General features: G+C 38.4%; 1 protein-coding gene and 1 long non-coding RNA gene across 3 annotated transcripts; one reads left to right on the forward strand and one right to left on the reverse strand.

Moving 5' to 3' along the window:
- Positions 1 to 17,634: 17,634 nt before the first annotated feature.
- Positions 17,635 to 49,573, reverse strand: NUF2 (NUF2 component of NDC80 kinetochore complex). 2 transcript variants are annotated; one of them, XM_047784037.1, is made up of 14 exons: positions 49,454 to 49,573; positions 45,830 to 45,972; positions 44,572 to 44,646; positions 43,297 to 43,373; positions 42,729 to 42,790; positions 36,891 to 36,988; positions 35,645 to 35,718; positions 34,018 to 34,114; positions 33,079 to 33,141; positions 30,104 to 30,241; positions 28,079 to 28,219; positions 26,879 to 27,054; positions 25,820 to 25,955; positions 17,635 to 18,050 (listed from the first exon to the last, which is right to left on the reverse strand). In XM_047784037.1, exons 2-14 carry the CDS (start codon positions 45,950 to 45,952, stop codon positions 17,916 to 17,918), a joined length of 1,395 nt encoding a protein of 464 aa, XP_047639993.1. In that variant the 5' UTR covers positions 45,953 to 45,972; positions 49,454 to 49,573; the 3' UTR covers positions 17,635 to 17,915. The 2 variants fall into 2 exon arrangements, with proteins under 2 accessions (XP_047639993.1, XP_047639994.1); XM_047784038.1 differs by lacking the exon at positions 49,454 to 49,573 and having other exon boundaries at positions 45,830 to 45,974.
- Positions 49,574 to 49,660: 87 nt separating this feature from the next.
- Positions 49,661 to 54,972, forward strand: LOC125129393 (uncharacterized). The gene is made up of 3 exons (XR_007135470.1): positions 49,661 to 49,910; positions 52,501 to 53,164; positions 53,468 to 54,972. It is a non-coding gene; the product is annotated as an uncharacterized LOC125129393 (long non-coding RNA).
- Positions 54,973 to 72,089: the final 17,117 nt, after the last annotated feature.

A 72,089-nucleotide genomic window follows, 5' to 3' on the forward strand; every position in this document is an offset into this window, starting at 1 on the left:
AATAATCAGAGGCTTCAGTAGATCCACAAATATTTACAAAGTATCTACTACGTGTCTGGCACTGTCCTAGAACCTGGAAGTACTGCTCTGAGCATGACAGGCACTGGGGAGAAACAAATCCTGGTAGGAGACAGACAACAAAGAGGGAACATTAACTAAAGATAATATTATGTATTGATAAGTTCATTAAAGGTTAAAAAAACACAATAATGAGACAGATTTTGAGTGGGTCGGGGTAGGGTTGCCTTAGCCAGGATGGTCAAGGAAAAATTCTTTGAGGAGATGACATTTGCATTGAGGTCTGCATGTTGAGAAGAAGGCAAGAACATTATGAGGCAAAAAAAACCATCAAGGGCTCTGAAAGCCTAGTTTAGGAGTTGAGGCTTTATTGAAGCAGTGGGAAAATATCTGAAACTTTTGAGGAGATGAGCAATTTTTTTTTCCCCAATAATGATTATTTTGACTTTGCTATAGAATCCACAATAGAAAAGAGCAAGACAGCATGTGGCAGTTGGGTCCAAGAGATTGGGGGGAAAAGGGTCCAGAAATGTTTAGAAAAGAGATTTGGTTGGCTTGTTGATTGATTTGTGGGGCATGAGATGATGGAGAAAGGGGAATGAGGGAAGGCTTTTTCCTTCCTTTTTCTGTGCAACTGCCTGGCTGGTGGTACCACTTCCCAAGAATGGGAGTTGAAAATGATGAGTTTTGTATATATATGTATATATATATATATATATATATATATACACACATATATATTTGTCTTTTTGACTTTTCTAGGGCCGCTCCTGTGGCATATGGAAGTTCCAGGCTAGGGGTCTAATCGGAGCTGCTGCTGCTGGCCTACACCAGAGCCACAGCATCACGGGATCTGAGCTGCATCTGCGACCTACACCCCAGCTCACATCAGTGCTGAATCCTTAACCCACTGAGCAAGGCCAGGGATCAAACCCACAACCTCACGGTTCCTAGTTGGATTTGTTAACCACTGCACCACGACAGGAACTCCTGATGAGTTATATTTTAAGGGCTTTGGATTGAGGTCCCTAGGACACCCAAGTGGGGCACCCCAAAGGAAGTTGCATACATGGGCCTGGAACTTAGAAGAAAAGTCTGGGTTGGACACATGGAATTGGGAGTTGTCAGAAGAGCGAATAAAGCCTAGGGAAAATGAGGAACATGAAAAGAGGGCCTCAGACCCAGCTCTGAGCAGTGCCAGGCTACAGCCACTCAGGAGCATGATAGTTTCCCATGTCCAATGTTATGTACACTAGACATCCTCTAAACTTATCTCCTGGCGGTTGTTAAAATGCCTATCATGGTGCAGGATGACTTTCATTCTGCAAAACGTATTTTTTTTTTATTGTTATTTCCCCAATACAATTTTTTTCCAACTGTACAGCATGGTGACCCAGTATTAAATACCCAGCAAGAAAAATGTCCTGTGTTAGGCATGGTTTCATGCATTAAACATACCTCTTGAGAAGGACTGTGTATAGGGGACCAAGGATGGATGTAGGATGACACAGAGACCAAGGATGTGGAGCTCCCCAGCCTCCTTACTAGTTACTAAGGACAATAAATGATAATCAAGTGTCTCTATGCCAGGCACTGTGCTGGCTGTTGGAGACAAAGAGTGAAGAAGCCTAAGAGCTCAGAGAGGATGGTGCTGGAGTTACTCATTCAGGGAAATAATAATAAGCTGCCATGAGGGAGGAAGAGGCAGGTAAAGTCTATTGTGGGACATAAAAGAGAGAGGTGGAACACCATGGAGAGGAGAGGATGAGATTTGTCCAAGGTTGCAGGCCAAATGCTTAACCCTAGAATAGGTTATATCAAGTAATCTTCACTAACCCTTATCAGTACTTGCAAAGATAATGCCCTTAAAACTCCTTACAGTTCATAAGAATTTTGTAGCCTGGTGGGCATGTGAAAACAGATTCAAAATGCCCACCAAGCCCACAAGAATTTTATGGTACCAGTACTATATAAGTAATGAGATCCTTATATGTACTGATGCAAAATAATTTGGTTAAATATCAGCTCACTATTGCTTGATGCAGGTCAGGTGACTGAATGGGGTCTAAGATATAAGGTAGGAAAGCCAGAGACTACTAGGAACTGCTGATAATCTGCTCCTTGTATATGGAATAAACAGGTGATAGTAAGCTTCTCTGATCCTAAGGTCCCCATCAGTAGTCTAAGTTAAAGGCATATGACACTCTGAATGTTGTGAGGATGGATGTCATGATGTCCCCAGAAGCAGACCAAGCACTCAGGAGATGGCCTGGGATATCCTGAGTATTCTTGTTATACCTGGTGACACTAATGTGTACTTTTAGATGTATCTTCAGGACAGGCATTATGTTTGAAGTACATGAGACAAGGCTTTGCATCTTGGGATATGCCTTGACATACCCAATTAATTAGCAACATTATCTATACCACCCATGAATAAATTTACTAAATAGAAAGTATAACCAAAACCGCATTATTGGTGAAGCAAGTCAGAATTCCCACCTGATGGATGTGGATTAAGAAAGACAATATATAGAAGCAGGACTAAAGTTGAGATTAATTAACAGAGATTATCCAGAATCGTGATAAATTTTAAACTACTCGAGGGTAAAGAGCTGTTTCTAATCCTTACAATGTAATATTATTTAAATTCCATAACAAGTCTGGCTGACACTGTCATTTTTGACACTAACTATGCCCTCCACATTAATTTTTCAGCCCAGACTATTCACATAAATCAGGACATTTGTTGATTAATCTCAACACTAATATTTATTTTTGCTGCACTGATAGCCTCCTCAAGGCAATGGTCTTAGTCACAAAGGAAAGGAGATAACGCTGGCTTTGAGCTCATGGACGGAGTTGACAAGGAACCATCTGATCTTAATGGCATCACGCAGTGAGCCAAGAGAAACCATGTGAGACTGAAAGTTGTGGCACTAGGCAAAACTTTTGGGACCTAAGGTTTGGATCTGCACTAGCAGTACCTACCTAGAATATGTCCATAGCAGAAATCACCCTCAGAGACAGTATCTTCTGCATCTTTTTAAACAGAGGGAGCTCAGATCCATCTGTAGTGTCCTATGGAGTGAATGTGGAGGTGGAAAGAGTCAGAAAAGTCTTCCTCACTGTCCAACTCCTTTCACTGAGCAGTGGGAAGAGCTCATTTCTCCTGAATCCTGGTCTAATTTCCTTCTCTGTTTTCTCATTAGCCATTGTAACCCAGTTGAATGGTGCTATGTACTTTTTTTTTTCTGTCTTTTGTCCTTTTAGGGCTGCACCCGCGGCACAAGGAGGTTCCCAGGCTAGAGGTCTAATCGGAGCTATTGCTGCCAGCCTACACCACAGCCACAGCAAAGCCAGATCCGAGCCGCATCTGTGGCCTACACCACAGCTCACGGCAACGCCGGATCCTCAACCCACTGAGCGAGCCCAGGGATCGAACCCGAAACCTCATGGTTCCTAGTCGAATTTGTTTCTGCTGCGCCATGAGAGGAACTCCGCTATGTACTTCTAACAGGTTCAGTAATGTAACCCTCCAACAGCAAACATTTTATCTAGTATGAAAATTAAGACTTTTACATTTCTGATTTCCTTTAAGAAAGATTTATTTCAAAAATATGCAAGGCCACTTACGACACTGTGAATAATAATGAACATTCATGTTCCACCACCTAACTTAGAAAACATTAGCAGTACAATTGAAACTCTTTCCAGAGCCTTCCATTATGACAAGAGCCCTTACTGCTCTCAAGTGAACATTACTATGAAATTAAAGTTTAAAATGGAGAGTTCCCATTGTGGTGCAGTGGAAATGAATCCAGCTAGTATCCATGAGGATGCAGGTTTGATCCCTGGCCTGACTCATTGGGTCGGGGATTGGCATTGCCTTGAGCTGTGGTGTAGGGCTCAGACACGGCTTGGATCCCACATTGCTGTGGCTGGGATGTAGGCTGGTAGCTCTAGCTCCAACTCGACCCCTAGCCTGGGAACTTCCATATGCCATGGATGCAGCCCAAAACACAAACACACACACACACACTCACACACAAATCAAAGAGGGTCACTGGCCCCTGTGGGGTTGGGATGAGTTATGAGAATGTCTGTGGCAGCAGAGTGCAGGGGCACAGTTTTCCCTGAACCCAGGCCCTCTGAAGGCTGGTGGGATCCCCTCCCACTCCTGGGTAAATCCTTGTTGCCAAGTAATGCCAGTGAATTTCAAAAATCTGGAGCAAACAAGTGTAGTTTAGTACATTTTAAAAAATTCAAATTCATTACCATAAAAATGAGCCTCTTCTCTGTCACAGCTTGCAATTCTCTCTGACATTCAATTGACTGATCAGCAGACCTGAGCTTTATAGTAGGAGACTTTTTGCATTCCTCTTTGATCTGATTTCCCCCTGTTTAATAGACAATTATAGGCTCTTTAAATCCCAAAGGTTCAGAGACAGCAAATAATTACCAGTAGCAATTTTAGAATAAAGCCAATCTAAATGAGTTCAGTTAAATTATGCAATACTAAGCAGTGGCGTTTTTTATTTTAAACAAGGACAGCAAACCAAAACCCCAAACAATCGTTATACTGCCTCAAATTCCTCCTGACAGCTGCCTGTTAAACTTCTGACCTGTTTGTAAAAATCTGCACACCATCTACCAAAGGGGATACACATATGATTGCAAACTTCTGTTCTAAGGACATTAAATAAATTATTTCTTTAAGATCATATGGCAGATCTATAATTAATTAAACCCACCATGATATTACGGCAAAATAATTTAGCTTTTCTAAAAAGGTAAATGTAATTTGCCGATCTGGTATTTGGAAGAATGCTTTGCCCAAAATCAATTCCTTTAGTTTCTAGAGAATAGAAACTAGAGGCAATCTCATTTTAATTATATCTCTTTATTGCTAACAAAGGAATGATTTATGCAATTAAATTAACTGGCTAGAAAATTATTCTCAGCTGGGCTGTCCTAATTCTTTGCTTTCTGAATTGCAGGCTCTTACACTTTCCTATGTAGATTAATTTTTCTGATATGCAAACAATGCCTCTTGTGTTCCTCTTTTCTATTTTTTTTTATTCAGAAGTCCCCTTTTCTTCTTGCCGTGACATGAGTAATATTTGTTGAACTGCTTGGCTTTGACTAGATTTTTTTTTTTTTAATGTTAAAAAGATGAAAAAGATCTTTTCTTTCCAATCTCATTATTCCAGAACAGAGCAAGGTTGGAGGATTTCTTATCTATGGTACTAGAACAGCAGCAAAGACATGGAAAAATCACAAAAATGTCAAAGGCTGCACATTATGAAAGTGGTTTCAGCAGCCCCAGAGTTGTAAATTAGCAGATGCTTTTAGGACCATCTTTCTCCATTGCTTCCCTCTGTCCCTTCACCTTCCTTGCCCCCATCCTACACCTTGTCTGTCTGCCACAGTTATTTCTTACAAAGTACAATCAGGTAAACAACACACTGCATTATCACCAACCACAAGTCAACGCGTATGGAGTGACCTCAGTGGGCAGAGCACTGACTGAGGCGCCAGGGGAGGCGGGGGAGGTGGATTACAAAGTAATCCAAAGACATCCTCTCCATCCTTGAGTAGTCGATGTTCCACCAGGCAATTCTGGGTAGACATTCTTATGAAATGACATCCACTGCTGTATTGGCAGATTAAAGATTGAATGATGACATTATATTTGGGGAACGAGGGCATTATTTGGGACCTCCATTAATTCAGATTGTTTTAAAGTAGTCTGTATACTTTGTTATCCATTCCTCTAAGATAGGATGAGGTAAGGAGTTGTAAAATACAGAGTCTGGCAAAGTAAAGAAAGTGACAGAAAAGAGATTAGGTGCACTTTTCTTTTGAAGCCATAAATATGTGATGTAAGCATGCTTCCTAGTGCATCCACATTTATCCACTAAACTGGGATTTTAATCTTCCTCTGTGAAGAGCCAAATAGTGAATATTTTGGGAACCGTGTGTCATGATCTCTGTCACAACTATTAAATTCTGCCATCTTGGCATGAAAGCAGCCATAGATGACATGTAGGCAACCAGCCTGGCTGTGTTCTAATAAACCTTAATTTACGAGAGCAGGGAGCAGGCTACTTTGGTCCACGGGCTCTGGTTTACCAAACCCAGCCCTACCCCAGCCAGCTACTTCTCACCTTGTATGAAGGAAAAGAGACTTATCCATTTCAAAAATCAAAACTCAAAATCAAAGGGCCTTGAACAGGTCCCCATAAACACAAGACACAGTGCTAGGCCCTCAATCATAAATGATAAATAGCTTGCCTTCAAGGACTAGGGGAGTAATCTTTTTAATGGATTTAATGGAGGTAGTGGATTTTAAAAATCACAATTCGGTGAAACAAGTACTACAATGAAAATTTTTTAAAAGTGCTGTGGGGAGAAGAAAGAGAAAGAAAAACAATAAATGGAAGAAGATATTTGCAAAAGATGCAGCTGACAAAATGTAGTATCCAGAATGTAAGAACATGTATGTTTGAAAGCAATAGGAAAAAATAAGTAACCTAAAAGAAAAATGACCAAAACATATGAACAGGTAATTCACCAAAGAGGAAACACGAATGGTCATAAACCAATGAAAAGATGTTTATCTTCGCAAGTAAACAGGAAAATGAAAACTAAAGTGAAATGTCATTTCATATTTTTATCACATTTATCACACTGTGGAACATTAGGGTTTTTTTTTTTTGTCTTTTTAGGGCCACACCCATGGCACATGGAGGTTCCCAGGCTGGAGGTCAAATTGGAGCTGTAGCCGCAGGCCTATGCCACAGCCACAGCAACGCCAGATCCAAGCCATGTCTGCAAACTACACCACAGCTCACAGCAACACTGGATCCTTAACCCACTGAGCAAGGCCAGGGATTGAACCCGAGTCCTCATGGATACTACAGGTTGGGTCCATAACCCACTAAGCCACAATAGGAATTCCCAATCATTAAGAAATCTGATTATTATGTGCACACTGCAGTATATGGAATGATTGGCCAACAGGGACCTGCTATATAGCACAGGGAATTCTATCCCACAGTCTGTTATGGTCTATATGGGAAAAGAATCTGAAAAAGAATGGATGGGTGTATATGTGTACCTGAATCACTTTGTTGCACAGCAGAAATTATCACAACATTGTAAATAAACTACACTTTAATAAAACTTTTTTAAAAAAATAGAGAGATACCAAGGATCACAGGGCACATTCTCATTAAATTCTGAGTAGAATAAATATCAGTAATGAGGTAAAAAAAAAAAATCCGTTTACACTGGGTGGTGAAGAAGATGTGAAATGTGAAACACGCAAATATCACTGGTGCTAATATAAAATGGCACACAACTTTGGAAGCCCCCTAATTATACTCTTTGGTATTTATCCCAGAGATATTTCCCCATAAGTGCATAAAGAAATATGTAAACAAATTTTCTTAGTACATAGTACATTTACAGGAGTATGTGATATAGCCATACCTTGAAATATTATACAGAAGTGAAAAATGAAACAAAAAGGATCACACATACAAATATGAACATAGCTCAGAATGCTTATTCATTCAAAGAATATTTGAGCACTTTCTATGTGTCAGGCACTGTTCCAGGTACTGTGGATGTGGACAGCACTGAGCAAAACAAAGTCATCACTTTCAAGTTGTTTCCATTCAGTGAAAAGAGCAAGCTTCAGAAGAAAATACAGTGTGATATTTAACAACATGCCTATGTATGGTTAATGATGCTTCATCTAGGCAGTAGAAGTATAAAGAAATTCATGGAAATACTACATTTCAGTTTCAGTATAATAGTTACCTAGTGGCAGTGACAGGGCTTGTCACCATGGAGGGCTATGGAAAGGGCTTCGATTGTATTGCTAATGTCTTCTTTTGGGGGTTAGGTGGTGCATGTGGATGTTCATTATTATTTGCAATGTAGTAGCCCTGTAGATTTCTGAAATATAACACCTTTCAAATCAAAGATATCTTTACACTCAATTGTTATATAAAGATTTTGATTATTAAATGTTCTAATCAAATTAAAAAAAAAATTAAGGGGTCTCCCTGATAGCCTGAATATTAGAGATTTCATTACATTGTACATTGAAAATAGTGCTGGTGGAGTTCCTACAATGGTTCAGCAGTTTAAGAACCTGATGTAGTCTCCTTGAGGATGCAGGTTCGATTCCTGACCTCACTCAGTGTGTTAGGGTCCTGCGCTGCTGCACTGCAGCACAGCTCTCAGATGCAGCTCAGATTCTACATTGCTTTGGTTGTGGCATAGCCCTCAACTACATGTCTCTTTCAATCCCTAGCCTGGGAACATCCATATGCCACAGGCGTGGCCCTAAAAAGAAAAAAATAAAAGAGAAAATAATGCTGGTGGCTGTACTTTGGAGGAGCAGCAATTAAAATCTAGCCTTCATGTATGTTGTGTCAAGGTTTCTGGTTGGAGTCTCATGTTAGACATTCATAATTTCTTAGTAGAAATGCACTTTAAACAGAAAAAAAAAAGATGGTGACCTTAGGGAAAATAGAAAATGAAAAATAATTAATTTTATCTGGGAGAGTTATGGAAAACTTCTCAGTGGGGACTTATAAGTCTGACTATGATTCCTAGTCCTCTTTTTAGGGTTGCATTGTTTTGGTTCCTTGGTCCCAGCCTGCTGCAGCAAAGAATTGAAATGGCAGGTGCATTACAAAAAGTTTACTAAATCGAAAGCGCATTCTCAGAGAAGAGCAGGAGTAGGGACTGGCCCCTCCGTACAGCTGGGATTTCCTTATACCCCCATGCTGCAGAGTGAGTGGGGGCCTGATTTCTCCCGCCTCTGCCCACTGCGCATGTATAAGGGCTGAGTGTTGATTGTTCTCTGTCAGGATACCTTATTTGCATGTGGGACAGGTTTTATATATAGGGAATATCCTGGAGAGACCCTTGATGTTATGACTACTAGGGCCATTTGTTCAAGGTGGGGGAGGGACTTTCCAATGAGATAGGTAGGGTAATGGTAAGGGTCTGGTAATTCCTGTCTTGGCCAGAACCTTTGGGTTCAATCTCCTTAAAGGGGACTTGAAGCCTGGCACTTGTACTACACACCAGTGCCATTTAACCTCACATGACGATGGTCTACTTAAAAGACTTTGAGGGGACAGGTCTCCTGGGCTTAATGGCAGTAGAGCTGCATTGGAGGGTCTCATTTTCTCTGGGAGGAAATTCAGCTCTTTGGAGCATGCTATGTAAATGCTGTCAAATCACTGGGACTAGTGTAGGACTGGTTTTGATTCCTCAAGGAAAAATTGCAGAGAACCAAGACATATATGCATCAAGGTGTTGGTTGTAATCCCAAACTGCCACAATAAAAACAAGAATGGGAAAGGATAAATATTTGTATTTCTTATATAGGTGCCCTAGCTAAAAAGCCAAACTCGGCTTCCCAGTTTTCAGATCTGTATTTCTGGAATTTCACCTGGTTTGTAGAGTTCAGGCCATGGGTTCCTAAATTCTAGAAATATGGCTAATAAAATCTGACCGCTTTTATTAAAAGTTCAAAGAAGGTCATGTCCTCCTCCTCCTCCTCCAGTGGGAGGGGAGACAGAAGAGGAGGAAAAAGAGGGGGAGAGAGTGGGGGAGGAAGAAGAAAAAAAAGAGGGGGAAGGGAAAGGAGGAGGAGAACTGGGGGTTAACAGGCTGGAACTATGGGAGAAGGATTCAGAGACTCTCATAGTCTCTGGAAGCATTTTTTTTTTTTTTAATGGCAAATAAGTCTTTAATATTTCTAAAGTGCAAATACAGAAAAAGTACAGTCACACCCTCTTAAGACATCAACAGTTTTCTTGATTATTACACAGTTGAAAGTCACAGCTGGAGGAACTCCAGCCCAAACCCCAAGGTTAGCTTCTTTTTTCCTTTTCATGTACTTACAGAGGAGGAGAGCTAAGAGTGACGTGGTGGCTGAGTGTGTAGAAAGAAGAGGTTTTTCCCTGGAATGCCTGGCTTTCTGGGTAGATGCCCTGTAGGGTGGGTGGGACATGTGGAGCTCTGACTTTTGTTCCCCACCTGCCTTTCCAAGCAGTTGGAAAAATAATCTTCCTTATAGAAGGTTTGGCAGTTTCCTTCAGCTTGAACATGAAAGTTCAGGGGGAAAAAATGTCAGCTTTCTCTGAACTGGCAGAGGATGAGACAACTTTCTCCAAAAGAGTCTGGAGCCTGGTAATCTAATCTGTTACACAGTAGTGGATTTGGGCAAAAAAAGGAAGACTACTAACATTTGGATGGAAAGAAGTCTTTTTTTTTCTTTCTCTCTTTTTGTCTTTTTGTCTTTTGGGAGCCACACCCGTGGCATATGGATGTTCCTAGGCTAGGGGTCTCATCGGAGCTGTAGCCACCCCCGGCCTAAACCACAGCCACAGCAACGCGGGATCCAAGCTGCATCTGTGACCTACACCACAACTCATGGCACTACTAGATCCTTAACCCACTGAGGGAGCCCAGGGATAGAACCCGCAACTTCATGGTTCCTAGTTGGATTTGTTTCCACTGCGCCATAACGGGAACTCTGGAGAGAAGTCTTTAAGAGGTGACAAAGTCAATGGCTATTTCAAGACAGCAGGAATTGTCTTTTTAACTTGACTTTTTCCCATGTATGTATTCATATTGCAGTTGGTGTAAAGTGGACTCTTAGTAAATGACTGTTGAATTACTGATTGAAGAAGGGGAGAACTTTCCTTTCTTTGAAAGTAAAGGAAGCCCAACCATGTATGGGGGCAAATAGGGCTTCATGTAATATATACATCAAGGGAGGCCAATCATCCTGATTTGGTCCAAACTGAGGAGTTTCCTGGAATGGGAGACTTTCAGAGCTAAAATTGGGACAGTGAAAGAACTAAAGGAATTCTTCTAAGAAAAATGTGAAATTAATAGGAGAACCTAATGAAGAACAGCCTTTTGCACCTTTAAATACAGTGGAGTTTCTTCATTTGTTTATTCACCAAATGTTATTTCACTTCTCTTATATGCTAAATTCTGCAGATTAAAAAATAAATTATGGTCTCTGGCTTGAAAGAGCACTAATATAAAGTTGCTTCAATTGCATTAGGGTAACTTTGCCCTCCCAGATAGAATGCAATTGATTTCTGAGAACTTTTAAAATGATATTGTTTCTATAAACTTTTCCTTTCAAATCTAGTCTAAAAGATGGCTTTAGGCTTCTCAGTATTTTCTGAATCTTTTCACCTTTGCCTGGTGACATACCTGATAATAATAAGTAAATATTTGCAGTGGGTTAAGTCATCATCATGAGTAGAGTATGGTTGTTTTTTTTTTTTTTCCTAGTTAGATTCTGTTTATTTCAAATTGTAATAGTTTATCTACCACCTGCTGCAGCCATTTTCATCACATCTATTTCTTGGGTTTTACCAGTAGAAATAACCATTTACAAAGAGTGCTAAGTAACTCACATTTATTTTCTGGTTTAAATACTGCCATGAATCCCTAATTTACAAATGACAAACCCAATGCTCCCTGCCATTCTGTAACATGCCCCAGTTCACACAGCTGGTAAACTGCAAACGTGAAATTCAAGGTGTCTCCAAAACGCACATTCTTCACCACTGCATTAAATACCTCACTCTAATCATTGCTAGCACATGTAAAGTGCTTGACTGTGTGTTGGGTGCTGTGCCAAGTACTTTACATAAACCGCCTCTTCCCTGAAGGGCAAAGAACTTGGTAATATGAAGGTGGAATCAATGATGCAGGGGTGCCCCATAAACTTTGGTATTCAGAGCGTGGTCCAGCAGCATCAGTATCACCTAAGAGTTTTTAAAAATGCAGGATCTCGGACCAGCTGAATGAGAATCTATATGTGACTTGTAACCACATCAATGTATTTCTCCTGCTGTAGAAGACCTTTGAAAAAATACTAGCCCTAGCTGTAGGTGGATTTCTGTATTGCAGTGGTTCTCTAAGTGGGATCCCTGAACCAAGAATTTAATTGACATAAATTCTAGAACCTCACCCCAGACCTTTTGAATGAGAAACTCTGGGGCAGTCATCTGTCTTAGGCTTTTCTGTGATTCTAATGAACTCTCAGGTTTGAGAAGCCTCCTCTGAATGTCATACAATCTTTACACTTAAACTCAGTCTGGAAAGAGGAATCAGCAGTGACACCCTGTGGAGCCAAGGAAAGCTTGCACATTTGCTACCAGCGTACCTGCTTTTTTCCCTGGTAAGGTAAAACTGTCTTGATCTGTGTTCTCTGCACTAAAAATACAAGGTGATTTCTTTTTCTGTAAACTATTGGCTTTAGGATCCTGTGTTCATTTTGTTCAAGCAGACCAAATTCGTTAATTCAGCAAACACTGATTCATTCATCACCAAGTAGGTATAAAGAACTGCAAACAGAGGTGGTGTAGAAAACAGACATCGTATCAGATCGGTTCCTGGAGCAATCTACTACCAGTTATAAGAGCATTAGCTACCATGGAAGTAGCTCTGTAGCAGGCACTGTGTTGTTTTTCAAAATGCATTTAATCTTATGTGCTAAAGATGTATTTATTATTCCCATTTTATAAGTTATACATATTAACTCTAAAGTTTATACTTTTAATCACACAGTAGTGTTTCCTAAAGTGATCTCCAGAGATCATTGTTATTAGTGCCCTCGTTTCAAGTGCAGATTCCCGGAGACCCACTACATCAAGGCATGTTTAACAAGGACCCCAGGCAAATGTTACACACACATGACAGATTGAGAGCTACTGTACTGCATCACTCTGCCTCCATCAACATATTGTCCTTCAAAGTACTGTGGATCTTACCCTGAAATGGGTTGGCGTCCAAGATTGTAAAGCAGTTGCAAAGAGATGATTAAATGTGTATTTTAGAAAGATCTATGTAGTGGAAGTAAGAACAGATTAGAGGATAGTAGTGGTAGAGACTGACTTTATCACCTTATCGGAAAAAACCCAAAAACCATGTCACAAGGGAGACGTCTCTGCCAGGTGGTGATCTAGGTTCATCTCCTAAGTGACCTGCTCATTGCTGTGTGGGCATCTTAAATTCTTGTCTCGGGAAAATTGCTTTAAGAGTTATATGAAATCTGAGCTAGAAATCCTGAACCAAGTACTAGGAGGAAAACTGAGATAAAATAATCAAAAAAGATAATAAGGTCAGAATTGGAGCTTTGGTATCATCCTTTCAGCAAATTTTAAAGTAACTTTTGGGTTCTATTTAGAACTTATTTCGACTCTGAATTGATTGCCTTTAAGTTCTTTCTGACACTGTTTTTTGGAGTTGTTACTATCACTTTAAGATTTTTCATCTTTGATGCTTCAAATATTAAAATCAAGTTATTCTAGCATTGGTTATGCAAGTTGTATTATGCCCCCTGGTGGCAATATGGATAGGAAGATGAGAAACATATTTCAATCAAAAGAAGAGAGCCAACTTAATTGAAATAGGTGGCAGACCCTGAGTTTGAAATGGAATTTCATATAAAACTTTTCTGGTCTTACTAAAAATAGGAAACATCCTGTTAAGCTAAAATCAGATGCATTAACTTCAGCCTGCAAGGTGCATATTTCAATTTCCCTTGCTTTGTCATAAAATGGATTAGCTCCTTGAAATATGTCAGTTGAACCTGAAATTAAATATTTGCTCTACATATAGCTAATAAGTAGCTGGACTCACACAAGATAACTAAAGTCTATATAGACACAGAAGTTCCTTCAAGAGCAGGCTTTAGCATATGTCACATATACATGAGGCCATTGCCTTTTTCCAGAGTATTAATTTCCCTATGCTAATAAAATTTTAAAGGTTACATAGCCCAAATAGTCATTTTCAAGAAGGCACTAGAGAAAAATTCTAAGTGTTTAAATTTGTCCTCCAATCAAAACGGCCAAAGATAGGTTTTAATGCAGATTACACTGATGGCTCCGTGATTAAGGCTTTTTTCTGTTTAGGGGCAAAACAAGATGAAAGTGAAGATACTAAACCACTAGAACACGTGTTGATGTTTGGTGTGGAAAAAAAAAAACATGAAAAATAAGTGTTTCTTCCTAGGTTAAGATAACCCTGGCCTCAATGGCTATGTTATTCGGTCATAGGAGAGGAAAAAGGCTATGCCTTAAGTGGCTATAGACGGCTGGCACTATGCTGTATTATTGGTGCTAAAAAAGGAGGCATAGCCACCAGCCTCAAGAAACATAAACTCTGGAACAGTGGAGGATCTATTAAAAAATTACAATATAGGAGTTTGTCTTGTGGCTCAGTAGGTTAAAAATCTGACTAGTGTCCAAGAGGATGCAGGTTTGATCCCTGGCCTTGCTCAGTGGGTTAAAGGATCCAGGGTTGCTGCAAGCTGCAGCATAAGTTGCAGATGCAGCTCAGATTGGTGTTGGTGTGCCTGTGGCATAGGCCACAGCTGCAGCTCGGATTCCATCCCTACCCCAGGAACTTCCACCTGCTGGTGTGGCCCCTAAAAAGAAAAAAAATAGTAATATAATGATACAAATTATAGTGAAAGTAATAACAGAAAATGAGGGAAACCTGAGGTTTAAAAAGATATTACAGCTATAGTTTGGGTGACTTGAAAAACGAGTATTTTTCAGTTGGACAAAAGAGAAAGACAAACTACAGGAGGAAATGTGCCAAGACATGGAAGTGTGAGGTGCTAAGGAAACAAAGTTAGTTCAGTTTTGCTTGAGGATGGAGTTCGAATGAGAAACTAGCAAGAGAAAAGGTGTAAGAGTCCAGAGTATCAAGGGTCTGGAAACTCATGAAAAGTTATCCCCTAAGTGACAGATCACAAAACCCTGAGTTTATCAGAAATTCTTTACTATGCCCTTAGCCAAAACAACAGTTTCATTATCAAGTAGATAGGTTCAAGCAACTTAGGTATTTATGCCCTAGCAATATGTATTTAAGGAAAAAAAAAACTGAAAGAATATTTTTATTCTATTCTTAGGTAGCTAATGATTAATTGAATGTGCCTGCCTATTGGCGTGTACAAATTCTCAAAGCTTAAAATTAGATTGGATATTGATACTCTCATTTCTTATTCCATAATGATCTTCAAGCTTGCTTTGTATCACAGCAAACACTAAAAAAACCAGCTTTTATCACTGAAAGGAATATAAAATGATCTAACACTGAAGCTGTGAACTCTTTTGAGCTAGTAGTTTGCATTAGTGTCCAAGACAAAGGGCATCACTGTTTCCTTTACAAACTTAAAATACGCCATGGTTTCCCAGTGAGCTCACTATGGCACCAAGCAACACAATTTGAAAATCTAAGAGATTTTAAATTAATTACTGACATAATTTTCATGTTTTGAATACCCTAATACCTTTGTAGAGGCAGTTAAAGACTGGAAACCTGGGAGAAAAGATTATTGCAAGTACACCAGGTGAGAAATGATGACAATGTAAATTACAACGTGGGCGAAGATGGGCAAGAAGGGAGACTCAGGTACATCAATCCATAGTTCTTGCCAAATAAATGGATATAGGGGAGTGAGGTGTACTGACCTAAAAGGGAAATTTGGTAAGTTCTTTTTCCATAACACATTTTTAAAGTATTTTGATAACTTTATTTGCATCTGATCCTGTATTTTGCAATCCTCTATTATATTTCATGCACAAAAAACACTATTCTGAAAAGGTCTGTAGGCTTCACCAGAACGCAGAAAAAGGTCAAGAACACTTACAGTCATCCTTTGGTGTCTGCAGGGCATTTGTTCCTGGACCTGCTCTGGGTTTTTGAAGTGCCATAGTTGGAACTCTGTATCTGTGCCTTTGCATCCACAGATTAAACCAACTATGGATTGTGTAGTACTATTGAAACAAATCCATGTGTAAGTGGACCCTTGCAGTCCAAAGCAGTGTTATTCACAGGTTAACTCTACTGGCTATTGGATACTCAAGTCTGAAATAAAGGAAAAATAGGACAAATGTAACTAAATATATACAATGTAGTATAAGCTGCAGGGGTGTTTAACCTGTGACTGAAGTGACAGGTACAGATAAAAGTTTTCAAGGAGGGGTACAGAGGCTGAGAAGGGGAGGAGGGACAGGGCAGTAGCCTAGAGAACACAAATACTTCAGAGAAGAAGAGATAATAAGACCCTCATGGGAAGACATTTAAAAGGACCAAGCAGAGAATTAAGACAACCAAGAGAGGGGTGTTATGGAGACAAAGGGAAAAAATATTGAACAGGAGAATATAAGGAAGATAAAAATTAAAAGGAATCTAGAGAATTTTGATAACTAGTAATGGGATCTTAGTTTAGTGGAATACTACTCAGCCATAAAAAAGAATGACATAATGCCATTTGCAGCAACATGGATGGAACTAGAGAATCTCATACTGAGTGAAATGAGTCAAAAAGACAAAGACAAATACCATATGATATCACTTATAACTGGAATCTAATATCCAGCACAAATAAACATCTCAGAAAAGAAAATCATGGACTTGGAGAAGAGACTTGTGGCTGCCTGATGGGAGGGGGAGGGAGTGGGAGGGATCGGGAGCTTGGGCTTATCAGACACAACTTAGAATAGATTTACAAGGAGATCCTGCTGAATAGCATTGAGAACTTTGTCTAGATACTCATGTTGCAACAGAACAAAGGGTGGGGAAAAAAATGTAATTGTAATGTATACATGTAAGGATAACTTGATCCCCTTGCTGTACAGTGGGAAAATAAAAAAAATAAAATAAAATAAAATAAAATAAAGGTTAAAAAAAAAAGAAAAAAAGAAAGTTTAGTGAATTAGTATGGATAGAAGCAACAATGCCAAATGGGCAGAGGATGAAGTAGAGTCACGTATATAGATTAGGTTTTCTAGAAATTTGGTTGTGAAAAGAGCAGAAGCTAAAGGTGGAGAAAGGTCCAGGGAGTTAAAATTTTAAATATAAAATGAGAGAGACATGGTCATGTTTATATCTATTAGTTAAGTCTCATAAACAGACCTTTCTATGGATAAAAATTCTATTTTTTAAAATGCAAGGAAGCGACAGGGCAATAGCTCAATTTTGTGCTCCAACTATTCCTCCCTGGATACCTAGATCTTCCCACTCTTCACACTTCCGGACTTTTCCCCTCACTGAAAGCCTGGTCTCTACCTACAGTAGTAGTTAATATTTCTGACAAAAAGAAAAGTACCCGGAATGTTAAATGTCCATACTTAGTATGTATTGTCTATCATGCCATTGTTCTAAGTAGTTAGCACATTTTAACTTATTTTCCTTATAATAATGCCATGGTATCAATGAAGAATTAGATAACCACACTCACACTACACTCTCCATTTCAAATAATTACATTAGAAACCGTGGTATAGTAGAAACATTCCAGCTTCAGTATCGTACAGGGCACGATTCAAATTGTGGCTTACTTAGCTGTTTAAACTTTTAGGACCTTCTTAGTTACCTTGCCTATAAAGTAGCTATAAAAATGTCTACCTAGTGTTGCTTAAGTGAAGATCAAATGAGATTCCAACCACAGTGCTTAGTGCAAAGTGAGGGCTCAATAATACAGTTCCTCTGAATGTCAACAAAGCAACAACAGCCATGACAATAAAAAAAAATTACATATTTCAAATGTAATTATTTCTGACTTACGCCAACCACTACTTTCAACAAGAAGCAGAGACATGAGCACAAGTTGCTTTAATTTTAAGTTCGTAAAAGTCTACAATAAATGCATTATCTTCCAAAATAATAACCTATGAGAGTATATTAAAAAAAAAACTCACTGAACCAACATTATTTGGTACTTTTGATACTTCTATTAACTTCAACTTAACTATTCCCTTTCAAAATATAAAATTTAAAATTGGCAGGTTATTTACAAAAAGGTTTTGTAACTTTGCTAATCAGGTTGACATTTTGAACATCTTCCTCTTCAGTTCAGCTGTTTTCTCTTCTATGTTAGCATGACAGTCCTCTGTTGCCTTTTCAATGCCTTCGTGGTATTTCTCCAAAGCAGCTTTCAAGCTGAGAAATATTTCCTAAGTAGAAAATGAAATAGAATAAGAATTATTCCATGCAACAACCTAAACTAAAAATGAGTTACAAGAATTCATTCCAACAGTCCCATTCACATTTATTAACAACATTTTAAAGCCTAAACTGTCTTATGCATACACACATACACACATGCCTACTCTTATTAAGCTGTAAAGATGTATCAGAAGGTCAGCTATAAGAAAGAACAAAGCAAAAACATAAACAATGATTTGGAATCTAAGACATTAAGAACATGTTTTTACTTTGGGGATTTTCTTGTTTACTAGGCAAATACCTAGATTACTATAAACAGCTATAACCTCTACATTTGATCCTGATCATCATCTAAATGATAATGTAAACAGATTTAATAAGTAATCTATAGGACTAAAAAACATACTAATACCTTTTAGAGTTGTTTTAATAAACTACTCAGGCAGTTTTACTAAAAGCAATAATGAGACTTCATATAAACCTACATGGACATGTTATTAAGAATTAAGAAAAAAATTATAGAATAATTTTTATAGACTGAATAAAATAGTAAATAAACCAATTAGTTATGCATATATTTTCTCTATATCACTCTTATCAAATGCAATTTTGATCCACTTATTATTCATTTTTCTTAAAACAATTTTCAAACATTGATACAAAAAAAAGAAATATTTTAAGAGACTATAAGCAGCGTTTCATCACTGAAATAAAACAGCAGGCCTTTTCCAATGGAAGGAAAAAGCAATTTATTGGTATAATAGGTATAAATGCTCTCAATTTTGTGTTGCTCCCATTAAATTTTTCTTAAACCTATAGTTTGGCTACTACTTATCTTAGTTTAAATTCTAATATAGATACTATCTGATTTTGAAATAATTATATAGAATATAATTTAACATAGTATAAATTCAAAATGTTCCAAAACAGAACACTATTTCCAGAGACTGCCACCTAAGCAAGTTTGTGAACTATTGCTTTATATTAAATGAATACAAATAGATGCTTAAAGCTAAACACTTTCCCAAAATCTAAACATAGATCATTTTAAAATCCTAATATAAAAATAGAAGGGTGTATTTAGATTCCCAAAATCTAATCAGGCATCAAATTACTACAACTATGACAGAATATGAATCATTAGGAAAATAAATCAAAAGGTTTTGATACCTTTATTTCTTAAATCTTGTAGGAAAAATAAGGTGAATTAGTTGCTAACTTACATAAAATCCATTTAAAAAAAAAATCAGCACATTCAGCAGCTACAGATCAATTTAAATTCCTAGTTCTACAGAAGTAAGCATTCATACTAAAAAGAAAGCAGAATAAATTTGGTAGAGATTACTCATGAGAAACTCTTAAAACAAAGTGTGGCTAAATAAAGATATACAATCTGTAAATATCTGAACCAACTATATCGACACACTTGGAGGAACAATTTTCTCCTGAGAACAACTATATTCTCAAGGAGGAACCATATCCTGCGGGTAGAGCCACAATAAATGAATGAAACATGAAAGCCCAATTCCAATGGCATATTCACAGAAAGCAAACAAACATTTGAAGTTCTAAGCCAACTCTCACAGGATGTTAATAGCAATAGATCACAGCCCTCACAAAAGCTACATATTTAGTTTCCAATTAAATTCTGTATCCAAGTGTAACTTGATCATGTTAATTCACATGATAAGTAAGTCTTACTGTGATGGTTTCCACTGACATTAAATATTTTTAAACTCTAACTCTAGCTCTACGGTATCTAATATGACAACCACTAGGGACATGTGATTACTTAAATTTACATTTAAACAGCTCTTTGTCCCTCAGCTGTACTAGTCACACTTCAAGCTCTCAGCTACATGGACCTAACAACTACCATACTGAGCACTACAGAACATTCCCAGCAATAAGTTCTATTGGACAGCATTGGACTAGGTAATAATCTCACTCTTCAAATCAGAAAAATTTAGGATTACATGATATCCATGGAGTTTTATGGCCAGTGTAGCCATTTATCCACCAAGTATGTATTAATTCATCAACCATTATATTATTGAATCACTTCTACAAGTAGCACCAAAAACAGTTCAGTGTAACGGAACATGCAATTAAGCTTCCTACCGTAAAGAAACATACAATCTAGATCAGACTGGTTACTTGAAATATAACTAGTATAAACACAGAACTACATTTTAAATTTTATTTCATTTTCATTAATTTAAATATAAATGTAAATAGCCACATGCTGCTAGTAGCTACCCTCGTGGACAGCACAAATCAATAGATTACAAATGCCATATTATTTGAGATATCTGAAAAGGAGCTAAGGAAAGCTATATGAAGAATACATTTTCCATTAAATCTTAAACAATGAAAATGATTAACTTAGATATAAAACTTTAAAAATCCTAGAAGGCAGGGGTCATGCCTTCCTTGTTCACACTTATTCCCTGAGTCAAATATAAAGGCGGCATGTAGGAGTTCTCCTGTGGTGCAGCAGGTTAAGGATAGGTTGTCACTGTAGCGAATTTGGGTCACTGCTGTGGCGTGAGTTTGATCCCTGGCTGGGGAACTTCCACATGCCATAGGAGCACCAAAACATAAGCAAACAAACAAATGCTGGCTCCTAGTAGGTGCATAAACCATTTGTCGAATGACTATCTATATAATAATAATTGGGCAATGCTTGGTATTCAGGGCAGATTTGATGCAGGAGAATCTTATGGGAGAAATTTAAGCAAGTTTTTGTTGCAATCTATGATTACTACAAAATTATGTGATAGAAGTATGATTAGAAAGGGTTGTTATGGAGTTCCCTTTGTGGCGCAGTGGTTAACGAATCTGACTAGGAACCATGAAGTTGTGGGTTCGATCCCTGGCCTTGCTCAGTGGGTTAAGGACCCGGCGTTGCTGTGAACTGTGGTGAAGGTTGCAGACGTGGTTGGGATCCTGCATTGCTGTGGCCCTGGTGTAGGCCGGTGGCTACAGCTCCGATTAGACCCCTAGCCTGGGAACCTCCATATGCCGTGGGAGCGGCCCTAGAAAAGGCAAAAAGACAAAAAAAAGAGAAAGGGTTGTTATGAACATCACCAATGAGAATTTTTTAAAAATCTTATCATTGGGAGTTCTGTTGTGGCTCAGTGGGTTATGAATCTGATTAGTATCCATGAGGATGCAGGTTTGATCCCTGACCTCACTCAGTAGATTAAGGATCAGGTATTGCTGTGCCTGTGGTGTAGGCCAGTGGCTGCAGCTTCGATTCAACCCCCTTACCTGGGAACTTCCATATGCCACAGGTGCAGCCCCAAAAAGAAAAAAAAAAAATCATAACATTAACTTGGTGATTTCTGGATATTAGGACTATCTTAAAGAAAATCCAAAACTGCAATCCTTTGTGATATTTTGAAAATGTTTTTGCCATTAGAGAACATGAAGAAACTACGTGAAAGAGAGAGGGAAAGAGAAAGGGACAAAAGGGGAAGGTGAAAGGGAGGAAGAGGAAAGACAATGAGAGGAAAGACAATGAAAGATGCTGAATGCAATTTCATAAATGTTTCTTTTGTTGTGGTGATCTTATCCACTGAGAATACCCATCAGGCAGCTAAAGTAAGGAGTAGAGTTGAGGTAAGTGGGCAGAATAGGAAACATCAGTGTTTGAAAACTATCTAAATAAAGGTGTTAATTGGAACTAGGAGAGATGAAATATCTATAGAAAAGATTATTTAGGAGTTCCCGTCGTGGCGCAGTGGTTAACGAATCCGACTAGGAACCATGAGGTTGCGGGTTCGGTCCCTGCCCTTGCTCAGTGGGTTAACGATCCGGCGTTGCCGTGAGCTGTGGTGTAGGTTGCAGACGCGGCTCGGATCCCGCGTTGCTGTGGCTCTGGCGTAGGCCGGTGGCTACAGCTCCGATTGGACCCCTAGCCTGGGAACCTCCATATGCCACACAGGAGTGGCCCTAGAAATAGCAAAAAGACAAAAAAAAGAAAAAAGAAAAGAATATTTAATGAAAAAAGGGATATGATGATCACTAGTGTCCAACAGAAATACATAAAGAACAATTTGGCAATCTTAACATGTTCTCCTTTCCTTTTCATGAAAGATGATTATGATATAAGCTAAAGGGAGTTCTTTGACAAAATGTATCTTGATTTCACCATAAGACTTAGACTCTCCCAAACTGTTTTGGAACAAATGGCTATCACAATGTTGTCTGGATAAAGGTATGGTTAGAACAACGTAGTAAGTTGAACAACTCTATCCAAAGTCTTGATCAATAGTTTTATGCCATTCTGAAAAAAGAAATGCAATGCAGCAAAGGGATTAGTCCTATTCAACATTTAATTCTTAGAAAAAGGCAGGTGACACTAAGCCATGAGAAAGAGTTAATGTGAATGATACATGGATTTAAACTGACCTCAATATTTTGGAAATCTAGGGTAAAATAAATAAAATGACATCTAAAAGAAATAACAGTAAAATCCCAAAAGTTTAAAAAAATAGTTCAAAAAAATAGTTCTTTAAAGAATGGTGAAAAAATTTTAATTTGGCAGAACTTCATATAAAAAAGACAGAGGTCCTTTAATTTGCTCACAAGTGCAATACAAGCCAAGGGCAAGATGTTGCTAAAAAACCAACCCAATATTATGCTTCATTAATAAAAGCATTGTGCTCTGGGGCTGGTCACTCCATTATTTAGAAGATTATGTTTAGTACTGGGTTCTACATTTCAAACAATTAAAAAAGCAGGAAACAGAGTAGAGAGGACAGTAAACAGGACAATAATGAATTTGAAAATTAAGCTATATAAAGAATGGCTGGAAAACTAGGGCTGATTAACCTGGATGGGAAGGCTGAAAGAGCCCATGATCTTTATCCTCAAAGGTTTTAAGTACACGGGTAATTAAGTAGAAGAGGGTACCGATTTGTTCTAGAGAGACGGTTCTGGTTCACTAGAGTACAGAAATAAATATTTTTACACTCAAAATAAGAAGTAACATTTTAATAACTAAAGCTGTCCTAGTAGAACACCTCAAGTAGTGATGAGCTCTATACTATTGACAACAAGGAGGCAAAACACATCAATGGTTCTCAAGAACCATGTTAAAAAATTTAAGCTCATGGGCCCCATTGCTGGTGATTCCTTTTTTTTTTTTTCATTTTTCTTTTTAGACCTGCAACCATGGCATATGGAAGTTCCCAGGCTAGGAGTCAAATACGAGCTGCAGCTGCCAGCCTATACCACAGCCACAGCAATGCCAGTTCCCAACTGCATCTGTGACCTACACCATAGGGCATGGCAATGCTGGATCCTTAACCCACTGAGCAGGGCCAGAGATCAAACCCATGTCCTCATGGATACTAGTTGGGTTCATTACCGCTGAGCCACAAAAGGAACTCCATTGCTGGTGATTCTAATTCAATATATTTGGGAAGGAGTTTGCTCATTTTTAAGTTCCTCATTAAATTCTAATACACAGCTAGTTTTTAAGTAACACCATGATAGATGGCTTTCCAATTTCAGATATTTATGGAAAGCGTACTATGTATCATGCACCATTCTAGGCATAGTCTGACAAGATATAATACTAAGGTAAAAAATACATGACTGCTATGGTTGAGAAACTTAGTGGTGAGACATATGTGCACAAAACTAAAGGAACTTAAGGCAGGCATAGCCATCTTTTATGACTGATACCAAAAGATGTGTACCTACACTAGTAACTGTTTTATTAATTGTATCTGACCATGTGATAACAAATAAATATCTGCTTATTTGATTTGGTTAAGAAGTAGGATTAAGTATCTCCTAAGGTCTTTCTAAGCCCATTCTAGAGACAAAGAGGCCAAAGGCTGACTCTCAGTAGATATCCAGTGAAATGGCAGAAAAAAGAGAAGTAGTTTGAATGCAGAAAACAAACAAACAAACAGAAAAATTAGGACAGTGTACTGGGCAGACCACGGAAGAGAAAACCCAACCATTTCTTCTTTCTCCTTCTTACTTCCGTTCTTTCCTTCTTTCCTTCCTTTTTAATTTTAATTTTAATTTTTTATTTTTTGCTTTCTATGGTTGCACCCATGGCAAATGAAGTTCCCAGGCTAGGGGTCAAATCGGAGCTACGGCTGCTGGCTTACACCACAACCATAGCAATGCAGGATCCAAGCTACATCTGCAACCTACACCACAGCTCGCAACAACACCAGACCTTCAACCCCCTGAGTAAGGCCAGGAAACGAACCCACATCCTCATGGATACTAGTCGGATTTGTTTCTGCTGTGCCACAATAAGAACTCCCATTCCTTCCTTTTCAAGTAGATTGAGAAATTCTTCAGTATATATGTGCACATGCTAACAACCTAATATTTTAGGGGATAAAGGTTCCTGAGAACAGGATGAGAGGACTGTCTACTGTGATTCTTTTAGTATAAGGAATCCTTGCAAATTAAATGTGGATGGCAAAAGGTAGTGACATTATGTTTAAATATCTTTCAGGTATCAGAGGTTTAAGCTAAGATATCAAGGTAGGTAACGTGAAGAATGAGCAGGAAAAAAAAAAAGAGGCCAAGGGATTTTAACATGACAAAGGGTTATTTTTAGTGACTTCCGGGTGGAGCAGTTTGAGACATTCTTAAGGATACTGGACAAACTTCAAAAGTTTAGGAGAGAATGAGCTGTGATAAAGCTCATTCAAGAATATCACTACTTCTCTGGGTCTCCGACAGTTGAAAAAAAAAGATAGAAACAGGTAAACTTTTTATGTTTGGCACTATACTAATATTTGGAGGATAAAAATATCGAAGACAAGATGTCTGTCCCCATTAAACTTGAGACTGTGAAACAATAAATGAACTTAAAACAAGCAAAGTCATTTTAGGTAATTATGACAAAGTTATTACAAATCTCAAAACAGGGACAGATCTAAGCTATGTTGTCTCAGGTAGCAACTCAAATGCATTTAACTTTTATAGTAAGAAATATTATTGAGGAGTTCCCGTCGTGGTGCAGTGGTTAACGAATCCGACCAGGAACCATGAGGTTGCGGGTTCGGTCCCTGCCCTTGCTCAGTGGGTTAACGATCCGGTGTTGCCGTGAGCTGTGGTGTAGGTTGCAGATGCGGCTCGGATCCCGAGTTGCTGTGGCTCTGGTGTAGGCCGGTGGCTACAGCTCCGATTGGACCCCTAGCCTGGGAACCTCCATATGCCGCAGGAGCAGCCCAAGAAATAGCAAAAAGACAAAAAAAAAAAAAAAGAAAAAAAAAAGAAATATTATTGAGATCCTTTTATCAGCAAAAAAAATGCAGAAAATTTTTAGATGACATTATTATTTTTCTGGCCGTGCCCATGGGAAGTTCCCAGGCCAGGGGTCAAACTCGAGCCACAGCAGTAACCTAAGCCACAGCAGTGGCAATGCCAAGTCTTTAACCACTACGCCACCAGGGAACTCCAAGATGACATTACTCTAAATCACTATCCAAGTTCATTTATCAGAAAAATTCAGAATCTTTATGGAGCACCTATTCTTACTGCAAAGCACAATTCTAGATGCTGACAGGAAAAAAGGCCAGGTAGAAAAAGGGTATGAAGTAGATAGACATACATGCAAACTACCCCAGGGTAATGGAAAAGGTGCCATAAATGTCATAAAAGCAACAGACCTGCCTGAGGGGTCAATTTCTCCTCTGGAGAACTAACAAAATCTTCAAAACAAGAGTGACATAATTTATACTTTAAACTTGTGGCATTATCTGAAATTAATTTCTTATGAATGTACACACACCTGGGATTTCAGTTTCTCCCTTTCAGCAGCATCTTTTAGTTGTTGAATTCCAAATTTAATTTTCTGGATTTCTTGATTAATTGTGGTTACTTGCTCATAAACAGCACCTCTTTTTTCTTGAGCTTTATTGCAGTCTCTAAAGGAAAACAGAGATGGCTAAATTATAATTCCTCTTAAGAACCTTAAACTCTAATTTTGATTCCAAAGTAACTGTATTTGATTGACACACCTAAAACTCTTTTCAAGATATAAAAGCAGCCAGATGAGAACCCCAGGGTGGCGCTACACTCAGGTCATGGCATTGCGTGAGCTCTTTCACACAAAGCTATTATTTAAAATGGAGATTATAAGTCACATCTGCCCAGCTGTGCTCACTCCTGTACCATTGGTGGGAATGTGAATCAGCACTTTTGTGCAAGGCATGTGGCAACAAATTAAAACGCTCAGACTGTGCCCTTTTTCTTCATCTGCAAGAGGAGGAAGAAAGGAAATCTTCAGATGATCCAACACACCTTTTAGAGGCTAAAATGATGACACCCCATAGATTTATCTGGGGCATTTATTCTAAAAACACATTCTTAGAACTGATGGGAAGAAGACTATGCTGAAGAAACACCCAAACATACTGGCGGACAACAATGATGATGAGGACAGTGATGACAGAATGCTTAATAAGTATCACTTATTCGTACCTGAATTAAAAAATAAGACTTCTTTCAAAATATGCTATAATGCTACAGACCAGAAAGACAATAGGATGGACCAGTTGATTCATTCTAATACAACTCTAGACCACTGGCTCTAAAAGTGCACTGAGATAAGCAGTAGCACCAGAACCCTTTTGAAGAATTACACAAAGGAACTGGAATTATAATATTTGGAAAAGACAGAAAAAACAAAAACCAAAAAAACTAGTACCTAAAACATTTCTAAATCTAGACATAGCAGCAGAATTAACTCATCCAACTTTCTGAAATGACAGGAGATCTGGAATCTTAGGGGAAAAAATGCATTAGGTTTTTCTAACTACTTTCTAGCACATTAAAAATAAGGTCCTACTCAATCACTGTGCGTTTGTACTGCTTGACATCCTCATGCTTCTTATTTATCCGGAACTGTGCTGTGGCAAGTTTTTCCTTCTTCACGATCATCAGTCTTTTAAAGGAATTTTCTTCAGTCTTCAATTTCTTCAATTCCGACTCATCACTTTCAATTTGATCCTCCAAGTTCAGGCTCTGTATTTTAAGAGACATATTTAAAGTCAATACAACAAATTAGGATTTACAAACAAAATGAAGGACTATCTTCTAGGATGAGCTATAATAAAATACAATTTTAAAATGTGATAAAGCTGTTTAAAGCACTGACAGCCCAGCACAAGAATGCAGACTGAACAAGAGACAACAGAAAGGCACCAGGGATACTGAGAAAGTACCTGACACCTGGAGAGGTTGTTTTATCTCATATCATTTCATCAGCAAGGATTGGAATAGAAGAACAAATTAATAAGATCAGCCAACAGGCTAAACTGGGGGCCTAAGGGTCTGAACTAAAGTAGTGGGAATAAAGAGAAAAGGACAGACCCTGGGAACAATTAAAAAGCAGTGGCTCACAATCTTTTTTTTTTTTTTTTTGTGCTGACACTTGATGGAAGATAAGGGGAGTATGTAGTTGTGAAAGAATATATCTATCAGACCATCTTACCTTCTAACCCCTTCTTCCCTCAAAAAAGAAATCTTTAATCAAGTGCTATGTTAGTGATCCCAGGGACAGTCTGGACTAGGTAGATGAAGGAAGTGAAAAAGACTTTCAAGTCTCCAGCCTGAGAAACTTTAAAACTTTGGCATTTGCTCTCTATCTTCACTCAGGGCAGGGTCTGTGTCATAAAATTTAAATCTCTTCATAGATCCTACTAACTTCAGTGTTAGGCAGTAAATTGGGACCTTGTGCTTGCTGCTTAGATTATTTCCAACTTGTTAAAACAAGTTTAAAATTCCATGATTTTTTCCCCGAAATGTACATGGCAATATGCTATGTTAATTAATTTGTTATTCATTTCATCTGAAGGTTAAAATAGGTCTACTACTGCTATGTTTAAAAAGAATAGTGTTTTATTCATGAGCATATATTACCACATCTATTATACTGTAGAAATGACTGCTTTTCTGTAGGAAAATAGCAACAGAAAGTAAAAGCAAATCCAAGGAAATACAGTAAACTATTACTAATAAAGACATAAAAATTCCACACAATACAAACCTCCTTTAAGACAGTGGTTAATTTTTCTCTATTATCTGCAAGGTCTTGTATTTTCTTTTGATACAACTGCACCTCCAGCTGACATGAAGGCAGGCAGTCAACCGAGTCTCGATAGATTTCATATTTTTCCATCACTTCTTGCTTTGAAGGAAAAAACACAGAAACCAGTTTGACACTCTCCTTTAAGAAACTGCAGTAGCGTCAATTTGTTTGCTCTTAAATAATTTCTGTACTTAATACTGAAAGCTTAAGAGCAGAGAACAATTAAATTTCTAGGTCAGTAACAAAGCACTACTACTGACATGTGTCTAAGCACATATAATTATGCTTCCTAATTGCCAAATATCCTTGAACAAAGAAAAACTGCCATAATTTTGCTAAATCACTCACTGAAGTACCTTCCAAAGGTTATTCATGATGATTTTAAAAGAGTTCATTTCTGCTAATACTCAAACTACTCCTGATTACTCCTGGGCAATTATATTACCAATTATAATCTTCCTATTCATTTGTATAATAACTATTACTACAGCTAATTCTTTTAAAAAGATTAATTCTTCTTCTAAAATTAGTAAATGAGCATATGTTTACCACAAGTACTGCAATAATACAAAGGTTTTTTTTTTTTCCTTTCTCCACTAGCCTACCCCTCCTCCCTTATTAATCAGTTGGATTTTGTCTTCAGTGGAATACTTAATCATATTATTACTCATTTTTCTGTTGAGCTGCCTTTTTTCTTACTAATTTGTAAATACCCTTTTCTGTCTTTGCATATAATAGATATAATCCCTTTACCTGTCATTTGCAGAATAAAACTGTTCCACAGGTCTATTTTTCTCTATAGTTTTCTAGTTTCCAATTTTAATTTTAAAATTCTATCCCAGTCCAAGGTAATACAAATGTTCTAAAATTTCTAAAATTGTTAAATCTTTAATCAAATAATTTCTGTAAATAATGTAAGGTATAGACCTAACTTGCTTGTCTTCTAGATGAATAGCCAAGTGAATCTGAATTATTTATTAAATAAATAGATCTTATAAATACTCAGATCTACTTCTGAACTTTCATTTCTGTTCTAGTCTGTTTATTTCTGTGTGATAATTCTTAATTATCAAGAATAATTTTAATAACAAATTCCCATAGTAATCCATAATCTTCTAAAACATAAATCATATCATATTCCAGTATCCCCCTTTTAAACTACAGTGGCATGCACTTGTTTTTAAGGTAAAATCCAACACCCTGAATAATATGCCTGTTGTCGATTTTTTTCCATCATCAGTTCATGCTACTATCCTTCTTATATACAGCCTGCTTTCCTCCTTGAATATAACTTACTCCTTACTACTTCATAGACTTTGCATATGCTGTTCCCTCTGCCTTGAATGCTCTTCCAAATATAAATTTATTAAGATAACCTCTGTTCATCTTTCAGATTTCAGCATAAAGTTCCACTTTCTTCCCACCTCCACCTCTGATTTCCATAATACTAAATTAAGCTACTCACATGACGTTATTTCAAAGCACCCTACACTATTTTTTGTTTCTCTTTTTGGTACTTTTTAAAAATAGATTTTATTTTTTAGGGCAGTTTTAAGTACACACTGAAACTGAGCAGAAGGTACAGAGAGTTACCTATACACTTCCTGCTCCCGCACATGCATACCCTATACTTTTTCATAATATATACTATAATCTGTAATTATATAACTGATTATAAAATTGTTTAACATCTTTCTCCCTTAAAATAAAATAACCAAGTCTCATGAAGATGAGTAATTTCTGTTTTGACCATCCAGAGCAAAGCCTCAAAAATCTGTTGCATAATTAAACATATGTCTTGAAATTATACTTCTTTTCCCTACATCAACTTTAGAGAAGAGCTAAAAATTAACGACAAGGGCAAAAAGCTTAGGAGGAAGAGATGTATAGATAATCTGGAAATTAGAAAACTAGCACATGAATAAACAAGAGTTGCTAAAAAGAAAAAAGATAGAAAAGTATTAAAATAAAAAGAAAACTCACTCTGGAATTTTTAAGCTTCTGGACCGTATCTTTCATTTTTTCTTTATAATTCTTCAGCTTCTCTGGAGAATCCACAATTTTTGTTTTCAAACTCTCTTGTACTTCTTTCAAAGAAACCACTGACAATTTTAGTTCATTCTGTTGATAAAACATTTTTATATATTACATATAATAATAAAACTGGTGATTTGCCACTATAATAATGGAAAAGAACAAAGAAACTAAGTCCATGCTTGTTGTTGTAAGGGTAAAATTAAATTATGACCACATCACTCCTGGGCTTGATTGCTCAAATTTGTCTAAAGGTCAAAGATCAGGCTCCTTAGAATAACATTAAAGATATTTCATTACATGGCTCTTACTCTCCTTTCCAATGTCATTTTCCACCAGCTTCTGTCCATAACCTACAATCCAATAATACTAGTCAGTTGTAGGTCTGGACAATTACAGTGATCTCTCTGCAGTATGACTGCCACCACCCCACACCACTGCTGCAAGTGAGTTTCCATTATCCCATGAAAATCCTGCTCCTACTTCCTCTGTATTCCTTCTATAAACAGTATAGTTATTGCACATGCAATACTATAATTATATATTTAATCGGTTTCTGAATTAACTAAGCAACTTGAGGTTGTAAACAGTTATCTTTGTCTCCCAGAACCCAGAGAAATTTATAGCACTGAGAAGGTACTCAGTACATGGTTATTGAACTGAAACAAATTTCCTTCTCCTGAACTTCAAACTGCTTGGGGAAACTGAAGTGAAGGATATCTGAGAGTTCCCTTAAAATTTTTCTGCAAGTCTAAAATTATGTAAAAAGAAAAAATACTCTCATGAACTTCCTTTCTAAGTATTAGTGGATAAAATTATACTTACATTGTTTTGGGATACCCTATAATTCTATGTACTGACAAGGAAAGACTGCTAAGAAAAATTAAATATAAGAATAAATTTATTGATCACCATATAACAGAAATCCATTCCTATGAAAACAGAACAAAATAGCAACAAGTGACTATATGCACCTATATAATGCACATGTAATGGCATGGAAAAAGAACTGGAAAGGTGTAAACTTTAGGTAAGGTTGGCTGAGAGAAGAGGGACTTTCATGTTTCTCTCTATATAGATAGAAAGATAGATAAATAGAAAAATAGAAAGAATAGATACATGTATATGCATGTGTGTGTGTGTGATTTGAGTATCATATAACAGGAATGTATTACTGCATGGCTTGTGTCATTTGTCTACATTATTTTTAACTAAAAATAAAGATCTTAACTCTTGATCAACTAACTCAGAGGACAAAGCTAAATGTTTAAAACAATATATTTATTACTTTATTTAGCAAACCACATTATCTACTCTTTTAATGCCCTATGAAATTAGCGATCACTTTCCATACATTAGCATTGACTTTCATCACTTTTCTTCTTTTTACAAAAAGCCTAAATTTGATAAATTTACAAAGTGGTTGTTTTAATATAGATTTAAGTGGGACTGACAGAAATTTAATAATAATTGAACAAGCGTCGAATCTACTTAGATGAAAACATCTGCCAAAAAGAGTGCTAGAAAAATAAAGAATATATTAAACCAAAGTAAATTTCGATAGCTCTAAAGTATAAGTATTGAAATAATAGAAAAATTATAAAAGTACAATGAGAAAACATGGAATTAAAAAAATGAGGAATGAGATAAGCCTGTCTGTGTATAGAATTAAAGCCAAAGGTAGAAGACTACATCTATCAATTTTACTATATAAAAACATAAACCTTCTAATAGGAAAAAATTATGAATTTGAAAGACAGATAGAGTTAATAGTTCTAATTCATGGAGTTAAAAAATAAATGAAATAAATAAGGAATATAAACACGTAATTCACAAAGAAATAACAACCACTGAATAAGGTGGTCTATATCACTAAAAACAAAAAACAAAAAATCAAAATTAAAGTGGTTTTTTTTCTTACAAGAATAGCAAATATAGGGAGGGGAAAAAAGTAAAAATATCCAATTTTGACAACGACATAGAGAAAGGAATACTTTCATATTCTATCAGTAGAAATGCCAACTTTTTAGAAGTCAGTCTAGCAATGTGGGCTAAATTTAAGTGTGATTCTCTTTAACCCAGAAATCCTACATGTAGGAATCTACTGTAAGATAAAAAGCAGCCTGGTGCACAAATATATACATACAGCAGTTCCGGTTGTGGCTCAGCGGTAATGAACCCGAGCAATATCCATGAGGATGTGGGTTCGATCCCTGGTCCCACTCAGTGGGTTAAGGATTCAACCTTGCCATGAGCTACAGTATAGGTCACAGCTGCAGCTCAGATCTGGCATTGCTGTGGCTGTGGCACAGACTGCAGCTGCAGCTCTGATTGGACCCTCAGCCTGGAAACTTCTGTATGCCATGAGTGTGGCCCTAAAAAAGAAACAAACAAAATTATATATATACATGTATAGGTGTGTAGGACATATATGCTATTGTTCAGTAGCAAAAAAATGAGAAGCAATATGAATGTCTAACAACAGGACACTAAAAGGATCTACGTTAAGGTTCATACATAGAATGCACAACCATATGCGATATAAAAGTAATGAGGATCCATATTGATGTGATAAATTTATACTACATTGTATGGTAAAAAAGCAAGTTTGGGACATGTAGCATGTATCATTTATGTAAAATTACACATATATGTGTATATCTTCAAAGGGAAATGTAAACTATGACATATATCCGATTGTGTGATCAGAAATATATCTGATTGTGTGATTTTTACTTCCATCAGACATTTGTTTCCATATTTTTTAAAACAATAGTCACCTATGATGTTTAAATTGAAAAAAGTTAAATTATTTAATTTTAAGGGAAAAAAGGAGAAACATTTGACAATAATAACACAGATAAGATCCTCCTCCACATAAAAGATTCAAACTGTAAGTTCTAGTTAAATGAAAAGATACTTACCAAACGCTTGGTTTTCTCTGAAATATCTGACTTCTTTTGGGAATTTCCCTCTTGCAGCACTATCTAAGAAAAAAAAGCAAATGACTCCTTTATAATGATTCAGAACAAATTTAGATTTAGCCACTCAATACTTTTTCATAAAATAAAAGAGAAGAATTAAGTGGATTAGACCAGATATTCTCCAACTTTCTCTGTTCATGATGACCCTAAGGCCAAAAGAAACACCAACAGTTCCTTTATAAAGTAGTTAAATCCAAATAATTGAGTATTTATATCCTACAAACTTAACACCCCTTTGAAAACATAATACATACAAATGAAAAGAAAAATAATATTTTTATTTTATTCTCAAGACAACCATAACTACTTCTAAATTGGATATGTGTACTGCACAAATTGGTCACCACACAAATTCATACATCTTAAGAATCATTTCACAAAATTTTCACTTATTGTTGCATGATTTTCACATAGCATTTGCTTTTTATCAGAGTAAAAGTCAAAACCTCAGGTTCACAGGATTTGAAAGGAAGGTAATGTGAGTTAATACTGAAACTGTGAACTACTTTGAGCTACAAGTTCAAGTAGTGTATGAGAAACAGATGCTGAAAATTGTTTCCATTAAAAATTTAAAACATCCTGAAGCAACTTGAGGGTTTGCTGCACTATCCAGGGTGACTTATGCAGTTTGGAAACATCATGTTTAGAAAGAAAAATCTTAAAAAAAATTCTAGTCAATAGGATAGCAGGTAACTTTGACAACATCAATTAATAATCATCGTTTGATCTAGATAGAAGAATATATCCATTAAAAGGAGCACAAATGGTCACAGTGATATATCCTATTTCTTTAGTAACTGAAAGTAATGTGCTGTTAGCACCAGCACATCTATTAAAAAAACTTGAAAAAAAAAGTTTAAGGTGTCTAAAAAAAGATACCGTTTTTTGACGAAACTCTTGATTCAGTGATTGCTGCAGCTCCTGAATATCATCTGAAAGCTGCTTGAACTCAGCTTGCTCTTCAACTGGAACAGAACTAAACACCGCAAGATAGATTAAAATAACATATATCAGGTTCTTAACCTTGAAAGGCCAAAAAAAGTCTCTGCCCTTCAATAATTTAAATGAAAAAAAAAAAAAACCAACTCTCTGCTTTCATGTTCCTGAATGCTCATCCTTCCACATGACAGTGACTCAAAATTAATGACCTGGACTTTTCTACACAGAGAAAATAAAAATCCTTTCACTTTCTGCCACCAAATCTATGTGTGGACTCATCTGCATACATACCTACCCTTTCTAACTCCATTCGTAATGTTAGTGCTGACACCTCTCCTCTGGCTCTAATTTCCTCACACCTCTCTCCTGTATCATTCATTTCTTTTGCTCTACTAATCCTTCCTCGGAGCACTTACAATTCACATTCCAGTCTCTGCCATGTGAATGTTCTCAACTTTAGTTTTTTGGGTTTTTTCCCACACACTTTTAATTAGCTATTTACACTTTTTCCTCTTTAAATTCCTTGTTTACAGCCTTTGCTTATATTTTTTATTATCTTTTTTTCCTCCCAGTTTGTAGGATTTTTTTTTTTTCTTTTTAGGGCCATACTTGCAGTATATGGAGATTCCCAGGCTAGGGGTCTAATCAGAGCTACAGCTGCCAGCCTGCACCACAGCCACAGCAATGCCAAATCTGAGCCGCATCTGTGACCTACACCACAGCTCACGGCAACATTGGGTCCTTAACCCACTGAGCAAGGCCAGGGATCAAACCCGCAACCTCATGGTTCTTAGTTGGATTCATTTCTGCTGTGCCACAATTGGAACTCCAGTGTTTTTTTTTTGTTTTTTTAACATTAGGATTATTACAAGAGCTTTGTTATTGGAGATAGTAATGCTTTGCTTCATATGTTATAGTCATTCTCTTGTAGTTTGTCATTTCTCTTGGTTGAAAGTAGATTTACCATGTTAAAACTTAATATCTGCCTCCTACTCCCAGTCTTTTCAGCTTACTGCTGTCTCTAAAGGCAATTTATACTAGGGCTTAAAAAAAAACTTCTCACCTAAACCAGACAAACTTAAAGATTTCAATGTATTAAAAGGGTTAAGAAAAAAATCCCCTTTTGTCCAAAAGCAATATATGTAAGGCCAAGAAATCATAACCCTTGAATGATTCTTTTCCCTGTCTGATCTTTGAGTCAAAACTAAACAAAGAAAACCTTGTTGAAGGAATAAAAATTTTAGCAGAATTAACTGATATGAAAGAAAGAAAATCCAGTCAGTTACTACTCACTTACATAAGATAAATACCCCCGGATATACTTGAGGAGAGTATGTTAATGGCTTTAAACATGTCTGGCTAATGCACTAACAACAAACAAGTAATAGAATACATTATGAACTAAGAGAAAGAAGAAAAACTAGTTTTTCTTTGCCAGTAAAGGTAAACTTAAATACTCTGCTATTTAAATAGTAAAGAAGATAAAAGAGACAAAACTGTAGGTTGTAAAATACTACTTACATTCATTCTGCATTTTGAAATTGTATTTATTTATAAATGTACTTACTCAAGTCTCTCCAATTTCATTAATGCCTCCTGGTGTGCAGTATTTAACTGTTGCATTTTGTCCACAGAAGATTTCTGTTAAAGCAATTTTAATAATTTTATACTAATGTTTTTCAACATATCAGTGATATGTTTAAAAAAACATCTACCAGTACAGGCTGCAAAATGCTTGTTTACTCTGCAACTTTCACCATGAGAAATAAGACATTTAAGAAAGGATTAGGCATTTATGACAAGTGAGTTAGGAATTTCTTTACTTATTCAACACACAAATGTTGAGTTCTTCCTAGAGTTATGCATTGTGCTAGGTACCAAGAATAATTTCTAAGAAGACTAGTTTTTAATTCCTGGACTTAAGTAGTTAGGTCTCCTTGGCAAGTCAGAAAAACAAATATAAAACTACAAAACAACTTATTATAGGACCAAATATCATGCCATCCAACCCAACATGGGGAATGGCTAGAAAGACTGTCACAGAGGGTGCACAGAAATGATTGATGTCTGAGCCATGTTTTTTGAAATGAGGAGAAATTAGCCAAGCAAAATTGTGTGTTGTATGTGTTGGCACATACAAGCGTAAGCTTTGGAGAACATCTGACATTTAGGAGGTCCAAGTTTAACATTATTTGTACAAGAAAATATTTATTTATATAGCTCAGTTGCTTAAGACTGAATTCTTTGGTGTTAATGGGGTGCTTTTCTGAAAGTATGATATATCAAAATTGAGGACAAATCACATAGATAACCCATAATCTTTCCAAATTCTCTAAATTGTTGATGAAATGGGTTACTCTCTGTTAAAGTGATTTACTTGAACTGAATCCTATAAATAATACAACCGTTAGGCAAGCAGGATAGACATAACAAAATACCTAATTAGGCCATTATTTAGAAAGAAATATAAACTTCAAATATTTCAATTATAAAAAGAACACTACATTATCTATGAAACTTCAAAGAATATGGTTGTCACTATTTTCTTTTACATTTCCTAATAAAGGAAAAGGAGTCTCAGCCACAGGATTAAAACAAAAAAACTCAACCTCTCCCTAATAATACCAATTATAAAAGGAAATCTCATCCTGAGATAAGCTTATTAAAATCTATAATTTCACATAAATATATTAATTTGATTATAAAGGCCATAAAACAATTAGGTACCTATGACAACTATTTCAAAACTGATTAGTAGTTCATAAATGATCTACCAACCTGGTATGTTACCCAAAAATACACTTAAATCTTACATATTGCCAAAGAAACTCCATATATGTCTCGCGGCATGCTTCTCTGAAGTGAATAAAGTTGATAATGCCACTTAAAAACCGACTTGTCCGTTTTGCCTCTAAAATAGAAAGTAAGACTCTTTAAATAAAAACCTTTGAAACTATATAATACAAAAATGAAAATTCATCCTCTCCCATCATATATTCTGTCCATAGCATATAGAACAAAAATGTGCATATGCTAATTAACCAAAGGGCAGACCATCTGTTCTAACTTAATGAACAGAATTTTCTTAGCATTTAACCCCCCCCCCGAAAAAAGCACAGAAAATCAGATGAAATATATAAAACAACAAATTTTAGACACTGAACAACAGGCAATATAGGACAGCAATCCCCAAGAGAAGTAAACCTTATTCATGCACCAGCCCGCCACTTAAGAGAATTTTCAGGCTGCGTCCCAGAACTCATGGGTTTTTCTGGGTCATGAAGATAGAGTTTAAAGTTTCGAGACACCAAAGGAACAAGATTTTTGGAGTTTGAAGAGGACAAGGCAAGTAGAATTTATATAAACTCTATCTTCTTGATTCAGTCTTTATAAATATATTCCATTTGTTCAGGAAGGTAGAGAAAAGCATTAACATTACAAGGAGAGAAAAGGAAGACCTGGATGAAGCTTTTACAATTGAAAAATAAATTATCTGAAAAGAAAAATACACTAGATAGGAGTTCCTATTGGGGCTCAGTGGTAAAGAAGCTGACTAGGATCCATGAGGATGAGGGTTCAAAACCTGGCCAAGCTCAGTGAGTTAAGGATCCAGCATTGTTGTGAGCTGTGGTGTAGGTTGTAGATATGGCTTGGATCCTACATTGTTGTAGTTGTGGTTAGGCCAACGGCTGCAGCTCAGATTGGACCCCCTAGCCTGGGAACTTCCATATGCTACTGGTGTGGCCTGAAAAAAAAAAAAAAGAAAAACACACTAGATAGGATTAAGAAGAGGGAAAAAATGTAATTGTAATGTACACATGTAAGGATAACCTGATCCCCTTGCTGTACAGTGGGAAAATAAAAAAAATTATAAAAAAACAAACAAACAAAAACATAAAACTATTAAAAAAAAAAAGAGAGATGAAAGGATTAGTGAAATTGAAGACACAGCAATAAAAGCTATCTAAAATGAAGGCCAGAGAGAAAAAAATGAGTAGAATGCTTAAGATCTAAGGGACAATTATCAAGCAGCATAATAGATGTATAACTGGAGTCCTACAAAAAGAAGTGGCAGAAAAACTTTTCTAATATAGCTAAACATTTTCCAAATTTAATAGAAACTATAAACATATCCAAGGAAGTGATTAAATCTAAATGTGTGTGTGTGTGTGTGTGTGTGTGTGTGTGTGTTTGGCAGAGGTGAGTTGGGTAGAGGAGCCAAAGAGAAAAATCCCCAAAAGGCAAACTACAATCATACTGCTGAAAATTTTTGATAAAGCGAAAGTCTTAGGAAAAACAGCCAGACATGAGAAGAACCAAGAAAGAATAACTCCAGGCTGAGTAAGAAAGTGATCTGGATCATTAACTTACACGTAGAAACAGTTAACGATGCCTTGGACTCACATAACATAGAGGACTGGAGCTGAGATCCCTACAAGATGTGGGACTCCAGAAAGGCTACATCCTTAGTAAAAAGGTAGATTAAGGAAGGAAAAATTTCTCGTAACAGTGCAGAGAAATGACAAAGTTAAAGTGTCTTAGCCTTGTCTTCAGTGAGGAAATAATCTCCTCTGAGAATTCTAAACCTTGGGCCCACTGCCAAATGGATTTTTAGTTAAAATTATACTATATATGTGATCCAAGAACTATAAAAATTAGGAATTAATGTTACAAGTGGTCTTTAGCCAATGATAATCCTGGACTAAGTTCCAAAAGCAAAAGATACCTCAGCAGGGATGTGGTCTCAACCCCTAAAGCCAAAGAAGCAAAAGACTACCCTGCTGAAGATGAGCTTAAATTTACAATTCAAAATGCATGTTTGCACATGCACACACACACACACATACTAAATCATCTATAGCCAGTTTGCAGGATGGAGCTAAAGGGAAATTTATTGCACTAAACATCTAAGAAAGGTCTAAAATTGATTGTCTCAGCTTCTATCTTTAAAAAACTAGGAGAAAAAAAATAAAGAGCAAACTCAAAACAAGCAGGAAAAAAAGAATGACTAGCAATGAGTGCAAAAACTAATAAAATTGAAAACAAATAAAATACATAAAAATCAGTGAAACAAAAAGCTAGTTCTTTCAAAAGATAACAAAGTTGATAAACCTCTAGCAATACTGATGAGGGAAAAATCAAAATGTAAAGAAACAAATTACTAATGTCAAAATGAGAGAGGGGACATAACCACTAACCTCAAAAACTATTAACATGTTACAGGAAAATCATGAGCAACTTTATGCTAATACTTATGCCCATTTAAATGAAATGGATAAACTCACTGAGAAAGGTAACCTACAAAAGTTGACTTGGGAGCTCTGGCAATAAACAAACAGCATATCCCTTTATTTATCTAAAAAATTGAATTATTAATTAAAACCTTCTGACAGAGAAAAGTCCAGTCCCAGATGGAGTCACTGGTGAATTCTACCAAACATTTAAGGAAGAAATAATACAAATTTCACAAAACTATTACTGGAAATGAAAGAGAGAATCTTTCTAAACTTATCCTAAGAGTCTAGCAATATATGAATATTCAAATCTCTCACAGCAGTGACATTATAAAAAAAATACAGACTGTCATATAATTGGAATGATACTGCAAACAGCCTCTGCAGATCGACTTCTTACATTTAGCGATATGCATTTAAGATCCCTGCATGTTTTTTCATTGCTTGATAGGCTCATTTCTTTACAGCACTGAGTAATAGTCCCCTGGCTTGATGAACTAGTTTATTTATTCATTCACCTACTGAAGGGCATCTTGGTTGCTTCTAAATTTTGTCAATTATGAATAAAACTGCAACAAAGATCTGCGTGCAGGTTTTGTGTGGACATAAGCTTTCAACACATTTGGGTAAATACTAAGGAGCATGACTATTGAATCATAGAGTAAGAATACATTTAGTTTTGTATAAAACTGACAACTATCTTCCAAAGTCGCTGTACCATGTTGCATTCCCAACAGCAATGAATGAAAGTTCCTGTTGTTCCACATCCTCATCAGCAATTGGTATTGTCAGTGTTTCAGCAACATGGATGGACCTAGAAATTATCATACTAAATGAAGTAAGTCACACAAAGACAAATATCATAAGAGATCACTAATATGTGGAATATAATTCTTAAAATGATACAAAAGAATTTATTCACAAGACGGAAACACTCAAAAGATTTTGAATCCAAACCATGGTTACCAAAGGGGAAACACTTTGGAGGGATAACCATTTGGAGGGATAAATTGGGAGGTTTGGACTGACATGTACACACTACTATATATAAAGTGCATAAGAAAAATTTTGCCATTCTAACAAATGTGAAGTATTAGTTCAATCACTTTTGACAAAAAGTTCCATCAATGGAGAATGGATAATTTTTTCAGTGAGTGGTGCTAGAATAATTTGATAACCATATGCATAAAGGAAAAGAAATGAACTTTGACCTTTACCTCGCATGATAATCAAAAATCCAAAGACTGTTATATTGGGAATGGATGGGCAATGGGACCCTACTGTATAGCTCAAGGAAATGTGTGTGACTGGGTCACTTTGCTATACAATAGAACTCAATGAAGTATTGTAAATTAACTATACTTTTAAAAAAACAATAAAAGCTAAAAGCACAACATGCTTAGAGCAAAAGAGGAGTAAATCTTAGCATCCTTAAGGCCAAGATTTCTTGATAGAACAAAAAAAGTTTTATGAATAATAAAAGAAAAGTATCAATCCACTAGAATCTTCAAAACTGAAATATATTTTGTGCTTGAAGATATTATGAAATTGAAAAGGCAAGTAATAGACTAAGAAAACATTTGCACATGTTTCCAAAATATCTGAAGAAGCCTTCCCACTCAATAAGACAAACAATTCAATTTTTTTAAAGTAGACAAAAGATTCAAATAGCCACTTCACCGAAGATAAATGGTTAGCAAATATGCATATGAAAATATGCTTACTGTTATCTAATCACCAGGGAAATGTAAAATAAACCATGAGATACAATTAGCCTCTAGTATGTCAAATAAAAACTTACAATTTTGGGGTTCCCTTGTGGTATAGCAGGTTAAGAATCTGGCATTATTACTGCAGCCGCTGGGGTGGCTGCTGTGGCACAGGTTTGATCCCTGGCTAGGGAACTTCTACATGCCGTGGGCTTGGCCATTAAAAAACAAACAAAAAAACCTTACAATATCAAGTCTAGGGAGGATGTGGAACAAATGAAACCACCACACATTGCTAGTAGTACTGGAAACGCTTTATGATACAGCCACTTTGAAAAACTGTTTGGCTGTTTCTTAAAAAGTTAAGCATATACTTCCTGTAATATATGAACCAGCATTTCTACTTCTGACATTCATCCAGAGAAGTGAAAGCATGTGTGCATACAAAGAATTGTACACTAATGTTCACAGCAAATTTACTCATAATAGCCAAAAATGGAAACAATTCAAATGTCTGTCAACTGGACAATGAATAAACTTATTCTGTAAGTGTATATTGTGGTATACACTTACAGAATACTACTCCAATCTAAAAGAAACAAAGTCCTAGTAAATGCAGTAACATGGACAAATCTCAAAAGCATTATCCTAAGTTAAAGAAGCCAGATGCAAAAGACTATAGACTGCACAATTTCATTTACATGAAGTCCTGGAAAGTCAAAGAGTTATAGTGATAGAAGGCAAAGCAATGGTTGTAGGTAAAAGGAGGTGATCAAAGGAAACTGACTACAAAGGGATATGAGGAAACTTTGGGAATGTTATGATTATGACAGTGGTTATATAACTACATACATTTGTTCACACATTTAAAATTGTAAACTTCTAAAACTGGTGAACTTTTATTTTGTATAAATTATGTGTCAATAAACAAAAACCAAAGTAGGAAATACAAAAAAGGATAAAAAATAATTTTTTTTGTCTTTTTAGGGCTGCACCTGCAGCATATGGAGGTTCCCAGGCTAGGGGTCGAATCAGAGCTGTGGCTGCTGGCCTACACCAGGCCACAGCAACACCAGATCCAAGCTGCATCTGTGACCTACACCACAACCCACCGCAATGCTGATCCTTAACCCGCTGAGCAAGGCCAGGGATTGAACCTGCATCCTCATGGTTACTAGACACATTTGTTTCCACTAGCCATGATGGGAACTCCAAAAAATAAATTTTTAAATAGCACACCAAATATCTTGCAACATAAAATAAACATGTATAAATATCAAAGAGTCAAATGAATTAAGGGACACAAAGTTAGGAGAATTTTATATTTAAATCTAATATCATGATTATTATCAGTGATAAAAGATGTTTTCTTCATAGTAAAAAGTAATTATTACATTTGATATGATTGGTATAATGAACCCACTATGCAGCATCACAGGTTGCATATTATTTGTATTCGTATTCTCAAATTTACAGCATATTTTTCAAATATAAGGAATTAAAAAACTAATCAGAAAAAAGGCTTTCTTATGGTTTTACAAAGGAAAAATTTCCAATAATAGGATATTTAAAAAACTTGTCCTTGACAATCAAATACACTTTATGAATGTAATTTCCTTAAAGTCTTTTTTTTAAAAAATATATTGATAGGAAGGTAAAATGTTAGACTGATGCTAAATATCAAAAATTGTTTTAAATTCTCACTTACTTGGATAGAGAATATCAGCAATCTCAAAGTCATTCACCCGACAGATGGGCAGAAACGAGTCCCTTGAAGATAAAGTGAAGCAAGAAATATTGAAAAGTGTATTGTGAATTACACAGAAAGCCAGAGGGCATAAACATCTAATTTTCAAAAATATTTCAGGATATATTTCTCAGTGTCAAAGGAGTAAGTCAGAAGTCTACTACAATACATAATCCCATAGCACTGAGATCTACTTTTTCTGAATATTACGCAAGTATTCATGAATACCAAGGTATAGTTATAGATTCTAATAAGCAAACACTCTTGGGGATATGAGGACTCTTTAAGAATGCAAAACCCTCCACAATTTGAGACTCACAATATCTTAATACATCAATTGAAAGAACTGAAGATGCCACAGGTGGAAACAGTTATATTTGCTGAAAGTGTACAATATATTGAATATTTATGGGATGGAGTGAAGAGAAAAACTGTAGAAATTCCTCCCCAAAGAAAATTGTATCATTAAGAAAGCTTAATGCAATGTAAGTATGAATGTGTACTAAGAAAACAATGATTCTTTACTCACAGATGAATAAATAAATTGCTGACTGGTAAGAAGCCTTCCATTATATGTGGATATGTAACTTCAGAGTTCACTGGCATCTAAATGTAAATCACAAAACCTAAGTTACACATTGATTAGACAAAAAGAGAAAAATCTTAAATCTTAGGAAGTCTTAGCCACAGATTAAGATCAAAATATATTAACTTATTATCATTAATTAAAAACAAACAATACAGATCCTAGCACAAAACCAGAGTTGTTATTAATAATATAGGAGGCTCACAATGAGTGCTCAAAAAAACTTTTTTTTTTTTGTTTTGTCTTTTTGTCCTTTTAGGGCTGCACCCGAGGCATATGAAGATTCCCAGGGTAGGGGTCGAATCAGAGCTGTAGCTGCCAGCCTACATCAGAGCCACAGCAATGCCAGATCCGAGCCGCATCTGCAACCTACACCACAGCTCATAGCAACATCGGATCCTTAACCTATTGAGCGAGGCCAGGAATCGAACCTGCAACCTCATGGTTCCTAGTTGGATTCGTTTCCACTGTGCCATGACAGGAACTCCAAAAAAATTTTTTAAATGAATGAGAAAATAAAGGGGTAATGGTTAGTTAGCACTTACTAAATATCAAGTACTATGCTAAGCATTTGAAATATATATTCTCTTAATTTTTATAACAATAGGAAAGAGTACTACCCCTATTTCATAGACAAAGAAACTAAGCCCTAGCAAGGTTTCACAGTAAATAAGTAGCAAACTCTTTGATTTTTTTAAACAATATATAAAGCGAGGTTCTACGGATATAACATTTTTGTGCATCTCCAGATGATGCCCTGATGATTTAACAACAGCAAAAAAAGATGAAAGAAAATGATCTTCTTACAAAAAATACCTAATTTGCTGAAAGCTCAATTGCCCTATTTCAATTGTTTTCAATTTTAGCACATATCTCCAACTCTAATTTGGGAGTCCTTCCTGAGAAAAGAACAGTATCTGTGAAGCTTTTGCTGTTGCTTATTATAGTCTCTGAAGACAAACCTGCAAATCTGTGAATAACTGCAATAGTATCAATAATCTGTGTCATTTAGGTCCCTTACTATAGTTTTCATCTTACTAAAGCTATCAGCATAAACCATTATTACACCTAAGATTCTCTTTAAGTGACACTGATTTTATATAAGCCTTTTATTTTGTTGAAAATAAAGTCAAGAACTTCTTATCCTGAAAACCAATACTCAATATGAGCAGGAGAAATGCAACAAAAGAACATAATTTTGCCTCATCTTAAACCCACCATGTAAAAATGCTCCAGTCGAATTCCATATACGATTTGTAAAGCTCTCATGTAGATCATGTGCAAGACTTCAGGCTACAACAGAAAAATAGCTTTAAATACTTGCTGTATCACATCACCATTACTGTCCAATACTATAGTCAATGGATGCAAAGAAGAGTGACAAAATTACTCCATTTCTCTTGAAATATTTAATTTTTCCAAATTTCAAAAAACATGATTATTAGTTTGTTCATGTAATAAGTGGTCAACAAGATCAGTTATTTAAGCTTATATAAAGAATGATAATAAGTATATTCAATACTAATCCAGGCAATCTCTCCACATTAGGAAACAGAAGATGGATTAGTCTATCAGAACAAGTGTCAGGTACATGGCAAAAATAATGGCTCAACGAAGGTATTTTTTTTTTTTAAAGATCATTGGAAATCTTGTTTGGTGCCTCAGATGTTAAGGTTTAAGATGCTTTAGTTATTAAAGTTTAAGTGAATACTATGATCTAGGAAGTATAAATTTAATAGGATAGTATGGGTTTAACGTTTATCTTTTAAACCACTGGTTCCCAATTGCAGACTTATAGCACCTGTTCTGATTCATATACAAACAAGTTCATTTATTCTGAGATTATTCCTTCCACTTTAAAGAATTAAAGAGGCATCAAGATCAAAAAGTTTAAGTTCTACATCATTAAACCTGGGTTTATTATTTTATTGCTTCAAGATGAACATAGGAAATTGGACGGAGACTTTGAGGTTTTCTGTGACACATAAATAGTTCATTTTTGCATTTAATAACTAAAGATATAAAGAACAATGTCTGTCAAAACAAGTCAATTCCCCCTTGGGGCATAATGGAAGAAAATTAATCTGTAGGTGTCCAAAGAAGATTGTTTATAAGCACTTTTTTTGTGATTGGAAACCACCTGGAATAAGCTCCTGCAAGCTCTCCCAATAAATGATACTCTCAGACCACTGCTTCAATAATAAAAAGTTTAATATACTTTACCATGTCTAAGCTTTATTTTTTTTAAGAAAACGACCATATTAAAGATTTGAATTCCTAATGGGAATGCAGAAGTTGCCCCACATAGAAACAATGTTATTTTAAAATTACACTAGGTGAGAGGTCTTTCTCTGGATTAAAATGACTAGCTTGTATCAAACAGTAAGATACATGCCCTTCTCCACACACTACAGACCTAGCAATTTAATTTCCTTTCAAATAACATCAACCACATGCAAACATTACCACATTTTACCTTGGGATTTGGAGAAAGATCATTCTTGGAGAGGTTTTTACCATCAGCTCCTGTTAAGATTTTGTTTCGAATATGAACCACAATCTCAGCTACATTATATCTGGGAAAAGATAAAGTTTCCATCTTGGGAGTCTCCTGCTAGTCTAAAGAAATTAAAAAAACAAGATCAGAAACATGGCACAACCAGCAATTCTCATTATCTAGAAGCTGATAAATAGAAAATTAGCAAGCCAAGGTTGAACTATACTCATAGCAGTGCTAGCTATCATCAAATCATCAAACATCCTAGTAAATAACATTAAAAATATGTACAGACGTACACACACACACATATCCTAATATAACTTTTATTCTAAAGCAATATAATCATTTTCTAGTTTTCCTAATGTTGTTTTTCTTTCATATGGGAAAGAGGACTTAGGTCCAGACAGATGAGAAACTATGTTTTTCTTTTTTAAACTGGTAAGATAGTAAGATCTATCCTGAAAATTAATCCTTGAAACAAGATATACAGGCAACACTACCAAGATATACAGGCAACACTTTTTTTTTTTTTTTGGTCTTTTTGCCATTTCTTGGGCTGCTCCTGCAGCATATGGAGGTTCCCAGGCTAGGGGTTGAATCGGAGCTGTAGCCACCAGCCTACGCCAGAGCCACAGCAACACGGGATGCGAGCCACATCTGCAACCTACACCACAGCTCACGGCAACGGCCAGATCCTTAACCCACTGAGCAAGGCCAGGGATCGAACCCACAACCTCATGGTTCCTAGTCGGATTCGTTAATCACTGAGCCAAGATGGGAACTCCTAGGCAACACTATAGAACTATTATAGAAACAATAGGAAAATAGGGTAGATAAAAAAAACTATACTCTGATGTGATATTTTATTCAATGTACACACAGTGGCATGACTAATGAAGTTTAAGATGTAAATAGGAAGAGAGAGAGGAAAAAAAGAGTAAGAGTACAGTAGCTGTAATTGGTGGGACTTCCAATCACCAGAGTGACAATTTGGGGAAAAAAAAAGAAACAACAAAAGCCACCTCCCCTATGTCCTCAGATAGTGAGGTATTCCCAACTGGTCCCCCTGGAGCAGTAATTCTCACAATTTTGTAGACATTCTTGGTTGTCAGGAGTAAAGTGGGGATGCTACTGGAATCTAGTGGGTAGAAGGCCCAGCGTTCTGCTAAACATCCTGCAATGCATAGGCCAGCCACTCAAGAGCAAAGAACTATTCAGTTCAAAATGCCAATAATGCTGAGGTTAGGAAATCCTGCCATAGAGCCTAGCACTCAACTCTTGTTATATGACTTGCCACAGTGTACTGTGATGATGTTTCTGGCATTACATGGTGGGCTCTCAGTAAGCTAAGAAAACTTTCATTTTCTTCACATCTCTAGCTGTGCCTAACAGAATAGCAATCATCACAGTAGTAGTAGAAGCAGCAGCAATAGAAGCGCAACTGTCTCTTAGCTAACAATACTTGGTTAATTACCTATGAATCCCCTATTCTCTAGAGAATCAGCTGTTCCCAGAGATCCAATGTGAATATATTCAATTTTGCAAACAAACTGAAATGACCCACAATTCTGGAAATCTATTTCTTTAGGCTCCGAGTGTTTCTTAGAATGTCAGGGTTAGAAAGCAGCTTTGGCACCCTGCTTAACCTCTGACAAATATAGGATACCATTCTAAAATATGATTAACAAACAGCTTCCCAGTTCTGCTTGAACACTTGAAAACAGCATTTGCTGTCTCAAGGCAAAAGTTTTTTCCACCTTAGTATAGCTCTAATAATCAGATAACTCTTTCTCATACTAGATAGAATTTTCTTTCTGTTTATTGTAAGTGTTACCTACTGGTCTTATTTCTAGTCACAGCAAATATGTAAAATATACTAATCTGTTTACATGATTCCACTTTCAAAAATGTGAAGGAAGCTATCATCTCTGCTTAGCCTTCTCTTGTCTAAGGTAAGCATAATTTAAGAATAACCACTCCTTTTATGACTTTGTTTCAGAAATTTTACCATTCTACTCATTTTCCTCCAGAACTAGTCTGTTAATGTCTTCTTAAAATGTAATGCTCAGATTGAACACAATACTCTGAATATAGTCTGTTCAGGGAAGAATATCAGTACAGCTGGCAACAGTCACTGTTGATCAAGTGCTATTGACAAACATATATGATGGAGTGAAAACTCCCAGAACTTCTTCAGCATAGCTCACTGATGTCAAGCCAAGACTTCTTCATATTCTTCTTACATAACTGATTACTTGAATCCTAAGCAAAGACTTGCATTTCCTATTATTGAATTCATAATTCCAAGTTTTCCTTCTATAGCCACAATCTTTTTGAACCCAGATTCTGACACCTCATATATGTCCTTTTCAGCATAAATATGCGTATCTACATTTTCATCTAGGTGAGAGATTTAAAAATCAATGATAAAAAGCCTTGCCCAAAGAAAGGCGGCAGAAAGTTAATTTTCCAAAACATACTATATCTGGATCAGAGATGATCACATTAAAGAGGTGTAAAATATCTTCAAAATTATTATTGCACATCCCTCTCTTCTAAAATCTTCACACTCTATCAGATTAATCCATATAGAATACCACTGCATCATGTAACATCTTTACAAAAATAATTACTCGCCCTATTCGCCACATCAAATTCACATGTTTCTGCTTGGTTTCTAAAACCTTCCACAATTTAATAACCTAATGAATTTTCTGTTCCAAGTTAGTCTCCTCCAGGACGTTTCCTAAACTTCCAATGTTTCCTCTTGGAACCACCTTTCATATCCAATTTCTAGCTTCTTTTAACAGGTTGAATCAAGGGAAGTTCCAATCCATTCTTGGGGGAGGGAGAAAAAAAAAAAAACAACAACACAGGAGAAGAGAGGGGGAAAATGGAGGAGAGAGGCACTTTGGTTAGATAAAGATATATAAATGACCTAATAAATGTAAAGTGATCCTCAGGCCGCCTGCCAAGTAACAGGCATTTTACATTCGTTACCCCTCAGTTTCTCATTTATTTGCAACACCGAAGTCCTGTGCATAGTAGGTTTTGAATGAATACCAGTTAAATTTCAAACACATTGTTTTGCTAAAATAAATTAGATCGTGGAAATCAAAATCCCAGGAAACAGAGAATAAACAAAAACAATGACTCCCAACCTCAATAAGGTAAAGTTTCCTGAACTCATTCAGGAAGAATAATCATGCTATACATGCATGGCATATGTAGACTGCTCTCTTCCTCTGACTTTCGGATGAAGTATATTTTTGCCTTTTGATTCCTGATTTTGACTTTGGTTAAGCGACGTTTGAGCAACGGAGGTTTGCAGAAAGTTGACCAACATCTGCAACCCCATCACCTTCTAAAAAAATGGGTTTAAAACATATAAATGCAAGCTTCAACTGACCAGCTTCAAACTGACTAGTTTGGGGGACTAAAATCCAAAAAAATGACCTGTCTTCTCTAGTCTCCCCCGCCCGCGCCGCGCCCAACGAAAACACTGCCAGGCCCCGCGTTCTGACTCCGGCCGGTGGCTCCAGAGCGAGAGGGCGCACTTAGTCTCCCTTTCTCCTCCCGCGCGTGTCTGTTAGCGCTCACCTGCCGCACCAGCCGCCCACAGGAAGACGGCGAGTCCGTGGAGCAGTTACAAGCGAAGCCAAAAATCTGCAAACAACAACCGTTGTTACTTTTCAAACATGCCGCCTCTTCCTGTAAGTCCCTCCCCGTTCCGCCCCGCCCACTTCCTGCTCTCTAGCCGCGCCGGGTGCCGGTTGGGCTCAATAGACTCAAGGCGGCTGGGGCTGGAACTGCGAGAGGACGCCGGGTTCCACGCGGAACTATTTTTCGCGGAGTTGGTGCCTAGTCGGACCTCGAGTTCGTAAGCAGTGAGAGCGCAGTGGTTTGGAGGAGTCCGAGGTTGCTATGGAGTCCCCGAAACTTTTGAAAACTGTCGGGGTTCCAGGCGAAGAGCAAGAGCGAATGGAGGATTTCTGGAGACATGTGCTAAGCTTAAGGTGACAAGGGAAAGAGGACGTGGGGCTTTCAATGGAGCAGGGTAAGTCATAGAGTCTCAGAGTAATAATGATATCGATATTTTTTGGTCATTAATTATGAGGCGCCAGGTTTTGTGTTGGATGCTTATAGGTATTATCTAATTTAGGCTTCATTAGAAAGGGAAAAGGAGGAGTTCCCGTTGCGGCTCAGCTGCTTAAAAACCCGCTAGGATGAGGATGCGGGTCCGAGCCCTGGCCTCACGCAGTGGGTTAAAGTATCTGGCATTTACTCGCGCTGTAGTGTGTAGGTCGCAGATGCGGCTAGGATCTGGCGGATCTGGCGTTGCTGTGGTTGGCCTGCAGCAGTTCCGATTAGACCCCTGAGAATTTACATATGCCGCAGGTGCGGCCCTAAAAAAAATGAGAGGGGAAAAAAAAAGGGAAAAGGGAAAGGGGTGCTCCCTGGTGGTTCAGCTGGTTAAGGATCTGGCGTTGTCACTGTTGCGGCACAGGTTTGATCCCTGGCCGGGGATCTTACGCATGTGCGGGTGAGGAAAAAAAAAAAATTAATAAGGAAAAGTGGTTAGTAGATACTGTCATCAAATGAGTGATTAAATCAAGGAGATTATGCACTTGGCCCAAAGCTGTACGCAGTAGTTCATAAGTAGCATAATCAGGATTTGAACACAGATCATTTGATTCTGTGTTTGTAAGTACAACTTCAAGAGATGAGAGCAACCTAACAGTGCACCTGGTTAGGTCAGTTCACTTTCACAGGCTTAGAAGTGATTCGTTTCCACTTGTACAGTAAGTGACACTGTCTAGGGTAGAACCCAAATCTCCTGGTGCTTCTCCCTCCCTTCATTCATCCCTCCACAGGAGCCAGGGACTCCTGGTGTTTCCCAACACTGAACTATTAGCCAAACTTGGATGTCTCTGAGTTGGATTCTTCAGATAATAATGCTCGAATGAGAGGGAGTTCATACATGATCACAAATAAGGGTCTTGCAGCAGAAGGTACTACTGGCCTAGTTGTCAGAGGGAAAAGCCATTTGGTTTTCTTATGGCTTGGGACACTAGAGGCCATAATAAGACTTGTGTCTGACCACAGGCTATGGTAATATCTAGAGACAATGATGTATTGGATGGGAAGTCTGAATTGCCTCAAGTGAAAAATAATGCTGGAAAGATGTATTGGAAGTAGATGCAAATTCTGGTACTTTGATTTGGAGGGTGAAGGCTATACCTGTTAATATGGAAATGCATACCAATTTGAAAAAAAATACATTGCATATTCAGTAGTTTAGGGGTTTTTCCTTTCTATAAAAGTGAGTTAGGAAATAGATTTTTTTTAAATAGTGAGAGTCAGTGAAGAAAGGAGAGAAAAAAGCCTTTTCTCATTGGCACTTACCAAATCAAACTGATTATTTGTGCATGCACATACTCCACAGGCCACATCTTTTCAGAGGCAGGGAAAAGGGCTATAGATAGCATAGTGGCTGAGAGCTCAGCTCTTAAGTCAGAAAGAACTAGGTTTAAATATCTCATCACACTGCTTACTATCTGTATGGACTCAGGTAAGTTGTTTAACCTAACTAAAATGGTTTCTGCATCCTTAAAATAGTGATAATATCTGGCTTATAGAGTGTCATGAAGATTAAATGGATTCATTCATGTAAAATGTCCAGCAGAATTGTAAACACTTGATAAATATTCCCTGTTGTTTTGACTATTATGATTTATACATTGTCCTAGTAATATATCTTTCAAATGATAATTACCCAACAAATGTCTGAACCATTGTTAGGAGTCCAGACAAGAAAAGAGGGACCTGTATATAAACCAAGAATGGAATAGACCATGTGGAGAGAGAAAAGTGAGGTAAAAGAAGAGCAGGATGATGGTATCTACAATAAAATAATTGCTTATTTGGGGGATAATTTTACTATGGATATGGCAAGTTGATAGTTATATTAGAATTAAAATTAGGAAAAAAAACTAATGGTATTTACACAGACTGTCTCAATTACAAGAGTAGATCTGATTTTTCAAAATTCAGTTGTCTGTTACTGGTCATTGTGAAGTGGAGGGCAGAACATCAAAAATCCAGAAATCTCAACCTAGACTTTCTAGAGTTTTGTCATCATCCATAAAGACATTAACTACAGCAGAAAATTAGATTCCACTGTTTATGGCTGTAGCATCTTTTCCCGTTTGTATCTGTATGCCCTTATATGCTCTATATCTGTGCTTATATTTCATTTTCTCTGTCAACCCTCCTTCCATCCTTTCCCAGCCTAACCTGCATGGTTTATCAACATCCAAACTCCCTATGTCCGTTGCCTCTGACCCAGATGCCTGTCAAAACTTTAACCCTCAATCTGTCCCATAAATCCCCAGCTGGATGCCCCAGAGAAAACAACACAAATTGACATTGTATTATTACTCTTGCTCAACAGCTTCAGCTCACCGCAGTTCTTGACAGTCCTTTATCATTTGTCAGTTCCCTGTCTTAAAACCTTCAGTGATTTCCCATAACTACCTCCTTCCTCAGCTTCAGCTTCTCTTTTTAAGCACTTGATACACATTCACATGGGTCTGCATGTTTATGCTAATTCCTTTTCTAATTTTTATTCCATGTTCCTTTTCTAGATTGCACTTTAGATCCTGGATGACAGACCTGTAAGGACTGAGCAGACCTTTCACTGACAAGATGGGATTCTCAGTGAGAGCATGGCATCCTGAAACCAGGATTTTGTCTTTAATTCAGGTGGTGTTCCTATGAGAGCTAATGCTGTTAGTTAAACTTTTTAAAAAATCTCTTTTTTTAAGTGACAGGATTTCCAAATTGTTGTTTCTGCTTAGTTTTAGTGGGTTTGTAAGGATGAAAGTTTTATTCCCTTGGTCTAGTGTGGCAGTAATAGATGAAATATGAGAACTGGGTCCTACACTGTCCTTGCTTGCCATCAAGTGCCCTCTCATTTAAATATAGAGATTTCCTAGGGGCCATGGACATCTCCAACAACCTTCTCCCCAGTTAATTGAGAAAATGCAAGCCATCGTGCAACATAGACCTTACCTTCCTGGCTACCCATTTCCCTTACCACCACATTTATCTGTCTCTCTTATCTCAGAAGATGAAAAGTGCCTCCTTCACCTGTGCTATTGATCAGCACCTCTTTCTAGACTTCTCCGCTGCATTTAACACCATTAATCAGACTCTTCCTGACCTAACTTCCTTTGTTTCCTCCTGTTTCTTCTGCCTAACTCATGCTTCTTAGGGGGACTCTCTCTGCCTGCTTTTAAAATAGTATAGGTTTCAGGGGAGTTCCCGTCATGGCGCAGTGGTTAACGAACCCAACTAGGAACCATGAGGTTGCGGGTTCGGTCCCTGCCCTTGCTCAGTGGGTTGACGATCCGGCGTTGCCGTGAGCTGTGGTGTAGGTTGCAGACGCGGCTCCGATCCCGAGTTGCTGTGGCTCTGGCGTAGGCTGGTGGCTACAGCTCCAATTTGACCCCTAGCCTGGGAACCTCCATATGCCGAGGGAGCGGCCCAAGAAATAGCAACAACAACAACAACAACAAAAGACAAAAGACCAAAAAAAAAAAAATAGTATAGGTTTCAACGTTGGGTTTTTTGGTTGGTTTTTTTGTTGTGTGAATCTTTCCCTTCAGAGCACCATCCACTCATTGTTTTAATCTGCTTGCTCAAAGATCCTAAAACTACTGCTATCCCTGACTTCTTCCTTGAGATTCAGATTTTTATTTCTTTGCCTACTAGATAGATCCTTTTGGGCGGGCTCTTGAGCCATTCAAATTCTAATTTGTCCCTTCCTTTCACTTCTGCTACTGATCTATCTCACTGCTGCCTCCAGCCTTACCTCTATCCCACAGTTTTTCTTCTGAGTAGCTGCCAGGATGATCAGTATTAAATGTAAATCTGATCGTTTCATCAATCCCCTTAAATTTCTATATCCCTCTCTCCCTGTCACCTCCAAGATACAGTCCAATTCCGTAGCCTGCATACCAGGACCTCCCTGATCTTGCCACTGTTTATGCTTCTACTGTCATCTCCCATCACACCCACTTCCCCTTCCTGAGGCTGCTTTACACTTTTTCTTATTCTTAGTGATTCTGCATGGACTGTCTTGATTTTCTTTGCCTGATTCTTACTTTGGTGTCTTATTTTGAGCCAGATACTGAGCTACATACTGGAAATATAAGTGTGAACAATCAAATGTGGTAAAATTCAATCTAATAATTGACTTGACAGAGCTTGTATCTTCATAGGAAAGGAAGATAGTTTTTTGGTTTTTTTTTTTTCAAATGTGATTGTCTGAGTGGCTCCATGCTGGAAAATAGCTAGGAATTGGCCAGATTAAAGGGTGGAGGGCAAGATAGAGGTAACAGCTGTGAAGACCCAGACATGAGGGAAGAGCACAGTTTAGGAACAGAGCTTCTACGCAGAGAGCTATGGTGGGAAACAGGCACCAGCTCATGAAGAGTATTACTAGTCATGTTAGGGCATTCGTACTTCTTCCTAAAAGTAATAGTAAGTTTGAAGGGTTTCAGCATTAGGTTTGAATTTTAGGTAATAATTCAGGCTCCTGTGAGACAATGGAACCAAAGAGTGGCAAGATTAAAGGAAAGAAAACCAGTTAGGACATCATTATAGCAATCCTTGGGAAAGAAGATGGCAGCCTATGCTAGGGCATTACCATTGTGGATGGAAATAGATCCCAGAAGAATTCAGGACTAATTAACTGAATTGGGAGGGCAGAGGTGAGAGAAATAAAGGATAGGCTTCTATAAACAAGTTTTAGTGAAAACGCTCTTTGCTCTTTGCTATCGTATGTCCACAGGCTATATGTCCTTAGACATTGTAGATGCTTGATAAGTATCTGCTGAGTGAGTTTTCTGGCTTGAGCACCTAGATAAATGGGATGCCATTCTCTGATTTAGAAAGTGTGGAGGTGAACTCATCTTGGGGAGGTGACTGGTGATTGAATTTTGAACATGCCTGTGAGAGATACACATGAAAATGATAGATAAAATGCAATTGGAAGAGATCTGAGGTATATTCTTTGTATACTTAAAAAAATAAAAGTTTATATTTTATCAAAATGATCTGTTTTATATCTGTCTTTACTGCTACACAGGGCTGATTCTAAATGATTTGATTCCCTATCACCTAACAGCATGATCTGCACAAACTGGGGACCCAGTCAATGTTTGTGGTTGAATTAAACTACTCCTTTTTATTTTTTATTTTATTTTATTTTATTTTATTTTATTTTATCTTGTCTTTTTGCTATTTCTTGGGCTGCTCCCACGGCATATGGAGGTTCCCAGGCTAGGGGTCTAATCAGAGCTGTAGCCACCGGCCTACGCCAGTGCCACAGCAACGCGGGATCCGAGCCACGTCTGTGACCTACACCACAGCTCACGGCAACGCCGGATGCCGGATCGTTAAGGCACTGAGCAAAGGCAGGGACCGAACCCGCAACCTCATGGTTCCTAGTCAGATTCGTTAACCACTGCGCCACGACGGGAACTCCCTACTCCTTTTTAAACATGGTACATCTAACAGGAGAAATTAGTAATAGAAGTAGCCTCTGAGGAGAAAAGCTGGGGCCCAGAGTGAAAAGATTTTCTTTCATTGTATATGTTTCAGTTCTTTCTACTTTTCCTCCCATGTGCTTATACTTTCTATAAAAATAAAAAGATGAGAAAAAAATGTTCAATTTATATGAACTTTAAACTGAAGAGGTACTCCAATTATGATCTGATTGGTATAGCGTAGAATATTAATGCTATCTGAGATCATACCAGCATTTTTGACCACATCACATTATTGATTGGTTTACAAATTTAATGATTGTATCATTAAAGCCATTGTTCAGTTCACTTACACAAATAGTTAATATTTATTCATGTATTAAAGACAATGACTAGCCATGAATAGCAGGCCAAAGCAAAATCATGAATACATACTTTATATTAAGGACATCAGATAGATAATCTTTGAAACTATATTGCAAAGTACAGATAATACCTACTAAAACAAAGGAGTGTCATTGTTTTATGTCTAACATTTCATTTGAGAAGAAACTGTCTTTTTGACCTGGCAGCTAACATTTACTGCTTGCTGACATTACTAGCAGTATCTAATATGCAAAAGCCTTTATTTATATGTGCTGGATGTCCTTCGCACATCTTAGTTGGAGTTAATTATGAATGGATAGCTAAAAATGCTTTTATATATTTGTGAATTAGTTGTTGGGTTTTTTTTTTTAATACAGCCAAATCTGTAGCATATGGAAGTTCCCAGGCCAGGGCTCAATTGAAGCTGCAGCTGTGGCCACAGCCACAGTGACACCAGATCCATGTGGCATCTGCCACCCACACTATAGCTTGCAGCAATGCTGGAACTCCCTTAGGGTATAATTTTATTTGAAAGGTAGGGGTTATAGGTATACTGAAAATGCACTAATACCTGTAGTGGTAAATTCTAGTAACATTTTTGTTTGCACAGCATATTCACTAGGTGGCACTGTTGTGTTAATGTTAATGCAATTTGAAGGTTTTATTTCATTTTTTTTTACATAAGTAAATAGAATTAAAGTGATAAACATCGAACATAATGTTCTAGGTGGAAAAAATTAGATTCTGAATTTATTGGCTTTAAAATACATATTTAGAATTCAGTCTTAAGACAGGCAGCATTGAATTCAAAGTAGCTGCTTGCTTTTTATTACCTTTTAATCATTCCAGACCTATCTACTTCATTCTCAGATATTCATCTTTATATTAGTAGATTTGGGAACTGAGCTATACATTTGAGGTATTTTAAACAGTACCTTTGTTTTGGATTTAAGTATTACTCTATTTTGCACATCATCCAATCCTCTTTTCTTAACCAACTTGATCTCCACTACTTTTTAAAATATACCCTCTGTTCTAATCAGGTTCATCTCCTTACAACAATTCACTCTTACATCACTGTCAACCCTCAGTGGCTTTCTTTCAGTGTAGTGTATTTTATTCCTTTTTTATTTAGGATTCTTTTCCCCTTCTTTCCAACCTAGCCAAACTCAATCCGAGTATTACTTCTTTCACCAGTCGTTCACTTCCGGCTCCAGCCCACACTGATCTTTTATTTGTTCTCCTGGTATGTACCACATTAATTACATACTATGTTATATTACTTTTGAATCATTCCATGCAGGTAAATTTGATTATCTTAATTAAATTGCAAATACCCTTAAAGTCAGGGACTGAAGCTTCGTCTTTATACACTCTGTAACGGTGAACCCTGCAGTTGGTCTACAAATATGGCCTGACCCATGGACTTACTTTGGTCCCTGATGAAGTTTTATCAATTTAAATGAGAAAAATAAGGTCAATGTAGTGTTTTTCATAAAGCTAAATTGATTTGGTTTAAAAACAAGTTAATATTATATCCTTCATACATTTTTGGGGTTGAATTATCATTTTTTTCTAAGGTAATTATAATACTGGATGGGCTGTTTTCCAAATGTTCCTATTTGTCCAAGTACAGAGTTTTCAGTCCTGTGTTGGCACCTAACTTTTGCTTGTACTGCTTTAAATAATCCAAAAATCAGAGCATCATCACTGCTGTCACATAAGAATTTAATGACTTAGTTACTTTAATTCGTGTTGCATGGCTCATTTATTTCAAGAAGTTTCTGTTGAGTACCAACTCAATTTAAGATGCTTTAAATATTAAATATATTGAAAAGCTGTCAGTAAACATTGAAATGGGGATCCTTTTTATTCTATTGCAGGGAGCCCATGTACTCTGATAAAGGGTCTGATCTGAACTAATATATAAAAATAAACAATCACTCTCACAGAGAAATATGGCTCACTGCCCACCTGTGTCAAAATCATGTGTGATGCTGAACTTGGACCCCATCCCCAAACCAACTAAATCAGGATTTCTGGGCTTAAGAACTTCATACTAAGACTTTAAAGTAGTCAGGGGATTCTGATGCAGACAATCCATTAGAGCTGAGAACAGCTATTAACCTAGCAGGCTGATTTAGAAATAGGTTCAGAACCCAGTTCTGCCACTTACCAGGCATTGTTTTCTGGGGAAAGTTTCTAAACATCTATAAGTCTCAGCTAACAGTTTTAGAAAATCTGGTTTAAAAGGCTGCTGTGATGAGAGTTAAGTGAGATTGTGAATATAAAGTAGTGGCACAATGCGGATGATCAATAAAAACTGGTTTACTTCTTTTCCCTCATTTGAAATCCCCTCAGACTTCAGTGAGTAGAAGAGTTTCTGATCACTTATTTGACATTGATCCTGACTGTAAATCTCATCATTGAACCAGTTTTGTGTTACTAGAGCTCTTTTTTTTTTTTTTTTTTTTAATTACAAGTAGGTCATCCTACTTGTAATTAAGTTGCAGGAATGTAGTACTTTTTTTTTTTTTCCTTCCTAGGGCTACACCCACAGCACATGGAAGCTCCCAGGCCAGGGGTCGAATCAGAGCTAGAGCTGCCGGCCTATACCACAGCCATAGAAACGCAGGATCCACGCCTCCTCTTCGACCTAGACCACAACTCATGGCAACGCTGGATCCCCAGCCCACTGAGCGAGGCCAGGGATTGAACCCACATCCTCTTGGATACTAGTTGAATTTCTTTCCACTGTGCCACAACAGGAGCTCCCAGGAATGTAGTACTTTCTTAATCTCTAGGTCCTGCCACTCCTTTTCTTCCCAGCAAGGGACAAGATGGAAGGATCATTGCACTAGAAAATATTTGGGTATTTGTTTCTGTCTGGGAAAAACTTTCTCCCTGACTCACACTCAAAATACTTCTGACACCAGATGTGTGGAGGGTTTACACACAACAAGCAATTCTTCAATACTACAATTCAGTTCAGTTCCTTTTTTTTTTTTTTTTTTGTCTTTTTAGGTCCACGCCCACAGCATATGGATGTTCCCAGGCTAGGGGTCTAATCGGAGCTACAGCTGCCAGCCTATGCCAGAGCCACAGCAATGCTGGATCCTTAACCCACTGAGCAAGGCCAGGGATGGAACCTGCAACCTCATGGTTCCTAGTTGGATTCGCTGCTGCTGTGCCACAACAAGATCTCCCAATTCAGTTCAGTTCTGACACTGTCTACCTGGAGATAGCATGAGATCCTACAAATTTTAAAAATCCCACCACATAAGGCAGGGATTCTAGGTTGTTACCTGTACTTCTGACCAATTAGCTGTATATCCAGGTTCCCATGACCTCTTCCTTGGGCTTGATAATTTGCCAGAATGGCTTGCAGAACCCAGAGAAACAATTGTGTCAACCAGTTTATTATAAAGGATATAGATAAGCAGCCAGATGAAGAGATAAATAAGGCAAGGTCCAGAAGGGTCCTGAACATAGAGGGTTCTTTCCCTGTGAATTTGAGGTGTCTTGCCTCCCAGTATATAGATGTGTTCAACTCCAAAGCTCTCTGAGCCCCATACTACTTGGATTTTTATGGAGACTTCATTATGCAGGCATGAATGGTTACTAACCCAACCTCCAGCCCCTCTTCCTTTCAGAGAATAGGAGTTGGAACTTAAAGTTCCAAGCTTCTAATCATGGCTTGCCCTTTCAGGTGACCAGCTCTCATCCTGAAGCCACCTAGGAGCCCACCAAGAGTTTCCTCATTAGAACAAAAGACACTCCTATAATCCAGAAAATGCCAAGGGATTGTATTAGAAACTAGGTTCAAAGACCAATTATTAGGACAGGAGGTGCTCCTAGTGCTCCTAGCACTTAGGAAACCCTTAAATTACAAGGGTTTTAAGAACTCTGTTCCAGGAAGCAAGGGCAGAGACCAATATATTGTTTCTGTTATTTCAGTTTCCTGCTCAATAAAATAGTGACTTTTTCTAGATAACTTGACAGGTTCTTCCTACTTTAAAAAAAGAAAAAAAAAAACCCAAAAAAGTTCCTTTTTCATGTCGTAAATAAAAAGTGAGAAGACTTTATTAACTTCTGCAATTATTTGCCACTTTGCTGGTGTAGAATCCTGGTTTTATATTGGAGAAAACTATTTTATTTCATGAAAGATAATAAGCAAAGGATATACTAGTGTTAATTTTTATTGAATGATATCTCTTTCATTTAGAAAGGAGATGAGTTAAGGAGAGAAAGCAGGAGCTAGAGAGGCAAAGGTGAGAATACCACACTTTGAATAGCCTGGTCATATCAAAATTCCAGTCACTCTTTTCTCTCTTTTATCCTCACCTCTTATAGGAGTTGCTCCCAAATATGAGATGATGCTTTTGATTTGAATTCAGAAATGAAGAGTTTAGAAAAAAAGCACTGTTAGTCTGCTAGGGCTACTCTAACAAGTACCACAAACTTGGTGTTCCTTAACAAGCAGAAATGCATTGTCTTACAGTTCTGGAGACTAGAAGTACAAGATCTGTAATAGGACAAAGCCAGTACTGAAACCAAGTTCAGCTACTCGACACTGGAAAGGCCAACACTCAAGAGACGATCGTTGGCGGAAAAGGAAAAGTTGCTTTATTCAGAAGGCCAGGAACCTGGGAAGATAGTGGATTAATGTCCTAAGACTATCTCCAAGTTGCCAGTTGGAGATAAAGGTTTGAAAACAGTGTGAGGAAGGGGCTGCAGGATGCAGGAGCAGCTTGTGCACATTTCTCAGATTGGTTGGCATCCACGTGAAATTTCAAGCATCACCAATCTTCTGGTTTCACTCATTCTGGCGTCCGCATCCTTACAGTCAGCTTTCAGTCAGCAGTTTTCATCTTGTGGGGGTCTGTTTCCTTAGGAATGGGTGTCAGACCCTTATCTAAATCTCTCAGGGAACTGAAAGTTCACCGACTCTGCTATGTGGCTGCTTTATAGTCTAAATTGTTACCAGTTTCCAGCCCAACAGCTATTCCTTGTTTCTACATCCTCCCATTTTGTCCTCATTAACTTTTGAGCCAGCCTTTTCAGACTCAGGGAAGGCCTGGGAGACCAAAGAAAGAGACTTTTATTTCAAAGGACAGGGACATAGGGACTTGTATGCAGTTTCAATCTCTCCTTTTATTCGATACTCCTCAATCTTGAGGGAAACAGGTTTGGGACAAGAAAGGGAATACAATTTAATCATAAACTCAGCAGAGGAATTCAGGTTTGAAAGGACTCAGTTTCAGATTAAAGTGCCACAGAGTTGATTCCTTCTAGAGCTCTGAGGAAGAATCTGTTCCTGCCTCTCCCCTGGCTTCTGAGGATTTGGTGGCAATTTTTGGTGTTCCTTGGTTTATAAACATATTGTCATGGTCCGTGGATATGGGTTAGAAAAAGAATTTTCCAGCATAGTGAGGTGAAGAAGAGTTTATTGAGATAAGAGAGGCTGCTAGCGCAGCAGGCCAACTTTCTGATAATCAGGGTGAACTGACCCCAAGTGCATGTCACGTCTGTTTTTATAGCCCAGAGAGAGAAAAGGTTTTATGATACACCTGTTGACCTGCTGATTGATTGGGGAAAGATGAGATCATCTGATACACTTGCTGGTTGGTATATTGCCCCTAGAGGGGCAGAGTGAAGAGTGGGCCACATACCTTTCCTAGTAGGGGTAGGAAGGAGTAGGCTAGGATGCTCAATGTGGGGAAGGAGGTGGCATTCAATGAGATGGGTGAGGCAATGATAAGGGTCTGGTAATTCTTGTTTTGGCTAGAGGCTTTGAGTTCTATCTCCTTGAAGAGACCTTGAAGTCCCACATTCCCCTCTCTTTTTCTTAAGGGCCAAGTCCTTAGCCCCTTTGAATACCCTGCTCATGTCTAATTACCTGCCTATTTCCCTATGGTGTGTGGGAACCCATATTATAAGTTAAAAGGGGCAAAGACCCCTATGGCTGCTTCCTGCTGATGGGGGGCATTATAGGGCCCTAGATTCCTCCCGCCTGCTCTCTGTCAGGGCATTCCTGAAGAGGAAGGTGTGGCTCCATGGAACAATACGGTGACTTGTTCCAACATCGTCCAGGTGTTGACTGGTTGATATCCCCATGCATTATCATTTCAAGACTTATTTTTCATATTATAGAAGAGACAAACAACATGCAGATTAAAAGGCCAAGGCCAAAATCAGTCAAAGAATTATTGTAACTAGGAGCTGAAGCAGGGCTAAGAACCAGGTTATACTCGGTAACATTTGATTCTGGTCCAGGTAGAGTCAATGCTTGGGTTACACTGTCTAAAGGAATGGAACCACTTAGCATGGCCGTTTATTTCTCCAGCTGGAAATAATTGGAGAAGTGACAGCTGATCCTTAATAGACAAAATAGATCTCATTTCTTTACAGAAGAATAAGCATGAAACCTCATCTGGACCTGGCACTTCTAGGACACTTGGTCAGGTAGACAGTTATGCAGTTTTATCTAAGTTGGTTTTAACTGCTAATATGGTATTAATATAAATAATAGGAGCTATTAGTCATTATGTATGTCTCTTCTTTTTGTTAATGCTAATGATACCAGAGTCAGATTTGGAGAACTTAGGTGAAATTCATTCATTTAAAAACTATTTGTGTATCTCCTGTTGTGACTCAGTGGTTTAAGAACCCAACACAGAGTCCATAAAGATGCAGGTTCAAACCTCTGGCCTCCCTTGGTAGGTTAGGGCTCCAGCATTACTACAAGCTGCTGCCTAAGTCAAAGACTTGACTCGAATCTGGCATCGCTGTGGCCGTGTTGTAGGCCAGCAGCTGCAGCTCTAATTTGAACCCTAGCCTGGGAACTTCTATATGCTGCAGGTTTGTCCCTAAGATAGACAGAAAGAAAGAAAGGAAGGAAGGAAGGAAGAACATAGTTCTCAGCATCATGAACCAAAAGCTTCCTGAACAGGATCTATATATAGCTTGAGAGTCCAAGCCAGGACAGATGCTCAGAGCAGCTCCCCTCAGAGCAGAGCACAATCCCTGGATTTATACCTCCTTTTAAATTTGAGTTCTAATTATTTATTATTTTTGTATTTACTCATGCCCTTTGAGTGCAACATGCTCAGTACATGTGATTCATTTTATTTTCTTAGAAACAGAACTCTTGAAAAGCACAGTCTGAATATCTTCAAAGGGAGCAAACAAAGGTAATTGAATTAGTGACACTCTGGGCTTTATTCAACAGAGCATAGAGCACTATCCTAATTTACCAGGGACTGACAGCACCGATGAATTCTAAAACTGTGCACTTAGTGAATACACACAGATAAAATTGAAAGGAACATAACAAAGTAAGCATAAATCAGTTTAGAAACACCTCTAAAAATAATCCCAAACTCCAGATTGCTGATAGTATAGTAGTTTGCTAACAGTGAAAAAAAAAAAAGTTGTTTTAATATGTATAGTCAGCTTTCAATGATGCATGTTCTATCCATGTTGTTCTGAAGGTAGTTATATATCAGCATCGGGGGTGTGTCCTGGAATATAGTTTTATCTCTTCACTCACAGCGGATCAGCTGATGGCTGGTGACACTATTTAAGAAAATCTGGCTGAGAGGATAAAGTAAGGAGGTCATAATGCCAGAGAATCACAGGTAGAGATGGAGGTGCCAACAGAATAGACGGCCTGCCCTCTTGTTCCTTGCTGATCTGTAGAACCTACAGGCCCATGTTAGAGTTCCCACTGGAACATGGTGGAGTGTGGTGAGAGAATTTTTAGGAAAGCTTGACAAGAATTCAGAAGAAGAGCATGTTTGTTAACATGCAGGAAAGTGCCTATTTCCTATTTAGATATTCCCAAAACAGAAAGCTTACTAGTGTAGCCTGTACCTGTAGGGCTTACAGACACCAAAGTAAAGAATACTTGGGAAGAGAACTCATGAGTTATGAGGCTTCATGGGAAAGAATATGGTGGTTGTGTGGGGACAAGACTGCTAAAACAGCTCAGCCAGCCACAGGACGAAGAGAAGGAACCCCTACCCAGAAAAATTACTGCAACAGGGCTGGAGGTAGACTAGGCATAAGACAACTGAATACTTCTTCAACAAACTAAGCACTCTGTATTTACAGAAACTACCATATCAATTGAAGCCACCAGCAAAGGACAGAGCTATCCCAACCCAGGGAAATTCCAGAAGGGCGTTACACCTTGGTCTATTATATGGATGGCTTTGTAAGATGACTTCTGATCCTCCTGTCCCCCAGCCCCCACTTCAGAGAAAATAGACCCAAGAGAGGATGGCTGCAGTGGAAGAGCACCCCGTGCTTTGCCTGCTCCCCTCATGTTTTACACTAACAAATCTGTTTAGTAATTAAAAGTGACCAAAAAGTTATAGAATCAGTCTGAGATACTATTTAAAAAATGAGAGATTTAAGATAGCCTCATTGGAGGTAATAATTAGAAGAAACAAAACATCTCAAGGTTTACAATGTTTATACTGTAAGCCCTCTTGAATCAATAACAGTCCTGTTTTCAGAAGGGATTTTCAGGGCTGACATGAGAGGCATAATTTGACAAGATGGGGGAAATCACTTCCAGGTTGAGAAGCAAGGGAAGCATCTACACTGGGCTGAGAAAGATGGCAGGATGAAGGCAGGTGAATATGGTGGGGGAGAGGGATTTCTAGAGTTCATGGTTTGAGTGAAGTTTTGGAGGAAAAGCACAGAGAGAGAAAGATCAGCTGGTCACTTGTTTTGACTGTGACCTGGCGAGTGCAGGGAAACAATGCCAGAGATTGTAGGAGAAAATGTCCCATAAAAAGGTAGAAAGGAGAGACCCCAGCCATGATGACTAAGCAAAGTCCAGCCAACTGCCCCAGCCACCCTTCCCCCACACATCTGCTTCTGTAAACTTGTTTCCGCATCTTACTACTTTGCCAGTTCTTACTCTGGTCCGTCAAGCATGGACCCAGAAGAACTAGCCCATAAAATCCTTGTGAAACCCCTCTTTGGGGCTCAGACTTGGAGAGCCATCTCCTCTGAGCCTCCCGGCGTAATAAACCTGAGTTCTCCAACTCTCTGCGTGCTCGCTTGGTTTCTCCCCAGGTAAAATAGCTGATACACTGCAGCCACAGAGCTGCTGGAGCTGGTACATTACAGCCACAGGGCTGTCACCAGAGCTGATACACTGCAGCGCAGGGCTGCTGGGCAGTTGCCGTAACAAGATCAGAAAGGGAGCCTGGCCCGAGATAGGAGAGAAGGAGGCTGGACGTCTGAATAAGCCAAAACGCTTGACTTGATGCTGAAAGGTTGAAAGGTGTTTGGTTCTGGCGGCATGGCACACCAAAGAGACAAGGGAGAGTACCAAGGGTCACCTCAAACCAATCACCTCCAAGAAGGTATGGTCCATTAGTGTTGTCTTTATGCACAAAAGAAAACTCATTATCTTAAAAAATGTATTCAGTGGAGAGGAAATGTGATACTTGTGTGAAAACATTCTGAGGTGAGACCTGCATTCCCCCTCTGCCCTTAAGTTATTTCCTGTTTCTGAAGTGTGGTTTCCTTATCTGTGTGGAAAACAGGGCTGACAGTGCTCTTGCTACACTCGAAGGTTGTAAGTACCAGCAAGTACCTGGAACACAGTAGGAGCTCACCAGATGTTGATTACTAAGGAAGCTATTCTTTTGCTTACTAGTTATGCCCCTCCAGCCTCCAGAGTTTCTTAGTTTATTGTAACAGCTGAAGATGCTATCAGTAAATAGAAAACTTCCTTTTGAAATATTTATTTTTTCCTCTTTAAAAAGAATTAAATATTTTAAAATAAAGAACAGCATACTCATCTGAACTGGAAAAACACACACACACACAACAGGAAGAACCAAGAAGCCAATATTTGGAATACTGGGGCCAAATATTTGCCTTAAATTCTTTCCCTCAATATCAAAAAAAAAAGTAGGTTTCCTTCCTCATGTAAGTATCACATGATTAGAATGGGTATCCTGGAAAGAGCTTGAGTGTCTTTGGATAATTATTAAGGGAAAGCATGTACTTCTACTTGGTTATCTGTGGCCTAACCAAATGATGTGGAAGTTACAGCTCAGCTAGTGAACCAGGGAGTCTCACGGATGCCCTGTGCTCATTGAAATAATAGCATGGTTGGCCTGTGAAAGCCAGAGGGAGGGAAGGCTTGAGCAGTAACATTTTATCCCTTGTAAAGATTCATATTAGAGTATTCTACTGGTTTCTGCTGTTTTCCCCTAGAATTCTTTATATCTCAGTTGTTTACAGAAAATGGGCCACAAAGATGAACGGCCAATTTGTTCTCTGAGAATAGCACCAAAGTGTCCTGTCATGGTCTGAAATAGCCACCCTTGCTGAAATTGTGTGTTTACAGATAATGCCTCCCCATTTGGGCATTTTTTCTTTCAAAAGTGAATTATCATCAATAGCTACCTTTATTCATATCTCTTCTCCTCAACCTCATTCCTATCCCTATTGCCGAGTATCCAAAATAGATCTGCTGCTGAAGAAAAAATTACTTGCTCCCTTGTCTCTCCCCACCAGGCCTGCAGTTTGCCCTCAAACTTATGTCTATGCATAGCATAAGGCGAGCTGTGTCTTATGTCCATTCTCATACTTTGTATTAGGGGTCAATACACTCGGTAAGTGCCTATCTGTGATACAGTAGGATTCCTACCAGCTTTAAACCCAAGGGCGTATTGCAGAAGACTGGCCCTTGACTGATTGGCTTGGGTAACATTTTTGGCAGTGCTTCTTTCTGGGGTTGTGTTCACAAGACTCTCAGTTTTATTTCCAATTAGATCAAGGTGACCTTCCCCTTCTCCAAGCTGAATCTCCTGTGAGACTCATGAATCTGGTTGAGGTCTATCACAGCTGTTCTTAATTAACTCCTAGAGCACCTCCAGTCTTAAAATAGCTGACATAAAAATAAGACTGCACATGAAGGAAGAACAGAATGGTCAGGCACATCACTCTACATTTTTATCAAATGATTTGTGTTAGGACTTGAAACTTGGTTAGTGCTTGACGTTTTGAATTTAAAGTTAGATGCAGAAACTGAAAGAAGCTTAATCACAGAGCATAGAATTAGGACCCATCATATTCAATATATGGGAACACTGAGATCAGGCTGCTTTAGAACTTAGCTCTCATTTGTCATTAGCCTCCAAGAGATCACTCTCTCATGCAGGTGAGGCTGATAGCAAGACCACTGCCTCCATCCCATCTATTCTCCAAGCCTTAACGCCCCTAGGACTTAATAACATCAGCCACGCTTTGGGGGTGAGAGAGAATGATCCCCTCCTTTCTACTTGTCTGCTTGTCTTTCTGCTTCTCTAGGAGAAGGATAATTTTACTGCCTACCTTGGGAAACACGAGAGTTGAACATGATAACTATACATGATGGATGAGACCAGCGTTTGGTGCTATAAATTTGGAAGTGGAACTTGATATTCTGGAGTGATGTGTGCTCTTTTTGAAAAGAAAACACGTCTGAGTCATTTTAGAAAGGATCATTTCTGCCACCTCTCCAAAATCCAGACATAACTTCAGGATATTGTGACTCCAGCTACAGATCACTGCAATAAAGTACGTATCTCAATGAGGTGAGTCACACAAAGTTTTTGGTTTCTCAGGGCATATAAAAGTTATGTTTACACTATATTGTGGTCTATTAAGTGTGCAATAGCATTATGTCTAAAAAAACCAGTGTCATACCTTTATTAAAAAAAACTTTATTGTAAAAAAATGCTAGCCATAATTTTTCCATGCAGGGTTGCCATAAAACTTCAATTTGTAAAATCACAATGTCTGTGAAGCACAATAAAATGAAGCAATCCTGTATTCCCAAAACAATGGTTAAGTAAAACTGTAATTTAAAACACTGGAAATACCACCGATGGAAGAAGACATTTTTCCTGTCTTTTAAGTTAAGAAAGAATAATACCTCCTATATCAGAATCTTAGAGAAATGATGTTTACTCGGGAGCCATAACACTGGTGTCTGGCAACAGAATCCACATTGTTTTTTCTCAAAATTATTAACTTCTTTTTGGCTATGTCTGCAGCACACATAAGTTCCAGGGCAAGGGATTGAACATGCACTGCACCAGTGACCCAAGCCACAGCAGAGACAATGCTAGGTCCTTAACCACTGGGCCCCCAGGGAACTCCCTCAAAATTTTTCATTTCAGTGGCCCATAGATGTTTTCCCTCCATGAGAGAACATACCAGCATTTTTTTTTATTTTATTATTTTTTGCTTTTTTTAGGGCCACGACTGCAGCAAATGAAAGTGCCCAGGTTAGGGGTCAAATCGGAACTACAGCTGCTGACCTGTGCCACAGCTGCAGCAATGCCAGATCCAAGCTTGCATCTGCAACCTACACCACAGCTCATGGCAACGCTGGATCCTTAACCCACTGAGTGAGGCTGAAATGGAGTTTTAACTAAAGAACAACCCCCCCCCCTTGGCTAAGAAGGCAGCTGCAAGCCTTTCCAGCTGTGCTAATCACTATGCCACCCTTCTTGTAATAATGTAACAACTGTGTGCTCTCTGTCCAAGCCAGCAGCCCTACTAATTAGGTACCTAGCATTGCTTATCAGTTCTGCTTCTGTAACCTTGCTTGCTCAGTTTCTTAGGGAGGAACACTGTCTGCTTGGGGATGGGGGAGGTCCGGGATGCTTACATGGGAAAATCAAGACCTTGTAGTGTATAAAATTTACTGAGAACAAAGACCTGGTGTTCAGACTCTGGAGGTGACTCCTCTGAGCCCGCACTGGTGCTGAATAAACCTTGCTTTTCCATATCTCCGAGTGCCGTTTGTCTCCTCCCGTTGCCACAGTTTTTGCAGTTTCCACAACATTTTGGTGCGTTGGCCGGGAAGCCAACAACCGAGCTGGCCTCTTGTGCCACCGTTTTCGAGGAACTGGGGGAGGCCACGGTCACTGGCCTGGTGACAGGTGAATAGCACGTACCAGCCATTTTTGCTGGATCCAGACCCTCACTCAGGCCGTGCTGGCCTTGGCCCACACAGCTTCCCAAATGGACTCAGAAGGAGAGTGGAAACAGGTTCCTGGACAGGACGTCAGACTGAGTGCCCCGGGGACATCTGCCCAAGTCAGGACCCGCCATATGGCGGAAGGAGAGACTGATCACCTCTCAGTGACCAAAGGGTCACTCAGGTCAGGGTTTGCTCCCTTGGGATCGGGAGGCTTGTCAATTCTGGTGTGTGTGTGTGAGTGACTGGAGAGAATGAGAGCCCGTGCTCCACCATCCTTGGACTATGGAGCCAGAGTGAGTCCTAACCTGCAGTTCCGTGGCGACCTCATACGGCTTATGGTGGCCCTCTTTGGGGGGATCCTGACGTTGGGGTTTATACAGTCCCACCTATGCTAAGAGGCCCCTGAAATATCTCCTCCGGGGGAGTGGTCAGGCGGCCAAAGCGATTGTTACCTGAGGCCTTGTCCTCACTGTTTGTCCTGCATCACCGTCACAGGGTGGGACTTTACACAATGGGTAAATCGGCTTCCAAGCCCACTGTCTTAGTGTATGGTTAAGAATTTTAAGAAAGGATTTTCTAGAGATTATGGTGTTAAGCTGAGTCCTGGAAAACTGTGTACCCTCTGTACCCTAGAGTGGCCCTCTTTTGGTGTTGGCTGGCCTCCAGAAGGGACCTTAGATGTGTTCACAGTTACAACAGTATGTAATGTTATAACAGGAGACCCTGGACAACCAGACCAATTTCCTTATATTGATCAATGGTTGGAAATTGCCTATTTGAGGCCCCCATGGGTTCAGTTCTGCACCACAGACCAGGGACAGTGTAGGGTGCTAGTAGCCCAGTCCAAGAAGAAAATCTTATCTCAAAAGAAGGTGCCACCTATTTATCAAGGGGAACCTGATGACTTGCCCCCTATGCCACAACCTTATGTGCTGCCGGCCCCACCTCCAGGAGCCGAAGGTCCCCAGATGCCAGATAGCCCACCGCCTTCTGTTTCTCCTCCTCCTTCTGCTTCTGAAGTTCCTGAGGCGCTATCACCCCCGCAGCCAGATTCTCCAGAACCTATGAGCAGGCGTCTCCGTTCAGCTCAGGGAGCAGCCACTCCAGCATTACAAATGCCCTTACGGGAGACACGGGGACCACAGCAAGTCGCTCCTGATGGGACCATACAAGAGGGGGGATGTTTTTATTATTACCAGCCCTTTTCCACTGCCGACCTCCTCAACTGGAAATACCATACTCCCTCATATTCTGAAAAGCCTCAGGCACTGATTGATCTCTTAGAATTCATTTTCCAGACACACTGTCCCACCTGGATAGACTGCTGGCAACTCCTTTTTACTCTGTTTGACACTGAAGAGCACTGGCGAATTGTAACAGAAGCCCAAAAATGGCTTCAGGCCAATGCGGGGCGTTGAGCAGACTTGGCAAACTGGGTGAGGGAAGCCTTCCCAGAAGAAAACCCCCACTGGAACTATGACACTGAAGAAGGGAAATGTAACCTAGAGAGGTACCGGCAGGCCTTCCTACAGGGGGCAAAAGCTGGGGCTAAAAAGCCCACTAATATAGCTAAGATCAGTGAGATACTACAAGAGCTGAATGAAAGCCCAGCCAAATTCTATGAGAGACTATGTGAGGCTTTCCGAACCTACACCCCTTTTGATCCCGAGGCCCCTGAGAACCAACGGATGATAAACGCTGCCTTTGTGGGACAAGCCCAATCAGATATCCATAAAAAGCTACAGAAATTAAAAGGCTTTGCAGGAGAAAATGCCACTAAACTCTTGAAAATAGCCCACAAGGTTTTTATTAACCGAGACCAGGTGGCCCGCTGTGATACAAAAAAAAAAAAAATGAAACAAAAAGTGACTCTTCTGGCAGCCTCCCTGTCAAAACCGGTGCCACCAGTGCGACCACCCCATAGGGGACAAGGCACAAAGCCAGGGAAAAGGAGTCCCCTGGAACATGACCAATGTGCTTACTGCAAAGAAAAGGGACATTGGAAAAATGAATGCCCCAACCATCCTGAGAAAAAGACCAAGGCCCCACCTAGCCGGTACCGATCTGAGCCATTCAGCATCAACCTGATCGGCCTAGCTGAGTCTGATTAGGGGGGACCAGGCTCTCTCCAACTGGGCCCCCAAGAGCCTATGGTCAGAATTCAAGTAGGGGGCCACCCCATAGACTTTATGGTTGACACAGGTGCCGAACTTTCTGTGGTTACACAACCTGTGGCTCCCCTCTCGGGGAAAGAAACCACCATTGTTGGGGCCACAGGTAACCAAACCCACAGGCCCTTCTGCGGTCCTCGACGATGTCGGTTAGGAGGCCATGAAGTAATACATGAATTTCTTTACCTGCCTGACTGCCTAGTCCCCCTGATGGGAAGAGATCTGCTGGCTACAATGGGGGCACAAATTTCCTTTTCTACTGACGGATTGGCCCAACTTAAGTTGACAGAACCCCCCTCTCCTTTAATCATGGCTCTTGCTGTAAAAAGGGAAGAGGAATGGCGCTTGTACTCTCCCCCTTCAGAAATGGGGACCATTCCCCCAGAACTAGAGACTAAATACCCATTGGTTTGGGCTGAAGGAAACCCACCAGGACTGGCAAAACTCCATGCTCCTGTCTTAATTGATCTAAAACCTGGAGCTCAACCGGTAAAGCTACGGCAATACTCAATTCCCAGAGAAGCTCGACTGGGAATCCAGGTTCACCTGGATCGGCTGCTTCAGCATGGACTGTTAATAAAATGTCAGTCCCCTTGGAACACCCCTTTACTGCCCATGAAAAAAACTGGGAACACAGGACTACCGCCCAGTACAGGACTTGAGAGCCATAAATGAAGCAACAGTCACATTACACCCGTCTGTCCCAAACCCATATACCCTGCTAGGGCTGATCCCCTCCACTGCTAAGTGGTTTACTTGCCTGGACTTAAAAGACACTTTTTTCTTCCTCCGGGTGGCACCTGCCAGTCAGCCCTTGTTTGCTTTTGAATGGGAGAATCCACATACAGGGACAAAGGAACAGCTCACCTGGACTAGACTCCCACAAGGATTCAAAAACTCTCCCACTCTTTTTAGTGGCACCTTAGCTGCTGACCTGGCTGAATTTCCTGGACAAAAACTGGACTGTGTTTTGCTACAGTATGTTGATGACCTCTTACTAGCTGGCACCACGGAGGCTCAGTGCCTAGAGGGAACAAGAGCTCTCCTTTCCCTACTGATGGAGGCAGGGTATCGGGTATCAAAAAAAACCCCACAAATCTGCAAAAAACAAGTCAAGTATCTGGGCTTCAACATCATGC

Source organism: Phacochoerus africanus, chromosome 6, assembly GCF_016906955.1.
Source record: "Phacochoerus africanus isolate WHEZ1 chromosome 6, ROS_Pafr_v1, whole genome shotgun sequence".
NCBI lineage: Eukaryota > Metazoa > Chordata > Mammalia > Artiodactyla > Suidae > Phacochoerus > Phacochoerus africanus.

Excerpts from the sequence above, each read along its gene's own strand:
- NUF2 (XM_047784037.1), bottom strand. The coding sequence starts at position 45,952 with ATGGAAACTTTATCTTTTCCCAGATATAATGTAGCTGAGATTGTGGTT. Across the intron at positions 44,647-45,829 it reads ATCTTTCTCCAAATCCCAAG|CCTGAAGTCTTGCACATGAT; the intron begins GTAAAATGTGGT and ends TTTCTGTTGTAG. Across the intron at positions 25,956-26,878 it reads TACAAACGCACAGTGATTGA|AGACTGCAATAAAGCTCAAG; the intron begins GTAGGACCTTAT and ends GTTTTCCTTTAG.